Below are 72,089 nucleotides of genomic sequence, written 5' to 3'. Positions count from 1 at the left end.
GAACTACATAGCAGAAGAAACACCTTTTTCTGAAAGGAAAAGCCTTTCTATGACAGAGAACAACTGCTGGAAATCAATGATTAACCTGCCTATCTTCTATCTTCATCCTTGTAGCAGAAAGGAGAGAAGTATCACTTGACTGTTGTCTCAAGGCAACTGATTCAAACCCAAAATTGCATCTATTTCATCATTTGAATCAACTTGCATCACAGAACAGAAAGGTGGACCTGGAGAACTGAATAAATGTGTCTTCATGAGTCAAAGCATGACCAACTCTGCTTAAATTATCCTTGGAAAATGCCTTTAGCCTGCTCTTAAGTACTGCAGTGATAGAAGCTCCACTTTTCCCCAAGCAATATATTCTAGGATGCAACTACTTTTACTACTGGAGTAGGCTAAATCTCCCTTGCTGCAGTTTAATTCCATTATTCTTTATCCTGTCCCCAGAAGCAATGGAAAACAAATTATTCCCTTTCTCTTTGAAGCAATTTGGAGAGACTTGGAGACTCATCATGCTCCCCTACTTCCTCACTCAAACTGAACAATTAAAACATTTTCAGCCAGGCAGGTGTCCTAAGCCTCCCACCATTCTTGCCCGCATCTCTCGATTCTCTCCAGTAGTGTGCAGCATGCTGCACAATATCCTAAATTCCAGGTGAAAGACAACCAAAAGCAAAGAAAGTTTGTTTTTTTCAGTCTTGCAAGCAAGGCTCCTGATCACACAGGACAGTCGGCTGCCTCTTCTCAACCTAAAGACATTGGTGATTAGCATTCAACTAAAACGACCTCCACATCATCCACCCCACCTAGCCAGACATTCTCTGGCTCCTAATAACACAAGCAAGATTTATTCCTACTTGTACTGGGCATAAATGGCAAGGTTTTGGTAGCCAGAGGCTTCAGCAGTGCCTGTGTGATCACAAAGGGCCTAGTACTGATTGCAGATGGTTCAAGGCTGCTGCAGCCTGGAGGAGCCAGCCACTGTGGAGACCAGCTGAGGGACTGCAGCTATGGGTAGCCCAGGCCAGATTGGGGATAGTCAGAAGCATGGGTTTATGAAGTCAGAGGGTAGGTCATTAGGTTAAACTGAGCCCAAGAAAGCAGGAAGAAAGGTGTTTACGGTTTTCTTTCCCCACTGCTAATACCCAGATCAGTGATCAGAAGCTGGTAGTAATTGCCAATAAATGAAGTTCACTAAAAATTCCCCAAGTCAAAGGCCATTTTACTCATAGCTCCTGCCGATGTGGAATACTTTTAACCTCTCCTCTCTAAGCTGCAGCATATTCCTTTCCAAACTACTTCTGGACATTCTGAAAACCATTTTGCACTTTTATTCTACCAGAAGTCTAAAAATATAATGTCAGTCTTGGGAAGAAACCCCAAATTATCTGTTTATTTTCTACATTATTTGAGAGACGTGCGTGCAATGGACACTAAGAACAAAAGAGAGCACCTTTTAAATTTACACTGGTATATTGTGGTGTCCAAAATACCTCTTGCACACACACGAGGACTTTAAAGATTATGTAAGTATCATATTTACACTCTATTTACCCAGAATTGTAACAATTCAAGTGTTATTTTGAAATGTTCTAGAGAGACATTGTTGAAGGCTATTTTTTCCACTTGATTTATCACACTGCAGATGCTGCCACACTTAGGAACAAGAATGCCACAACCACACCAGCATCCATCCTTCCACAACCTAGCCTGTTAACATATCATGAACATCATATTGACTACGAACTTCCCAACAAAATGAATTTATAAAAGGTCACTTGAGAGAATACAATCTCAACAATTTATCTCGTTGTGTTTGTGACACTGAATACACAGAAACAAAAAAGTCATCAGGAAGTAAAGGTATGTCCATTAGTATCTGCAACAACACAGAAACTGGGTGCCCATTGTCACCCTAGTTATTGAAGAGTAGGGTGGGACCAAGCTTTTGCTGCACTGAGGAACAGCACCCTCACACATCAGCAGCAGCTCAGGAGAGCACTGTACCATGCAAAACAGTAGTGACACCTTGTGTGCAAATAATACATAAAACTGCTGGATTTAGGAATCTAGGATTAAGAAAGTATGTCTTTCTGGTATGCTGAAATGAAATAAACAAACAAACAAGAAGTTTTCAGTAAGAAGAAACTCAAAAGATATATTTAATAAAGGCACATGCACCACCACAGTTAAAACCCAAGCACCATATTGGGCTGTACAAAAGGCTAGTTGTGATTTTTCTATGTCATCCCTATAGAAGGAAGTACAGTATGTTTAAAGATACACTGTGGAAAAACAGACCATGATTTCTATCTGATTTCTCACTGTCTTTCTCTTTGACACTAGGCAAATTCCTCACCTTCAGCACTCCTGGCTTCTCAATGTAAACCTGAGAAGCATCTTGCCAGTCTGATGAGTAAACGTTCTGAGCAATACTAGGCAATTTTTCATCAAACAGTTATTTGTGCATATACATTTCAGCAGTTATAATAATATTTATCTACCTGCTGCATGAATCAGTCAACATTTTAGCAATATTTTCAAAACACAAAAGCTTAGTTTGATGACACAGTCAATGTGAATAAATGATTCTATTATTCCTTAGATTAATAACATCTTCATAAAGGATGCCCTCTGAAAAAGTGCAGACTGCTTTTGTGCTGTATTTCAAATGGCAACAAAACCCATTATAATTAGACATTTTTTACCGTTTTTCAGTGCTCCTTATAAACACTTTTTAGTATCACCTAAATTAATGTTCTTTGTCATTTAAAAAAAAATGGGAAGAATACTCAAGAGAGAAAGAAAGTAAGAAAGAGAATTGCTTGTCACATCATTTCTCAGTACTCTGTAGCTCTGTACTGAGAATCTACTTCCATGATTCAGGAGCTGTGAAAATTCAGGCTGTGATCATACAGGCTGGAAGGGGAGTGGGAGCTGACTTAAAAAGAGAGGTGTTGCTTCTGTTACATATTTTACTTTAACATAATACATGATTGCCAATATGAAAAAAATATGCATATACTTCTCATTCTGTGTTAGATTATGCCATGAAATATCAGTATGGCTCGTTACATAAAATAATGTGATGCACCACCTAGTTTTGGGTTTTTGTGTTAACTGTTGTTTATGAATTAAACTAATAATCACACTAAACACTTGGAAATAAATTAAGCCTTTTCAGACTGATTAAATTGGCTGAATGCTTTAAACATGTGACTTTGGCAGATCTAATCATCCCAGGATAGTTGGGGAATTAATCATGCAAATGTCTTCAGATATTTCAATTTGCAAAGCTGTGTTTTGCAGTATGCACTCTTCCAAAGCATCTGTATTCTGTGTAAATTGCAACTGTTGAATGACTGAACAACAGAAAAACTTACTAACTTGCAAAACACCAAGCCAAATAAGGCAATTCAATTAAAAAATATTAATCAGGAAAAATACAAAAAGTGTTAAGAGACTTTACACCATTGTAGAAGGTATGGGCCCATTGGCTCCAATTGGGAGGGAGGAAGAAATACAAAATAGCTCCAACACCAAACATGTAACCCACAACTTCACTGCTCATGCATAGACACTCAGGCTTACTACATATACTTCATGACATTGGACTTTTCAGCACCCATGGCACATGAGGAGAGTGATGGTATTCCTAAATTATTCTTGCTCAGCCTCTTTTCGAGAAAGAAAGCTTCCACCAAATGTGAGTCTCATTTATAATTCATAGTAATCCTTTATTTCTACCCTTCCTTCTGTGAGAAGGAAAATTTTAGGATGAAAGGATGGAATCATGGATTCCATCTGTCAAAGAAAATGCTATTTTATTTTAAGCAGAATCTGAAGCTTTCCTGCCATATAATTTTTTCCTGTCTCTGGAATGGTTGGAAAATACTGTATTTAGATGACACATTTTGATGTTACATCTGACCTTCTTCAAAGCTCTCATTTATTAGAGCAGTTGGATGAGGATAGAATAAGCTATAAGAAACACTGTGATTTCATAAAATTAACTTGACCACTCTGATTTTGCTATAAATTATATCTTTTCTACAGAAGCAGCTCTTTTCATTTACATTAAAACATGTTATGGCTATGAAAAAGATTTTATATATATGTCTAACTATGTATTGCCTCTTGTCAGAGTTCTATTGCTTGATTAACCCATCCAGACACTGTTAAAACAAGTAGGGTTAATCAAAACACATTAGTTCAATCCAGAAAACACACTTTACCAATAACATCAAAAAACTTTCAAAAACAGTTCCCTAAGCTCCAAACTGGAAAAAACAGTTTTTGTTCATCGGTATAAAATGTTCAGCTTTGTAAAATGTAGCCAACCAATCAGACTTAAAGTCAGTAAATTAGTGAAGAAGATTAAAATCTGCCTTACAGATAAGACAAGGACAGATCAAAAGATAGTTGGAAGTTTGACAACTCCTGCATGCCACCAAAAGATGTCAGCGATATCTTGTCATTTTATAAATGGATAAAACTCATCTTGTTTCCCTAAGTAAGTAGAGTATGGGTTCTGAAGAATATTCTACAAAATGTGGAAGTCTAATTGGCTGCTTAACCTTTGAGGGGTGAACATATAAACCCCTCAAAAATAAGCAATAAAGTTGACAGGAGTTTTAACTGTGATACCACACGGTGTATATTTGTGAAGTTTAAACCAGTTTGCTGTGACTAGTAAGAAATGTAAAACAAATCTAAGTTTTAAAATGAGAATCCTGGAGCCAGTTTGTTTCTTCCTATGCTTTCTTCCTACTCTCAGGAAGTCTTCTTCAATGACATTAAGGTTATGATGGAAAAATGATCCCAATAGCAGTCTATAGAGATTTTGTTAATATGCCTTTATGATGTGATATTATGACGGCAATTCGATTTCATTGCAGGCCTAATGAGACCGTGTTACAATGTCAAAACGAAAGGAAACTATATCAATCAAGTTATAGTACCCTGAGAGGAAGAAAAACCTAAAGAAATTAACCCCATTAAAAATTATTTTAAAACAACATTAAGATTTCGTGAATTCAGAATTGCTTTGCTTTTGTTGGTTTAGTGCTTCAGGTGGAAGCTAAATTTGGCACTGATTTACATGTCATTAAATATATTGACATCAGGGGAACCAGTGAAAGTTTTAAGGAAATACAAACAGAAAAAAATTCACAGCCAAGTACTAGGGTTATATAAAGCATTGAGCACAGCTTTAGTCCTACTGCTAAAATCTTTTTTTCTCTTCAGTAGGATCAGAATTAAAAATTTTCTCATTTAAAAGAGGTGGCAATTTGGCCAGTGTCTAATAATTTAAGCACTTGTATCTCAACTCTTTTGAGATGTACATCCCCAAAACTGCAAAAGCAAATAGAATTCAAGTGGAAAAATCTTACTGAATTTATTAGGAATAAATATGCCATTATCATTGCCAATAATAAAGTAAGAGCTAATACATACTGTGAAGGCAAGAGGAGTCTTGGTTAGGTTCCAAGTCATCAAAATTGAGGCTAACAAAACACACCACAATTGATAACCAGCCTTTGCTTGCTATACTTATGGAATCACCTGCAAGAGAGGTTAAGTCAAAGTGGTGAAAACAGCCTTAAGCCTATTTCAAAATATTCAAATGCCTATATTAAAAAGTAAAAATGGTAACAAAAAATACAAAACCCAGACATAATGATTTCTTGAGATGTTTACTTTTTGGCTATAGGGACTTTTTCATGTGCATTTTAAAAATCATTTTTACCAACAATTTTTCTCCTGCCCAAGCTAATGTTTCCTATTAATTATAGAAGTTAAAGCTGTAATGTTCTCATTAAAGGCTAGCATGTGCATCCCATTTAATATATGTCATTTCCCAAAGCATGTGTTAGTGGCAATATAAAACTGTGGTTTCTGTAAAAATTGGCATCCACCTGAATACGCCTTTCTATTGTATCAGGTAGGGCAACACTATTTTTATATAAGCACATTCCAATTTTCAGCAAGATACTTATAAGGATGGAAACAAGATTCTGCAAGACATTAACACCAAACATTTTGGACATGCATTAAAATATTGTAAAAAGCAAGAAACCATCATTTTCACTATACCATTCTTTCTCTTTCAGCTCTCATATTATTTGTAGCAAGCACTGACATTTACATGAGCACTATCAAGAAAGATTTGCAAACCCACAATAATACCATTGATTTTTGCTTCTATTACTGTTGAACATGCAGAGATAGCACTTTTTCATCACAGTATTAGGGAAAATTGATGGAAGGAAAGTATGTGCCATTCCCAAAATCAAAATCCAGTTGTTTCTATTTTTGCTTTTCTTTGATTGATATACATGAACACACACACTGCCAACATAGAAAAAACCTTTTTTAAGATGGCTGGCACCTAATAGATTTTTTATTTTCAGTTGTCTACAGTAAAACTTGAATAAACTTTTTGCTTCCAGAATTGTTATTTATTATGTGCAATACTGTATTGCCCAAAGGATATATTCCCATATTACGAGGCGTACAAATAAGAACAGAAATAGTCTCTGCACAAAGATCAGACCCTAGAGGTTTGCTATATTTTTGTTACTTTTCTCACAGAGCCTGAACCCAAGGCCTATAAAAGTTGTGGTTTTTATAAGCCTTTTCTTATATCAGTGTAGGCCTTAAAAAGAAAAATCAAATGCACCAAAAGCAGTAGTTGTCATTTTGAGATTCATAAAATGTTCTTTCTGTAGATCTGATATTTACTCTTATATCTCATTTAGCGAGATAGTCTCAGAAATCCCATTTACATTAGATGTAAATTTACTGCACTTTCTGCCAATATAGTAAGTTTCTATTGTTATTACTAGCCTTAGCAGAGATAAGCTTTAGTTACACCAGCATTATACTAATTGCACGTTATCTTTAAATTTTCACAATCATATTTGTGTTGGGATTATCTGGTAGGAAGAGATTCACAATGACTTGAGAATGGATTCATTGACCTGTCTGGCAAAATAAAGTTGACTACAGTATTAAGTTCTACTGCAAAACTATCAGGGTTACTTCTGTCAACACTGTAATGACAATTGTAAGGAGAAATGACATTCTGAAATTACAAATAAGTTTATAAAGTAAAAACCTGATAGCCATTTAGGCCATATATAACAGGACCTTTAATCAGGGAGGTGATTTATATACACACACTTGATTCATGAAGAATGCACAAACCAAAAGAATCTACTGGGACAACCATTCAGCAGCAGAGATGTGCAAAGTGTTCTTGTTAACCAGAAATCTCAATTCATTGCTCCCTAATCATTAGGTAGAAGATTTTTTTTTTTCCCCAAGGTTATGTACGTGTATTACACCCACAAATTCTTGTGTGAACTCCCCAAGAGTGAGAGAGAAGGCTCATTAGGGAGAATTTTGTTCCTGTGACCTTGTCCATAATTACTTTGCATAACGATAGAGTAGAACAATTTCCTTTGGAACATGCATTATATTGGCTTTACAATATACATCATATAGGAGTTACCATACTGATAGAGACATGCTTTTATTTTATTGCAGTCTAAATATTCACCATAGTCATTGCAACAATTTCTGTATTTAAACAGTAAAAATAATTACTCTGACCAAAATACTTACTACAAAAGTTGCTGATACACAAGGCCCATTATAAACATCACATCTCTTCCTAGCATCTTCATTTGGATATTTGATGGATTTGCTTTGTAGTTGACACATTCTAATAGTTCTAATCTGGTTTTAGGGTAATGTATATGATGATACACTCTTCTGTGTTGGTGTGATCTGCTTTACAGTTGTAAAACAAAGGCATAAAGTTTTAAGTCTAGATACAGTCTCACAGGTGTAATTTCCAGAAGCTAAAGACAGCTGCACCTAATGGAAGCTAGTTTTTATATTATAAACAAGACCTTGATACTCTGTGTGTTCAATTAATATATTATTAATCTTTGGAAGTACCTGAAGGTTCCACTACATAATCTAGAGAGAAAAAAAGAGATGTTCAGCTCTTCAACTCATACAGAATTCCTTCTTGTTAGTCAATTTCCCTGAAACATACTATTGTAACTTTTTGGTAAATACTGATACTAAGATGTTGTCAAAACTAGAAAAATAAGCCAAACACACAAATCTGATACTGTTGTGAGCTGTCCAATAGACTTTTGTACACAAAACTTGGCTGATGTAACAGATTTGAAACAACTTGAAATTGTTGGATAGTGTTTATGGATTCACTCACTGAATCTTCTCATCACTGAATTCGTCAAGATTACTTCAGGAAATGATTAGCAAGAAGTTAAGATTCTTAAGCAGTGCTTTTTCCATCTCATAAAGATGGCTGAAATATCCTAGGTTTTCCCATTTGAAAGCAAACTAAATCATGACCATACAAAGCTTTTTATTAATATTCACCAAAAAAGACCAATGAACATCACCGGCCAAGATTTAAATTTCACTTTCTGTATTAGACATAAAATACTGTCATTTTTAACCCATTGTTTATCCATAAGAAATCTTGTGGTCTTGAAGCAGATTACATTCTTTAAAAGTTCTTGGTACAATACCTTCAAAAAAATCTAAATATACAATGTGAGACAGATATGCTCTGCAGTACACCTATCTTTTCACTCCTTAATGATTTTCTAGGCACAACTTCCCTTTACTAAACCATGCTGATTTTCTCAGTATAAACAATCACTTTCACTTTTCATAACTTTATAAACAACTAAAATTTACGGTTCCAAAATTCCTTTTGTAAGATTGGGGCACACTTGCTACTTTATATATATATATATATTATATTTTAATTTTTATTATTGTACTGTTCATTTATATTTTACTAATATAAATAAATGTCAATAAAGGTCTAAAAGGAAAGACTGCAGACTACAGATTTTTCACAGATGAAATGCTTTAAAACTCAAGTTAAGGCCATCTGCTCCTGCCAATTAACTTTTTTCTATTAATACTTGAACTTGAGGTATTACCCACAATGTTTCCCCTACAAAGAAGAGTTCCAGCACTGAAACAACCTTGAACTCTTCATTAGTAAATACACAAGTAAAACCATAATTTGGGTTCATGTCATTCCATACCTTGATCATCCCTGTGGCTGACCATCTACAGTGGTTTTGCAGCTCTTCGATAATTTTCCCCTTTCTTGCTACTTTGAATAAGTATCAATCATAACTATGCAAGTTCTCTGCAAGTTCTTTATCTCTTTTTGCTCTGCTGCTCTGTAATGTCTCGGTTATTTCTTTTTGCATTCAACTTTAGTCTTTCAATCAGCATTCTACCCAGTGTTTCCCTTATACTTTGTATCTTAATGCAAGGTTCCATTATCTTCCTTCCAGCGTGTGTATTTCTCGTATGCTAGTTTCTAGCATATATATTATGTTCAGAAGCTCATTTAAATTTAATTTTTCCAATAGCTTTTCTTAGGCTTATTTGCTTAAGTATATATTTACTTCACAGGATGTAACAACATTAGTAGTGTGCTCTTACATGTACCCCAGCTTTTCTTTGTTGTTTTCTCTATATTTAATTTTAATTCCATCAGTTCAATTTAATTTTGATTATTCCTCTTGTGCCTACTTTTTTATTTCAAAAAGTTCTCCATTTCCTAATGATGCTGATTTATTTTCCACAGAGCATATTAATTTCCTCAGCTACATCTTCAAATGTTCCATCTCCATCTTTCTGTCTTGCCCCAAGAACATTTCAAAGAACTAACTTCCTAACTGGATGTTTACCTCTTCTACATTTTCCTATGTCACTGGCACAACAAATACAAACTCGAGTTTCGCCCTCGTATGTCTGTTCTAATAAGAATAGTCTAAGAATGTCTACGTGAATAATATCACCACTTAACAGTGTCAATGCTGAAGTGTTTTAATTAATGTATTTTAATGACTGGCATGCACTGTGTGTTTATATTTTTCTCAGATATCAGGAAAACAATTAAAACAATACAATGCTACTGGGAAAAACATCATTTGCAAAATAATTATAAGCAACTGGCACCAGATGTTTTATTTCTTGAAAATTTGCATTTTTGGTTTTATATTTATATTTTTCTTCTGGCAAGATGCTTAAATAATCATACCTCAAACGGCTGGATTTTTTCTTTCTCTGAGTTTGGTTTTATAAAAATGTAATTCAAAGACAAAGCTCAGGTCATGCTTCCAAAGACAATTACACTTAGTGGCTTCATTCCTTAACATATAAATACAGTAGTTTTTATTTTAACCATACTTACTCTTATCTACTGATCTGGAAGCAGAGATAAACAGCTTACTTTAACAGTATTGTTCTGTTAAACCTGAAGCCAAATGGAACCAAAGAATTGATAAGAAGTTTTTCCTTGATAGAAGAATAACTGAATGTTCCTGTCATAGCTGTTGACTGTTACTTATTCTGTGAGTTTCACCTAAAGAACTGAAGTTATTTCCTCTAAAAAAATTGAAGATTTTAATTTACAATGTAAATTTTTAACTAATAAACTTTTTCATAGAGTTAGATCGAAATTCATCTAATCAAAGATTTACTTTGACTTGTCATGCAGATGTGCATGAGAGAGTTTGTTTTCAATTTCAATATTTTTCTTTATAAAAGAAGAGCAAATGCTTTTTGAGGTCACAAAATGTTTACGGGTCAGTGGAATCCCACAGTATGAGCTGTCACATAAAGATTTTAATACTTTTAATTCTTTTTGTGAGAAAGATTCATCATTTAAGGAAAAAGGAAAATCATTTTGTTTAGATCCATGTTCATTCAGAAACTGTAGGAGACTACATGCTCCAATTTCTTGTTTTATTTTTATTCTAAGAGTACACTCCATATACTTTTTATTTTATGTTTCGAGCAAGCAGTAAACTTAGCTGTAGGCAAAGAAACACAACACAGCCTGAGTTGGCAAGGCCTGGAGAAATACCATATACCCAGTTCTGTCACCACAGTTAATAAGAACTCTATGCAATGAACTCAGAGCTAAGAAACAGTTTGTCTCTGCATATCTCCAGATTTTTAACTCACCCTAGAAAATAAAATTTCTTCAGCATTTTACTTATTCTTTAGCAAGATTCCCTAAGTGTTCTTGTTTTACTCTCTCAGATAAAATTAGATTATTTAGACTGAGGCTGTACAGTAGTTGCTGGCTTCATGCCTTGTACAATAGACAGAAAAAGTGAGATTATTTATTAAATTCACAATACTAATTAATCTTTTGGGTGAAGTAAAGCAATACAGAAATGGTGGCACCACCTTCACTTTTTTCTGACATCAAGCATACATGTCTAGGAAAAGAGTTTTATAAACTCCCTATCAAGGTTTTATGATACATTTTATTCACACACCAGCACAGATGTGAGAACAATGACCACTGTCAATAAAAAAAACACAAAGGATGGTAGAAAAAATACAAATCAGAAATAGGTTAACTGATTACCATATCTTTTCAGGGTGGGTCTTCTTCAGGATGTCAATGAAGTGATTTTTCAGTGGCTTTCTAGTTGCATTCCTATACATTTTTTATAATCTGCGTAGAAGAACTGAAAAAGTTTTACTTTCCATCAGTTTTCTGGAAATCAGCAGTTTCTCCATGCTTTTTGTGGTCCTGGCTGTGCTAAAAGCTCTATTTTTGCTCTGTTTTCTTGCACACACTATTTCTGCTCCTCCCTTATCTCCTACAAGTATTTTTTATTGAAAATAACATTTATCCCTCTCATATCTGAGACTCTACATCTGTGATTCTATATGCTGCAGCCAGAAAATGCAAGCAAGAAAACTTTTGCATTGATGATGAGATTTATTAAGTTTCTATTAAGAGATCAGTACTTATCAACCACTAATAAGCAACAGGATGACACTCATTCTAGTTTTGCTCAGAATATTATTTAATCCTCTTTCTACCAATGCAAAAAAACTATCCAGGAGGGAGTCTTGGAAAAAGTCAGAAACCATACTGTCCTCACAGCAGTAGGATTCAGGAAAGACTCCATTAGAGATTCTCTTATGATGGCCTCCTTCATTTCACAAAAAAGGAAGAAAGAAAAACCTATAGAGCTATTTTACAGTAAAAGGACTTACTAAAAGAAGCATGCCAAGAACTAGAGTTAAGTACTTTCTCAGATCACTCTTTAGTCACTTTCCACCATATAAATCAATTTATTACTAAGTTGACGTGAGGTTAAAGAAGTACATGCAACTTGAGCTCAGGTGTGAGTGGAGATGGATTTTAATCCATTTCACAAATCAAACCATAGCTATATTGGTTTTGTAACTTAAAATATGACTTGGGAGAGGAATTGCTGAATGACTACATTTGCTGATTATCTTCCATTTCTTTAGTACAGTCCATGTGATCTCTCTCAGATTTCTTTCATTTTCATCAAACTAATCAAGATGCAATAGAACAAAAAATAACCATTTGAGACTTGCTCCTGAAACCTGCAGGCCCAGCTGAGACACAGCAATATCTACCCTCACTAAGCAAACTATTATTCATAACATCTGCTTATCTAGTGCAATGTGAGTTCCTGTCACTCATCATTGACATGTTTTTACACTAGGACTGATATCCTAACAGTATATTATTATCTTTCATGAGAATATGCTAATTCCTTTTGTATCACTATTCATGCTGATGTACAGTATCCTTTGACATTGACAACATGTTCTACTGTGATATATTAATTAAAGAGAAAAAAACCCAGAATATGCAAAGGCACTAGAAAAAGATCTATATATCTGGCAAAAATTTACTAAAATCACAAAATTATTCTACCAATGAAATTATTCTCCCAATTAAGTTATTCACCCAATATAACAAAAAAAAAATTATCATTGATCTCAGTGATGCCAAGATTCCACTAGGTCTCCAGATTTTGGGTTATTAATTAATAGCACAGTACAATATTAGCTATATTACTCTGTTCCAAGTAAAATTTTAAAATGTTTTCTATTTCCCTTGAATTGCTATAGAACAGTTTTTGACTTATTAAAAAATCAATTCTCTCTAATTCAGTTATTGGGTGTATATTTTCATATCACACCACCTCATACATACCTGACTTGCATAATTATAACACATTATTTTTCAGTAAGAATGCAGGAGACTCTCACTGTATGCCTTTTCATTATGTTTTCTACAATAGATAACTTATGTTTTTTAATATTTGACTTCTCTGCCCTTCACTGATGTCCTCAGTGATTTCCCGTATCAAGTATTTTACTACTGCACCCTAGACTAATTACTTCTTAACTTTAAATTCTCCATTGAGCCTAATTTAATTCTCTAGATACAATAGCTTTGGGAAAAAATCCTCAGTGAGAGACTGTTTGCCAGATAGCTTTTCTTCAAGCTTTTGCAGCTTTAAATCTGATCACACCAAATACTGAACCAAATACTGCACTGAGCGGCACGATATATTGTATTACAATAGCAATGTCACTTTTCTGAGTACTATTGTGCTCTAATGAAATCAGAAAATTAGACTCTAAGTATGGAGATGCTGTGTACTTGCAGTTCCACTTTCAGCAACAACAATTTCCAAGCAGCTACTCATCTGATGCACACCTCCTGGGATCAGACACTGAGGCTCCACTGCAAATTCCGTTCTTTTTACTTTCACTTGCCAAAAAGAATCCTCCTCCTACAGCATATGTGTAAGCAGAGGACACAGAAGAAAAAGTGTTCGATTCCAAAACTTCAGTGAACAGATTTCTAGTTTAATTTCATTATTTTTAAGAGAAGGGGGAAGGGGCGAGTGGTGGGAATAGTCCCTCAATTTAAGGGTTGTATGCTAGACAACTTAAGTTGAGAATAGCTGGGATAGAGACAGTACAGTGAAAATTATAGCATGGACATGAAAAAGACAACAACATCTTTCTCATGTTATGACCTAGTTGAAAAAGCTTTAGCTCAACATTATAAAGTATTATTTACTCTGCATTTACTATTTTTTAACTGCAAATAGCTGAATTCCTGTTAAGAGCTTGACCAGGGAGAATCAGTGCATTTATTCACACTAATCCCTCAGCAGAGCGAGCTTCAAATCTGCTGGACTGCCAACAGCTGTGGTCTTCTATGTGCTGAACTTATATCACAAAATATACACTTGAACGTCATATGCAAGGGGTGTAACTGAACCATAGATAGATCTTAAATGATAGCATAAATTATAGATGTATGTTGTAGTTAAATTAAAATTCCAGTAATATTCAAGAACACTGACAGTATTTTTTCCTGTGTGACCTAGTGTAGGTGGTCCTACTCTGGCAGGAGGCTTGCCTGGATGATCTTTTGAGGTCCATTCCAACTCTTAAGAGTCTGTGATTTTGTGATTTTTTTTTGCCTCCAGTTCTAAGTATATTGAATGACTCTTAGTTCAGTGTGCACAATGGTCATCACTATTTACATATGATAAATCAATTAATTGATAAATGAAAAGCCTTCATTAATTTAAAGGAAAATTTCAAGTCCTGTTCCATTTAGGCAGTCTGGTGGTCTAAGTCTTTTTGTTTCTAAGTTATGAAATCAAAGTCTTTAAATATTGTGTTTTGTTATTGTAGCCTGCTTTTGAGTGACATGAATCCAAAAGGCATTATGTTAGATAATAACTTGCCTAGTCATTAGTTTCGTCTGTATCAGAAACAAACAAACAAACAAAAACATAAAATATTTTAAATGATTCTATGGCTTAAAGCAGATTTTTTTTTCATGTGGCACTAAGCATACTGAAGCACCAATGAGAAAAAGGGACAATCCCAGACAGTGAGAGAAGCACAGATCTGTGTTTACTGGAGAATAAATAATTACAAAAAGAATCCTGTGTTTGTACTGGCTTAAATAATACTCAAGCAAATCAAATGATAAAAAAAAAGGAACAGTTGTCATATCAAGGGAAGAAAAACTAACATTACTGTAACTAAAACCTAGGTAGCAGTGACACATTGCCCTTTTAAAGACACAAACAATAAAGCATCCACTTTTGGAAGCACACAGGGTCTACTATAGACGTGCATAAGGCAATTATCAGTGCTTCCCTCAGGGCAATACATATATATAGAATATTAAACCATAGTGATTTCAGCAGCACAAACAAGCTTTTGTTCACACCAAACTGGGTCTCATACAATAACAGACTATCTAGACTGGAGGAAGCAATTCATTACTGGAGGTATTTGTACTACATAAAGGATTCAATCTAGATTGCTTTCAGCAAATGTCTTGTTTTCACTGAATGTACATCAGTTGATATCCTAATTTGAGTTTTAATAATATTACAATGATATCATTTCATTATAATTTAACCATCCATTTAAAATTTTAACACAAATAAATACACAGTTTGAAAAAATATGGTAACATATCATATGCTCATATGTTTTACAGAAATAAGTAACTGAAATTTGAGATAGCTTTGGAATGCTATTTTAAGGAATCAAATCTAGAAAACAAAACAAACAAAAACCAAGCAAACCATCTAGCTATTAAGTCTACATAATTTAACTTATATCCAAAGTTAGAGTTCAACCTATACCTAAGGGAAAGACAGAAATGTTTTGCTCCCAATTTGTTCGCTGGGCACTGTCATATCTTGTATAATATCTGATTCTTTCAGAAATGACATTTTCATGTCATAAAATGTAATTCATAGGCACTTTCAAGTGCTATTTTTAGATCTATCATACAACACCAATGAATGCAATAGAGTAGGAAGTTAATATGATTAAGTTAATATGAAGTTAAATCAAGTTGTCTTGTTTCTGTTGAAGTCTTTCCTTTCTTGACAATAATACACAATACTAGTAATATTCCTCGTAATATGCTTCCTATGAAAGCTTATAACCTTTGTCTGAAGTGTGCTTTCACTAAAAACAATATTTACCATTGACTTAAAGTCAGAGTTCTCCCATAAAGGGTAGTGTACCTATCTATATGGTTATCCTCAACCATCTGTGTGTATGTACCATTGCGTAGCTGATAAAACCAATATCAGATCAGTCGCATTTATTGTGATTTTAGAGTAAATTTTTTAATTTTAAGCAGAACACTAGGGAAAAAAAAAAAAAAAAAAGAAATTCTGGTCTCATTTCAGACTTTCACTTCTCATAGATTTGAGTTCACATTCTCTGAGAAATTTCAGCTTTTCTTACATTGCACCAGAAACTTTTGTTATACATTTTTTTATTTTTTATCCTCAAATGACTTAAAAACACCTGAATACAAATGCTCTTTTACTACAAGCCCTGAAGTAGCTCTGCCTCACTTACTATCACATGGCTCAAATAAGTTTGTGGTTTTCTTTCCTCATAAAAAAAATAAGGTCAGGAGTCTTTAGTACTTTCTTTACCATTATCTTGCAAGTCTTGCTGACTGCATGTGTAAGGAGTGTTAGTGGTCTTTTTATAAAGACTCCATATGCAGATTTCAAAACATTTAACAAAAGGTGTTAAGCCTTTGATGCATCAGATTTTTTCAATACCCTGAAAAATTAAATGAATAGCAAACAATGTATTTCCAATGGAAAATCCTCTAATGCATTTTGTACCAGTGTCTTATACTCTATTATGGTTGAACAAGTCATCCTTCTGAAACTGCCTTAAATTTACATAAAAGAATTAGAGGTATAGACAGATGAACTTTCCAGTGGACTTAATTTGGATAAATTTAAGCACACTGATGTTTGTTTGGTAAAGAATCATGCAACATGGTTATGTTATGTAGACAGGAAATAATGAATAAGCTGATTCTTGTGGAATTTTTTTTTCCCTCTCCATATTTCTAGGACATGTCAAGTACATTAATATGCATAAGGGCACTGAAAGTGAACCTTACAATCTGACAGCACTGATCATTTCAGTAAGATAAACAAAATTCAAACTTTTTTTTATCCAGCATTGGAAATTTCCTCATTGATTATCATCACACAAAACAGACATTATGATGATTTTCACTAATTGGCAAAAGGCATTTATTTGATCAATAGGTATGTCACTTTTCAGGATGTAGTCATCTTTTCAGAGGTGGATGCATGCAAGATCACTAACTTCAGAGGTCTATATCTCACACAGACCCATTAGACAAATAGCATTAGCAATGAAACACCAATAGTATTCTTCTACTTATTTCACTATCAAGTTCGTTCAAGCATGTTATAGCTGCACAATTTCTTCTCCATTTCAGCTATCCAAAACAAATGGTTAAAATGAAAAGCAAGCTTTCATCTCACTTAAAAATGCGTAGAGAACTAGAAGGGACATCCCAATGCCTCAGCTGGAGTCCTGAAGAGCAATTTCCATATGGAAATACAAGATACCAATGTTAGTGAAGCTCAAAATATAACTCTGTATTCCTTAGCTATTTAATAGTTTCTCATAGACTTTGTTAGAAAAAAGAGACTGGGGAAAAAAGGACTATTGAAATGTGACACACAAAATTGTCCTTAGAAGTATTAATTGCACATGCATGACAGGATACATGACAAATGATTTGGTAATGTCAGAAAAAAGAACATCACAGCTAAATTTCTAGTGACCTAGACTATGTTATTTTCCAACAGAAAACAGTATGAGCAGTAACTCAAATTGACAGATCTAAGTCCAAATCACCACAAACTTCAAAAACAAGTATTTAAGGATTCTATTAAATAGCCTAAAGTGCTCTTATGCACCTTCATCCCTTTTCACACAGCAAATACACTAAGAGAAAATGCTCATAAAAAGCTTTAAATCTGCACATTCTAATGGTTAAAAAAAAAAAAAAAAAAAAGAGTTATAAGGATAAAAGTGTCAAAACTAGCCTTAGGTCTGGCAGATGACAATAACAACCTGTGTGAAATCAGTTGGGAAGCTCTCCAGAATCATTCTGGGAGAACAGACTCATTTTAAAATGGCAATTCACCCTAATTTAAGCCATGTAGCTAGTCACAGTTGGAAATATTTATTGCACAACAAAAAACAAAAAAAGATTTTACTTAAATCACCATAAATCATTGAGAACAGTGACACTACCATTCAAGCACAGGGTCTCACTATCAGATGTGTGATTTTTCTGATGACATGAAGCTTACCTTCCTAATGACTCATCAGGTGCTCCACGGTTCTGGCTCATCTGAAACTCTACCCTTGGGACTGGTTGCAAAAGCATCTAATAGATTCTAATAACATCAACCTTCTTTGTGTTACAGCTCTTTCTAAAGGTCGGTACCTTTGCAGCATGCTTGTTATCTTATTAATTTGTTAGCATTGCTATTCATAAATAAACCAATCTCACACAGCTGTATAAACCACCACAAGTAAAACAATAAACAGATGGTAGTGCACAGTCTAAATGTTCTAGTTCAGCTATTATACATGTAGCTATTTTCATTCCACATCCCTAGCTTCAGATGTCTCATAATATTAAAAGGGGTTATTTCTAATTTTAAAAATACCGTGTCTGCAACACATCGTCTAGAAAGTTGAAGTGTAGTGCCCACATACTCCCTGTACAACTGCTTGTTCAGCACATGAGAGTAAAGTTCCCATGCCTTTGGTTGTTTACTCTCTCAAGAGGCAGGAGGGAGTAGTTTACACTGACACTCTGCAAGATTTATCTGATTTTATCTCTTTTTAATACCATGTTACTATCCCTGTAAGAGAAAAGAAAGGCCCCCAAACACCAGCAGAAAATATGGGAATGTACCACTTTCTGCCTGGCAGTAAAGCCGAAGCAAAGGAAATAAAACAATTTTAACTTTTGCTTCATCTCTTAATATAACTTCTATGAATGTTGCCTGCTCTTCCTTGCTAATTCTCACATCCATGCAAAATTAATCAATCCAAATACGATTCAGCTAAACACAACAGAGAAACTGTACTCAATCTCTTCTTGCTGAGGGACATAGGTCAGTGATGGGCTTGGCAGTGTGAGGCAGGTGGTTGGATTCAATGATCTTAAAAGGTCTTTTCCAACCAAAATGATTCTGATTCTCTGATTCCTTTCCTTTCCCTGTAATGCTGACAGCTCTCTAGCAGAATAATTAACCAAGTGTTAACCAGCTCCCATTACACTCCAGAATGTGATATATTATTATTGTCTCTATAGATAAAGAACTGCACAAAGGTGACATGGAACATATACTGGAATCAGCAGAATTGTGTGAAAATATCCAAAGAGTGCTTACAGCCTTAGGAATAAGATTCTGAAACAAGTGCAAGATAGCACCCTTAGGAATCTCTAAAGAATGAGCCTTACTTCTTTGCAATAGCACACACCCCCTTCTATATGAATGGACATAAAACTAAAGATCCACTCAAGATCCTAAGTTTTCATATCCTTGTGATCATCATCTGTGTTTTTGTGGTTTTAATCTTTTTATTATTGTTTTTAGAAAAACGGATCTAAGTAGGGGTGAGGGAGCCTTTGTAATAAGAGCATATTAGTTTCAGATTACAAAGCTTGCCCATGATGACAGAAAACTCCATTTCAGATGAATTTCTTTATGCTAACACAAAGCCCCCAAGACAAATAGACTTAAATATACACAATTAGAGAAAGAATATGATGCTATTACCCTAATTTGAAAATGAAACTGTCAATAAAAAGTAAAAACAAATGAGATAAAATCAGAGTAGGAAACAATAAATGAGCTCTACATTTATATTTTCATCTGCTTTCCTCTATGATAAGAAGGGTGAGAATTTCTTGTATTCCAGCTAGAAGACTTAATCTATTCTTCTTCTCTAACTAAGATATCCATTCTATTGTTGTAAGTAACTTATTTCTCTTAGGTCTCCTCCTTGTACAAATTCCTTACCCATATATTCCTAAGAAGTACACAAATAAATGGACATACAGAAGTTTCTACTTGGCTATGAATGACAGAGTCTTCACTGTGTTCTGTGGCAACCTACTATGAGCATCTTTTAGCTCTGCATTACCTTATGTAAAGGAATCTACATAAAAGAGAACAGTGGTAAGAGACGGAAACTAAAAATGCAGCAATGGAAAATGTGAATTACACATCTTTGTTCTCCTTCGTGCCACCTTATTGGCTTACTATTTTGTATTCAACAGCTTACACATTAACCTCCTGAAAATACTGTCTAATAAGGAATTAGTTTTGTGTTTGCCACCAATTACTGCAAGCTGGGAGCAGAAGCCAGTCAGCGAAATCTGTGGGTTTTTTTGAAAGGACAAAGCAAAATTGCAATGGTTTTCTGCCTCTCTGAGATTACCTAAATCAATTCAGCTATCAAAGACCTTTTACCAAGGTTATCTTACAAAAAAATCCCATCCAATCAACAACATTGGCTCATATTGGATTTACAGTAGTTTCCTGCAAAACCAAAGTTAAGTTTACATCAGTTTTTTGGGTGGAGGTATTTAGCATGTCTGCTGGTTGCCTGAACCATGCATGTGCATCAATATTGGGCAAGCTTGCCATAAGCAGACAATTAAAAACATAGCAAACTTGCAGGCTCAGCTTACTGTCATCTTAACATTTTAGAGAGATCTGGGTTTGTGCCTGGTCAGCGTTTTGCTAATTAACTGTATTCTGACTATTCTGCAGAAATAATATTTTAGCTTGTAAAGTATCAGATGAATATTATGGTCAAATAAACTTACACTGCAAAACTGTAAAGTCACTGTCAGTCTGCTGCATCTTAAAGTGTTCAGAAGATGTCAAAATGTTGATTACATCAATATTATGCACATTCTCAATATGAATAATTTGTATATGTACAGGACTTTATATATATTTCAGTATTTGAACACTAAATGTTCAAACCAAGAATAATAAAATACAGCTATCTGCCTTTTAAAATATCTTTAATTAATATCTAAAGACTAATATGTGATTAATCCAATGTTCTCCAGATTTCTCTAACAAACTTCTAGTTTGTTTTCTTAAAAATAAAGATGTCTTGTGCTTGTAGCTCCATGTAATTCACAAGATAAAAAGCAGTACTCATTGGAAGTGCTTGAAGCAGGCTCTTCAGGACAGTTCTGACTAAAGTCTGATGTTTTTTGCTTCTTCTTCTAGTTTATTGGCTCAGAAAAGAGGTCAATAGATGAGATATGTCTAGTTTTCTCCTTTATCTGATACAGTTTCTTGACATTTGTAGTCTAATTGTAAAATAATTTTTTGTCACATTGAGAGTACCTACTAAAAGTTTAAAACACAAAAGGTAGAAAGAAAATTTCCCATGTTTTAAAGACAGACAAAATAATCTTTGTGACAAGCTTGTGCATTCACTGAAAACAAAAACAAAACCCTGACACAACACAGGGTCTGGAAGCTGAAAGGTAAATTATGCTTGCTGTGTTTTTCTGAATTGAATCCTGCCTGTATGATCAGCAGCATTCAGACTCCCAGCAGGGAAGTCTCCAAAAGAGACGGAAAACTAGGCAGGAGGCTTTCTTTAAAGCACAGAGACATGTACTCTGTGTATGTACTAAATAAAAATTCCAGTTGACAAATAAAATTGGTTAAATTGCCAACAGGATGTCAGTGGAGGAAAAGGGTCTACACAGATTTCCCTGCTTTGAGGGGTGCAGAGAAAAGCATTGCAGAGCATGAAAAGCACATGCACGTATGGAAGACTTGTTTCATTATGGAGAATTTCTTTATAGATACTGTTTCAGAAATGGACAGAATGAGGAACACACTAAAGAAACCTGTGAGACAGAGTGAAGAGGTATATTTGAAAGAATCAGTCAGTAAAGGATTTAGCTCACAGCCATGAACACGAGAAGAATGAACTGTGTGGGGGCAGTAGATACAAGAATGTCTTGTCCTGATAGCAAGGATTGAGATGTAGTTATAGGTCTGCACTGGGATGACAGAGCTATAAGATGTTCCCATCTGAGAGTTTATCCAAAAGACAGGAGTCATTCCTGCTTCATCATTACTAGTCAGCAGGAGCTTCAAAATACTCAAGACTGGATAAATCACGAATTCTTAAAAGGCAGTTTCAGTTCCTAATTTGTGGGTGGGAAGAGTAAGCAGAGTTCAAAAATAACTACAGAAGAAAAGAGAACATCTGCCCCTTACAATTATTTTTTTTAAAAAAGGAAAAAAAAGAAAGTAAATCAAATCTGAAACACAGCTGTTTGTGAATTCACTCAGATGCTTATCTCAGATTGCTAGTCCAGGCTTCAACACATGTCCTCATCCGAGAGCAGTTGTTTCTAACAAAATAGATGGAACCAAGGAGTTCAAATTGCTCAACCAGCTTGGAAGGTCTCTGTCTAAATATATTGTGAATGGGCAAACTGTTCCTTCCTCGCTAGCATAATACGGCCTTCCTTTTTCACAGAAGTGTAGTTTGCTTCCCTTGCATATCAAGGCGATTTTTCAAATATCAGAATTTTAAAACTCTATATTCTGGGCACCACACAAATGTCAATCTTAGAGTAAAGCATAAACTGACTGATCTGTCTCTAGGCAATTCAGCAGTACCGAAAGGGTATAAGAAGTACGTAGAATGCAGTGCATGAGAGAAAATATAGTTAAGAACAGACCACTGAACATCTCAGATTTGGTTTTTCTTCTGCAAAATTTTATTACAGATCACATAATAAAGATAATGCTTCAACACGTATTGGAAATCATACACTAATTTAATCTATGGCGCTCACAAAGGGTCAATCTCTTCAGAACGGAGACACTACTAGAGACAAGAAGAGCTTTAGGCTAGACCTGCAAATCAGCTCTAACCAGGTATATCCAGTTTCATTTTTAAAAAGACACAGAACTCTTAACTTGTGTAGCTCACAGACATACCTTTCATTATTAGCCTCACTTCTGTATTTGTCTCTTATGTTTGGCCTGTAATATGTTACGTCATTATCACTAATATTTTAGAAATGCCTCTCAAAAATCACTTTGCAAAAACAAGCTTAGGTGCTCTTCAACAAGAATATAAAATTAGTATTCCTTAACCACAGAGCTTTTGCCTACCAAGAGACAAAGACAGAAGCCTCTCCCACCCCGATTCTAATCTTACATACATATGATTTGTTTGCAACTGACAAGAGAAAATTTATCATAAAGCCTGTTAAATAACAAGTATCCATGGCTTTGACTTTTCTGTTTTGTTTCTCGGGAGTCTCCCAGAAAGTTACAGTTCTGTACCTAGAGGAAGATAAAGGTTTCCTCTGTGGAATGAGAGGAAAAGATAGAGCCGAAATCCCTAATTATTTGCTCAGATCACACAGATAGGTAAGAAAATCAGTTACATACCATCAGTGAAACACTGGGAAATCCTCAAAGCTCAACAGACTGAAAGAATTAGCTATGGTTGAGATAGTCATAACAAATAGTATTTGATAGGCTGAAATTTGCCCACACACTATTAATGACATTGTTCTGAACATTGAAGAAATAAAATTCTACTGTGTTATAGACAACACTTAAAATGAAGGAAACAGCATTATTTTTTCCAGACTGTAAATTATTGGACATTACACGATCAATGCCATTGAACATAAAGTTGGTTTTTAAATAATTACTTTTTCTTCCTTAGCATGTACCACAATACTAAAAATTACTTCCAACCTGTTTATATGCCTCTCCATTTTGATGAAGAAAGAAAAGCAAGAAAAAATCTTAAGAATGAATCACAGCTAGATTTGAATGCAAAGATGTCACTTTTTACAAAAAACATTCTTACTTTAAAAATCAGTTCCTTTCAAGCAAGATAATAGGTTTTTAATGATCTAATTAATTTTACACTAAGTGTATTTTGCAAATGTACAAAGTTAGACAGCAAATTAGTGTCTCTGCTTTGGTAAGAAGTGGTTGTCTCAAAACAGATCTCTAAAACCAATGTACAGTAATTCATGCCGACAGTTTATCCTAATTACAGCTGAATATAATGGTTCAGCTGAGATACCAGATTTCACTGCAAATAACATTTTGCTAGACAGTAAATAAAATAAAAGGAAAATAAATTATAAATAAAAGCTATTTTAGCTGAAACTTTGTTTTTTCTAAGCATGTAATGGTACTGAAAGGTAAAATACATGTTCATGCATATTAAAACAGGCCATATAATATCAATACTCAGTTTCTTTTACTCCCAACTTTACCAGGATTCTCTGAAAAAATTACCAGCAACTGAGAAAAATTGAGATATATATCCTTCTCTCTCTCTGTTTGAAAATCTAGATTCTGATTTGTCAAGATAGATTCCTGTTTCAGGGAAAAGACAGAACCACATTCGGTTGTCTTTATTCATAACTATATATCATACAGTCCTCTCACCTATGTTTTACAGATTTACCAGTACATCCCAGGAACACACAAAAGTGAACGTAGCACAAGCTAGAATCATACTGTCTCATACAAGCTTTTTTCTGTAAGCTATAACCTAATGCAGAAGTTTACACGCAGGTAATATGAAAAAAAATACCTAAGTAATTATAGCTTTAGGGCAAACAGAAAAGCTAAGTCTTAAACAGATTTTATAGTTTTACTTTTTTAAAATGCCTGGCAGTCTTCTGCCCAACTAGAAATAAGTTTTGGAAAACAAGTAACAGTAGATATAAAGTGTATATACAACAACAATGTGATGCCCACTAAGAACAAAAAAATAATAGAGTTTCTATGTTATAAGCTTTTATGAAAATGAACAAATTTCCTGAAGGAACGTGTTCCTATATATGGAAAAGTAAAGAGATGAGCTGGGTTTTCTCTTTGCACTTTTAGGGATAGCCAACAAATTAAATCTGTATTTCAGATTTTAAAAAGTTTTATAGAGTTCACAATACTTTGAAAATCAGCTTTTAAGTCCAAAGATAATCTTCAGTGTTTATTTAAGGCAAGAAGGATTTGATTTTTAATACCATATACATAATACCACATACCTCCTACTGCTATCAATCTGAACCTGGACAACTTTCCAGGATGTAATTGTACATATACCAGGCATAAACGCCAAACTTAATCTCCAAACTGAACGTGAACATTCAGGAATGCAATTCATCAGTATACTCCAGTTGATAGCATGGATATAAGACAGGTCTAAGAGGTCTGGCAAACATAAATCAAAAGTTTTGTCCAAACAGTGCATGTGTGCATTAGAAAAATCAATCTTCTGGAAACAATACATGTGGCTAAGAAATGCAAGCAGCAGAACAGCATGTTCTTGCCTTCACCTACCACATCAGTAAAAAACAGAGCCCTGCTTGTACACCCTGAGAAAGACCTCAAATAAGCTCAGCTATGTGGTATTGGAGTGACACTTGCAACAGAGGAACTAGGATCTCCAAAGGTGAAATCTCTTCAGTGATGTCAAGAGCCAAATAGATAAGACCATGCAAAAAAGGGAATAAAAAACAATAAAAAATGAATGTAAAATGATAATTAATAAAAACATCTCAAAATAAAAAAATGTGGAAAATGTAACATGGGTTCTTTCTGCAGAAAGAAGTATATGAACAGCACCAACATATGTATTATAAATATTTGTAAAACAAATTACATATTCATAGAATAGTGAACAAGCACAAATTATGTACATTAGAAGAGCCCCTCCCTTTTCACACTGGTGTCCTGCAAAAAGATTATTCATTTTAAAAAGGCAGAAAAAATCTGTAAGATAATATGAATGAGGCATGTACTTAATCCACTAAGATTCCATTAAGAAGTGAGTCGATATTCAGCCAACTAATTACCCATTCATTAAAACAGAACCATAAATGACATTTCCAACATATTACAAAACCCTTCTATAGTAATATTTTCCCATCTACATCTATTCTGACATTTATATTCTATGTCTCTTTCAAATTATTTCAAATAATTCCTCTGACATATTGAGGGGAAAATAGCTTAAAAAGAGATTAGTTACCACCTACCAGTTGCTCACACAGAAAGGAACAGGACAGAGCAATCTCATTGTTGTATTAACATAGAACCGATGTGCTTGTAGTCCTTAATAATAACTACTGTGGTTCACTTTTCCACGGAGAAAATTTTCTTGTGTCTGAAATTATTTGCACACACTTATACTCAGGATTCATCCTCCCAAAAGTCAACACACATAAACCAAACTCATTTGTTTCACAGAAAGCAATATAGCACCCCAAAGTTAGTATAAAATGTAGAAAATAAATCCAAAGCTGGACTTTTTATGTTCCGCTTAGTTCTGTTATTGCTCAGTACAACAGTTGCTGATGGGTAAATTGGGAAGTCAAGGAACAGTTGCACAGACATCTCCTTAGACAAATAAACATAGTTTCAACCAAAAGAGAACTTGATACTCAGTACAAGCTGTTAATTTTGCATGTTCACTCAGGCATTCCCTGCACCTCCTGGACTGATAATTAACAAAGTCACAAAAGCTGACAGTTTGCAGGAAATCGCACAATCTCTGGGCTATTTAGACCAATAACATATCTGCAACTTGCTACAAGTGCTTGTTTCAGCACATTTTCATTCCATTTCTTTTTACATAAACAGTATTTCTTTGCTGTAGCACTACCACGCTATCAATTCTGCTTGAAAAACTAAAATACAATATATTTCTCTTCCCCACATTGGTCCATGTTCTGGCTTCCAAGCTGCACATCCTTTGAACAGACTCTTCCATTCTTCTGTTCTTGTTCTGTCCCTACCCCTCTCCCATTATACATTATTCTGACCTAACTTCTACTGATATTGATATTTAAAATCCATCCTAGCTTTTGCTGATCCTAGATTTGGTACCTATACTTCAGGAAAACCCAGTTAAAGCCAGCAATGCATTATAGTGCATATCTGATGAGATAATGACATCTGAAAGATAAAATAGATAAAATAGTCTCAGTGTAGATTTGCAACCCTGCAAATGTTCTCAGTACCATAAAGATAATAAAAGTGGATTTTCACTACTTTATCATGTGCTGTTTAGGGATAAACAAAGCTGCATCTCATATGGAAGCTACACCTCATACTGCAATCTACAAAAAGACTGACCTAGATATCAAGACAATAGCTATGCAGCATTTAAAACTCATCTCTCCTAAAGATTTCTTTTATTTTATGCCATTATCAAGTCACATAAATCAGGAAATAGATTGGTCAAGTAATTATAATAGCTGCCATATCCCTAGATAGAAAAAGTAATCTTCCTGACACCACTTCACCTATACTGGTCAATATCCAAACGATTTCTAGACACTTTAGCAGAGCTGAGTGCAGTAACAAACAGTGATGCTACTTCCATATGCCAAATACAGTCTGCACCCTTGAATAAAGTCAGATTTCAACATGAAATATAGTCAACAATATATGATCAGGAGAAGACAGCTGTGAGAATACAAAAAGCTCTGGCAAGCAAATGGAAAAAAAAAAAGAAAAAGAAAAAGCTAACAGAGTCTTTAGATGCAAAAACTGCTAAAGGTTTTATTGACCAAAAGCAGCAGTGACATAAGAAGGTGGATTTTTCAGTATGACTGTCTGCACAGCTGTACAGTCCACAACACAGTCCTGGCATAAGGACCACAGAACTGGACTAATATCATCACTCATACACTGCACTTTTACCAATACTTAACAGCCTAACAGAAAATCTTCCAGAACAGACAGAAACCTCAGCAGTGTGTAAAAAGGAGTGAGTTCACCTGCTGTCTATATTTTGAAATTATTTTTAAGGAAACATTTTTTAAAAATATGTACATTTAAGAAATCCACACTCAGGATAGGAGCATGGGCACAGATAGATCTGAAAGACACAAAGAATATTTTCCTGAATGAAAGAAATCAGATTTGTCAAAAGCAAACCTCTGAATGTAGAGACACACAGGCTTTAATGGAAAAGAGGTTTGTTTGCCCAATTTCCATACTATATTAAATTAGATGTTAGATTAGTTGTAGCCAAGGACGGTACAATGGTGACGAGAACTTGATTTTCTAATTCTCTGGAAAATAAGACAAACAAGTAACCAGTCAAAGCCATTTATCTGGTCCAGCCCAGATATACCAGACATGGACAGTGGATGGAGATCTACCAGTGAAAGAGCATTCTTAACCAGCACAGATCTGAGAAAGACTATACAGCTCAGAGCAATTCATGAAAATTCCTCTTGTTTGGAATCATCCAACCGATTCATGACTATAGTCAGAGATAATCTAACACACAGAAGAATATATAATCGAGTCTCTCAAAAAATTTAATGAAGAAACCCAGAGATTTAAACAATGCCTCACAAACATTTAGAATACAATTAATCTCACAAATGTAGACTTTTTTTTTTCCCCAAGTGTAATTTTACGTTAACATTTTTTATTGTAACCTGTTAGAGGACTTTTTCCTGTGAAAATAAGGTGATTAGATGTTTATTATATGGGTTGTGATTGTCCACTAGTGTATTTTAATTTATTCTGTGGGAAATTCTCTCTCTGAAAACCTGAGTGTGTTTCTTGCAGAAAGGTTTCTGAAAACCTTACTCAGGTTTTCAGAAACCTTTCTGCAAGAAACACACTAATGTGAAAAATGGTCATGACATCCTTTTCAAAGCACACAGTACTTAGTTTACATTTTAATGACATATTTTTCTATTACAGTAATTTAAAGGAAAAATATCTTTCCCTTTTTTTTCACATTGTGAACAATTTCCTCACTGGACCCCACATTTTAATATAGTCTAACAAAGAAACTAAGAAAGGTTCACATCAGAAAAAAATCAGTACTAAAAAAATGTGTTTACTATCTATGTATGAAGGTGCATTGTTAAAACTAGAATGTGAGTAACTTGGAACAAATTTTAGAGCAGATGCACTGGCTAGTACTATTTAATAGTAATGCTTTTAAGACTCTTCAAAGCAACAGTCCGCAGGCAGTGGGAATGCAGTACTAAGATAAAATACCTATCAGTGGCAATACACTTTGCAGCAAAAATAATTGAGGAGGAGCTGGGTAGAGCGGATTATAAATTGCAGGATGCATGCAATAATTTCTGCTCTGGTCAATGTTGATACAAGATATATAGGATAAAGGCTATCATTGATACAACAAAGGGCAGAATAATCCACTAATAAGGAGAATTCTATTTTATTGATTGATAAGAGATAAAACACCTATGTAATCCAAAATTACTTTCTACTGCCTTAAAAAAAAAAATCTTTCGCCAATGTTGAATCAAAAATTAATCAAGCAGTAATTAAATGGGATAAAGAAAACTGTCTTGACATCTCACTTGCAATCATTTTCTTGGTGTATAAAATAAGCCAAGCATGGCTGAATCAAGCTGTAATATTCTAAATACTGGATTTTTAATTTTTAATGTTCTGTTTTATTCCTAAGTGATTGTTGGAAATGCTATTCTTAACTGATTTTGGTATTCTATTTAATGACATTTGCTTGTCCACAATGCAGCAAGATTGGAAAGCAGGACCAATGTAGCAATGTAAGGCTTTTGATTCTTTTATATTACTTGAACTATTTCACTTCAACTGCATGGGTTTTTTTTCCTACATTTCTACGACAGATTACCAAGGTCAGGGACACCTCGGTGTAACAGGCGATCTCTACTCAGCTTTACTCTGCAAGTGGTTACATTCACACTTTGGTACTTCTTAAAGGAAATCATGTTTTAAGCAGATGCTTAAATGACTCCTGGCCTACTGAGAGGTGCACAGTTAAGCACTCTAGATACAATTAAGAATTCAGAATCTATGGCTTCTGTGCTGGACTTTGCCAATGACTATTTCATTAACTGCTAATAAGTCATTCCAGGTATAATATGCTGTTAGACTAACAGGTTAATGAGAAGTTTATGCCTGATGTCACAACAAAGATGGATCTTTAACTTAAAAATAGATACTATATACCTGAAAAGAATCTTTGCAGAAATTGAAATATGTCACTTCCTTTGATTACTATGCATCTCTTCAAAACAGCTAGACAACTACTCTTAGTGTTCATAGATCCCTTGCACATTAGCCACCCTGGTGATGGATCATTTCACCAGTAGACCTTCAAATCATTCTAATTCAAATCCTTGTTATAGGTCCTCAGTTCCTCACACATATTTTACACACCTGTAGACTGATTTTTGCAGATATTATTATCAGAATAAAACCAAAGTATTCACAGTTTCAATTTTTTAAAATCACTTCAAAACAGAGAAGCTGTACCCTATTTCAAGTCGTTTGATGGAGACTGGAACATTCAGTCTTTTAAAGCCACAGTCAGCTTTCCACTTGTATCAAGTACTTGATTTTAGAACTGAATGTGTGAGCTACTATTTGTACACCTAATCCTCATCAGAATCAATAATTTTCAAAATTATTGGTAGTGAATAAAAAACAGTCCATAGATGTGCCTGTTCAATAATTAGTTGTGTTGCTTTCAGAGTTTACAATTGCAAATACAAAAGAGTATAAATTATATCCTGTCAAAGAGATTCTCTAAAGTTTATTTACAATCAATGACTTTGAAAAAAAATTATAATGATCCATCTAATAGGAAAAGTTGTATTTTTTCCTGCATGCTGGGAATATTTTCTTTTTATACAAATTATAGTAGAAATATTAAAAAAAAAACCTCAGTCAAACCAAACAACTGCCTCATATCAGCACTATTAAATCTATCATGCCTTCACCTCCTACTATGACAATAGTATTGTCCTTGCCTTATAAAAAAATTCACCAAAAATGCTGGGGTTTTTATTAAACAAAATGCTTGAGATACCTGGAATGATTAAAATATGTGAAACTCGGCGTTTTATCTATCTGCTTTGATTTACTTCTGACTTCTTTCCTGGGGGCAAAAAAATTAGACAGTATTTGAAAGGCTTCCATTGTTATAAATATATATATATAACAATATATATTGTCAAAGTAGGAAGAGAAGACAAATTCATAAATATACAGAAGAACAAGAAAGCCTGCACAGGAGCAAATAATGGTCACATTTAACCAATCCTTAATTTAAAAGTATGACATGATACAAGGCAAAAGACCTCTGCATGGTTCTGACAGTGTGCTGCCCCAATGAATACTCCATCGTTACAAGCATAGAAGATAGTAAAATATTTACCTTCAACTTCTTTCCCAGTATAATATACCCCGCTGGAAAACATGCTGCCAGAAACTCCTTCCTTCTTTTTCATATGTTCTTTTTTGTTGACTTTACAGAAGGAGTTGTATTTCCTGCAACAGGACATATAGAAACTTTAAAGCAGATTGCCCTTCATGCGGGACAAGTATATACAGGTGACAGGAATCAATGTTACATTTTAAAGTTACTATGGAGTAATATGTTATGATTGCAAAGATACAACAGTCAGCCTGTAAACCCTAATTTACACAGTATGGAAAAATTCTATTTACTTCCTGGATGCTAATTATTTCTGTTTTGCTATGCAGAAGAAAGCAGAGCCAACTAGCACGACTCACTCTCAAACACTCAAAAACATGTAACACATCAGGTCTCTTCGAATCTTACAATGTTTCAGAATAAAATCAGTTAAGGCATCTAGTAGACAAAACTGTTTACTCAATTAATATTATTGCAAAGTAAATAAATTGAACATCCATCAGATTCCTAGTTAGCATGTTTACAATTTTGAAAATACCAAATCAATTTAAAAATACCAAATCAATTCTATTCCTTTGATCTCAATATCTTCCACAGAACAAGCTAAGGTTAATTGCTCTCTCTTGCTTCCCTTTAAATAAACTTTTGTAGCTGTGTACAAAATTCCTAATTTGAATATATGGTCTGTTTTCATACACTTCAATTTGCACAATTTGAAAGCAGTTACACTAATTTCAATCAAAAGCTTTAAAGAAAATAAGAGAGAACTTATTTGAGAAGACGAAAAATTGAAGTGGTAGGTCCTCAAAAATTGTTCTCTTAATGTCATCTACAAATGAAAATTGATTGTTAACAGAAGATTGTGAGCTCTGCCTTCACTAACTTGTTTAATATGCATATTGCCCAAGTGAACACATAGGAGGATACATGCTGGGGCAAGGGTGGACTATCCCTTCAAACATCAAGGAAATTGACATCTCAAGATTGGATATTCCCATCTGAAATAGACAAGGAAAAAACCCAATGGGACTGTCTTTGACTCATCTCAAACTCAAGAAAATAAACAAGCATTATTTTAGATCAGCTAAGTGCACACAATGCAGCATTTCTCCAGATAATAAATGGATGCACAACATTCAAAGCTACTTTTGGAAATCAAGAATGGTCATCTTGTTCAAGTTGAAGATGATTAAGTACTTTGGAGTTTCCTTTTGTGAAAAACGTGGTCCCAGTCACCTTCCAAGTTTTAGAGCACAACTCTGGACTCAGATAAACAGTATAATTGTGAGAACTACTGAGAACTCTCATTGAATTTAAATTACTTCAAAAACACAATAAAATATCCTTTCTTTTGGTTTATCAAAGCAGTAGAAAAAAAAGAGCTTACCATTTGTGTCCTACCTAGCTAACTAATTGTGATCTCCTTTGTAAAACAGAATGCTCCACCTATTTTGAGATCACAGTGAGTGAATTAAGGACTTTCACATCTATGTCTTGATGATGATAAGACTGTCAAAGTATTTGATGAAGTTTTAACAAAGCAGTTAGGTGAAAAGTAAATTGTTACTTGCAGTGCCTCACTTAAAGGGGTTCTGAAAGCATGTGAACTCTCACATTAAAACTAGGTGAGAATCACGTACCTCTATTAACTCTCCAAAACTCTGCTTGCAGAATGACAATGTGACAATTGCACAAAAACAGATTCTGCACATTCAATAGGTAAGGGTGGATGACATGACATTTGAAGTATTGTCTTAAGGATTGGAGGCATATTACAATATTGATGATAAACATATCTATAATCATATTGATGAACAAAGACTGTAAATAACTGATTACTAATACTTGCTGAGGTACAGAAGTAGTGCAACAGAAGCTGTTGCAGACACCACTGAAGTAATAGCACAGTGAATGCAGACCCAGGTCTCCAAAGAGAAAAAAAGTAAAACTATCAGTCTGGCTGTGTTTTCTACCTGTAATACGATGTCTTCTATGTATATGTTGACAGTTATTGTGTTGTCAGCTGTTAGACTAAATGGGACTAATTAAAATAGTTATTTGTAATGTAGCAAGAAATCTGTGTCTGCAACCTCTAGATATACTCTCGGTACCAGATTGATGGTGAATAGGCAGATTCTACACTATGTGGAACCTCATTTACTTCAGAGGCAATTTGTACAGGTGACTATTCCAAGTTTCCAAAAGAAAAAGCACCGGTGAAATCCTATTCCTACAGAAGGCCATCACAATGTATCCTGGCTAATCAGTACTTCAAAGGTGAAGTAGGTGTAATTTATTTTGCACCACTACCTCTTGTTGTAGTAAATTTAAAAGTTTGGTTTGTAAGCTGTGACAGGATCAGGAATGGTGATTAAGGCAGGTATGGAGAATAGAGCTTTGTGGCACATAAAACCTAGAGCTCTGAGAAAATGCAAGAAAGAGGCATTAGTCTGACTAAGATAAGTGACGTACGGATCAATGTCTGAGGAATATGAGACACCGCTGGCTCAGGAGCAAATGAGACCTACATGGCTCCCTGAAAGGTTATGAGCTTGGCTCATTGACAGTTGAACTGGCAGCCTGTCAAAATCTTACATTTCCCAAGTCTGCAGTCCTCCAGTAGCCAGGACAGAACTTTCTTGCCCAGAGAGTCTCTGCAATTTGGGCTCAAACCAATCACTCTCACCGTGAAACATCAAAATCCTCAGAAACACTGATACTGTTTTCCTACTGTTACAGCTCTAAATCTTCCCTTCCATTATACTTTGTTCCCATCTCTGAGATTAGAGAATATTGTGCTTTGGAAAGATTCTTTACAAAACAGCATTATGGCTACAAACAGATGATATACATGAAACTGAACAAAGCTGCACCTGCTAAAGAGACGCACCTGCACTACAGAGGGATTTGGCTTTGGGATCTAGTGAAACCAGGACAGTTCTATTATCTCACTCTGTGGTCAGCCAAAGGCAAACTGCCCAAACCAGAAAAGTTCTTGTAAAAAGAACAGAAAAAGAAGCAAATGACCGAGAATGAGGATATCATACTTTAAGAAGAGGGAAAGTATTAAAAATGGAAATCGTAAGTTAAATCTGAGGAAATAAAATATTTTAACTTTGCACAGATGTAATTTAAAGCTCCATAAAAGACCTGAAATAAACTTGGAGCAGACAGAAAAATAGGCTCTAACCTAGTAACTATAAGCATTCTCAATCCACTTCCAGAGCACTTAGTTCATTGCATATAATATATTGAGCTAAAAGAGAACTATTGATGTAGATGTAATGGATGTGTAAGCAAACTTGCTTTTTGTGTACATCCTACAAGTAATTTAAAGCCTCATATGTTGGGAATTGCTGAGTCTAATTTTTAGCCTGGAGCAAATTTTTATAGCTAAATAACAAAACTCTAGTGGTAGAGGTTTCTAATGGTCAGACTTAACTACTCTTCTGCTGCTAGGTATTGTAATGGCATACCCTAGCTTTGCTAGACCTGATTCCAAAAAACAATCCTTTTACCCATGTTACATAAACTCTAAATTTCTACATCTTGAAATTAGCCATTATTTGGATACATTTAAAACTCATCTGTTTTAATGGAAAGCATGTTTTCAATTTCTTTTAAACTACCTTTCAAAGGATCATGAGCAAGCAATTAAAACTATTAGTTGACATTTCAGTTCTCAATAGCTCTAACTAGCCTGAAATTGTTCTCTTCAGAAATTGTAAACATATTCAAAACAAATAATTGTGAGTTATTAAGAAAATGGAAACTCTGAGTGCTCTTCATTTTATTCACACAAAACTAACTTCTCTTGACCTCCAAGTTGAAAACAATACTTTTTTTGCAGTTGCTTTAAAATGAAGTATGAAGGTGTCTGTGCTTTTATTCAAATGAAGACAGAAGCCCAATAAAATTTTCTGTGCCTAACAGACTCCTGTACTCACAGCAATCTATAAATACTGCTGTTCTATAGTGTCATTAATTTAAGGAAAGAAGTAATTCAGAATTTACTCTATGAAAATGTGATTTAAAACTTGTTGTCCATTCCATATGGAACTGTATTCTTCTAATCTTCAACAGATCAAAAGGACTGGTAATCAATCAGAGGTAACTCAGAAGCAGGGTTTTTTTTTTTCTGCAGGGACATAAGAAAACCCTCAAAAATCCCCAAAAAAACAGGAAAGAGAAAGGGATACACACATGTTGCACGAATCAAGGTTTCCTTGGATAAGAAATCATGACTCTTCCTTATCCATCACTTAGTTACTGACTCAGATCAGAGGCAGAACCAGAAACAAGTTCAAGATTTCCTAACTTTCAATTGTGTCACATGCAGAGAACACTGAAAGTTGTTGCCAATTGAGTGAGGTAATCTCTGAAAGACCCTCCAAGACAGGTGTAAACTGATGAAAACCATCATACCAGTTTCAATAATGGGCAAACATAAATTGGAATAGAAATCTTGGAACTGCATTTGAAAATACTTTTCAATCAAATCCAACACATTCAGCATACAGAAAATATTCCTACCTCAATGTTTCCATTAACTACTGTTGACTAATTGCATTGTTATGATTTAGAATCAGTAAAATATACCAAGCTTTATCAAGAGTATGAAGGAGTACAGCATTGCATCTCCTGAATGCTTGAAAAAGAATGAAAAATAACAAAACCTAATCTCCCTATAAATTGTAAAAAGACTGAAAGAATTACATATTTTTTACTTAAATGGCTAAAATGATAAAGAGAACTGAAATCCAGTATTAACTAAACAAATAGAGTTATTTCTGTGAAGTCTGATGATTGCAGAATTAAGTGTATTTGTATCCCAATGTTTAAGTACTAGAAACTGCAATAGGAAAAATTCTGAATATCAACTATGATAATTATGATTACAGACTATTAGGAGAAAGGAAAAGATCAGACATTTTATCATTTTTTTTTCTTTAATATGGGCTTTTTTATGCACAGTGGAAAGATGAGAGCTTCAGTTGCTATAACAACTTAAGCCTATTATAATCAACAATCAAGTAAGTTTAATTGCCATTCTGCCTTTCTAAAGCAATATATTCAACAACAATCACATGAATTCCATGAATCTTGTTACTAAAGCCTATTCAAAATCTCAAAACAAGATGAAGTATAGTTACACATCAGTGTTAGTCTGAAGTTATCCTTCAATTTCTTAATCTAGCAATACCATTCAAAATGCTTTACTTTGTCCATGAGAACACCTGTCTTAGGACAGCTATCCTCTGATGAAATCTAAAACTAAATATCAAACAGAATTAAAACTAAATGTATGTATGAAGCAAAATAAATTAAAACAATAATTTAAATTTTTAAACATGTTTAAGATATTCTTTTGATAGTGTAAGTTCCAGTTAGGTTAGCAACAAGAGTTAAGCTGGTCATAAAACACAGTAATGAGCAGGGCGTAGAGAAGACCCAAAGTACTTCAATATCTGGTAATACAAACAGACAAACTACAATTATCACAAACCATACTGTGAACAATAAAAATTTCTATTGCTGGTCTCAGGAATATTTTATTTCAGTAATCAACAAAATTATATTTGAGACTGGGAAGATGGGAAGCATTTCTCACAAATTCTCTAATTCAGCCCTGTGGGCTCAGAATAAAATTAAGCCTTATCATTTACCCATTAATTATTATGTCAATCTGTAACAACAACATGCCTTGTATGTGACAAAGGGAACAGACAATCAGAGTAGAAGAAAAAAATGAAATCAGCACCAAATGTGTCATGGTTAAACAGAAACGAAGAAGATATTGTACATTAGGTAAAAAAGATAAACAAATGATGCAGGATTAACTAAGACAGTAGATTCTTTCTGATGAGGCACTTGTTCCTGCCTCATGACCTACATCTTTTTTATACCCCAGAAAGTTGCAAATAATGCAACAAAATCTTGTACCAACACTCAAAACAGAGAATGCCACCTAACTGTCACATTAGGGGCATGACCTTACTTTCCTTAACAACATAATGCAGAGATGCCAGAAAACTACTGAAATGCAATACTGGCAGCTAAACCGACAAATGAGTATAAAACTAGACAGTATAAATAATTCAGCCACAGCTAAAGCTTCTGGCAAACTATACATTTGTAACTACACCTTAGCTTGCAAACGTGGTTGCAGTTGCAGCTGAGCCCTAATGCAGAAATCATAGAATGACAGGATCATCTATGTTGGAAAAGACTTTTAAGCTCACTGAGCTCAACTGCTAACCCTGCACTGCCATGGGTATAATGAAACCATGTTCCTCAGCACCACAGCTACACGGCTTTGGAATTCCTCGAGGGATAAATGATCACTCTGTGGCCAATAAATCAGCTTCTCTGCCAATGATTTGGTTTTTGCTGCTTTCCTCATGGCTGAGCATGTGGGCAAAGGTGGCCTGGGAGGAGATGGCAGGCTGGTGCCAGCTGTCTTCTGGTGCACTGTCTCCCTTGACTGCCTCCTTCCCTCTAAAGCCATGATGAAGAGGATATGTTCCTCCATGTGAAGGCATTGGAACCACCTTGGTTAAATGCTGCCCATTACTACCCTAGAGGAACGATAACCTTTGTGATCTTGTTAACCATTAGGAAAACTAACTACAAATTTCAACAACCCTATGAAAATGCATAGCATGCATTAAACCTAAAACAATCATAAATACTAAATCCAATCCACTGGGTCATGATGTTTCCTGTTCAAATGTATCTGGGTTTTTTTCATGTTGTTGCCTATCTGTTATTTACTGATTAATAAAGTACACAAAAGAAACCTTATAGGAAATTAAAAATACAAGCTCAATATTAGGTGACTAAAGAGAAAAAAATGGTAACAAAAAAATGTCCCTACAATTCTATCAGACTGTAGAACAATCAGAAGTACACTGGCATTGAACTTCCATTCAAGTCTTTTTATCTGTCATGTTTTTCTACTGCATTTAATTATAATGGTTATTTATATAAAATATATACACACAAAGCCATAAGGACTTAGCCAGGAAGTCAGAGCATTCTAAAATCAAATTGTGCTGAATTTTTTGATAGCAATTGTTTAACTCTTTTATCAGAAATCAAGAATTCAAAAGCATAGGGATGAAATAATGACAACTGATAAGACTCCGATAAGGTCTAGTTTTGCAGAATTGCAATACCAAAGAAATGGAATAAGCTTTGAGTTCTGTTCCAAAAGTAGCATTTCATAACATAGCAAAAGAAGGCTTGCTTTTGATCTTAGTTTATTAGATCCAGATCAGAGAATAGAATGAACTATTTATCTTTAAAAAGTAATATCTTTTTGATTATATGTCATAGCAAAAACCTTATCTTTGTGTTGGAAGTTTGAGACTAATGATGACAACACTAGGGAGTCTTGTGAACCTTGACAGTAGTTCAGCCAATTATGTGATGCATGACGAAGATGGAGTCTTCTTTACTTCTCTGTGACATTTCTAGAAACCATAATTCTGAAAATCTAAATGGAGTCATTGCTTTTCACCCCTGTGGGCAGAGCCATAATTCTTCAGATATACATTCTAACTGAGTTTTCTAATAGCTCCATTCATTTCTCAATCTTTGTAATAAGATTGCCTGAGAGGACAGCTGATCTCTGGCATATTTCTCTTCCAAAAGGACAAAATCGTCTGAGCTATTATTCAAGCCTTTCAGCATCACATTTTGGTCATCAGAACTTGTCAAATTAAACAAACTAGAAATGCAATTTGAAAAGAAAAATGAAAAAGACAAAAGAAGACTCTGTGGTTCCTGTAGTTTCCACAATACACTTTGTAAAGTCAAACATGTTTTATAAGCAGCTCCTCATGTCTGAAATACAGAGGGCTATATACTAAGCTGAGGCTGATAGCTGGCATTCACTATGTGGTGTGAACATTTGCACATTGATTTAGAACTTAAAATTGAAACCAAATAATGAAGTATCACTGCATATAGTATTAGTGAAATGTAGAAAATATTCTTTTGAATTAGTAAAGACAATTTTTGTGCAGGTCAGCAACTTCTACACGCAAAACATACATCAAAATGGCTTAGCAAATTCTTAATTTTACAGTTTGTTAAAAAAACTCTCCAAAGCTAAAATCAAAACCACTTTCAATATTACCAAGAAGACTACAGGGGGGAAAAAAGCAGCATGGTAATAAACAGACTTTTCAGTGAAGTTAAGGGAAAACTCTTCTTGATTACACCATTGATGTAGCATCCTAATACATACAATTGTAGCTCAGAATAACAACAAGAAATTGCTACAAGCCTTTATTTTAAAAGTCACAGCAAGTGAGAAATTTAATTTTATTTGTATATATGTGAAATATGTATGTCATGAGAAATCTGTGTATGAGGGCTCTTATGTGTTGGAGGAAATTATAGGTTTACTTCTACAATAACTTAGATTACAAAGTACACCAGTGAATTACAAAAAGACTCTTCAGAAAAAAGAATCAGTTGAAGAAGTGTTAAAAGAAGACTGAAAATTTGTAGGAGAGGAACACTGTAGTATAAAAGAGTATAATCAAAACATGGTCTGGCACTTTCAGAAGTTGCCCTGTCAGCAACTACAGGGACATGTTAAACTTTGTGACCCGCATGCTAACAAGTATCTTGATGAAAAGTTGGGGCTTTGTGTTCAAATGGATTCACTTATATTGAAAAATGACTATAAAAAGACTATAATGTCCTATGCCTCACAGAATTCTAAGTTCAACCCTGAGTGCTGGTATAGGATTCATGTTTCACTTAATTATTCTGCATTAATAGACATGAACCATCAAACCACATTTGTATAAAACCTCCATCTCTTCACGGGAGTAAAAGAAGGCTATTAGAAATATAAAGCTCTACAACTGCATTAATTCAGAGACTTACAAACAGACCTTAAGTAGGAAGGATCTATATGTAATTTTCCTGCTACTCACACATTTATATTTCTCTCTATGAATTCAAATACTCTTAGCCATTTTATCTTAATTCCACCAAATGTGAAAGTTATTAAAGACAAAGTTACTTTATTTTTTTCCTTTTCTTTTCTGTAGTAGTTTATTCTTAAAATTCTTATTTCTTGGTGTGCCTTAAGTGCCTCTGTTTCCACTGAGTCCTAAGGAAACCAAACACCATCATACATGTAATCTGCTACGTGCCCCTACCATGGAAAATTTAGTTATCTCATAGTTCAAAGATTCAGAGGAAATGAAACCTTCAGATTGGTGCTTGAAGATTGACCAGCTCTCATGGGCACTTCTATCTTCTAAAATCATATCCCATGAGATCCATCCAAGTAGATCTTTGAAGAGGCCAAATTCGGCTCACCTGAAATCCAGGGTCACGGTCCTGCTTTGTAACCCGCCTCTTCCACACAGGATCTGGAACTCTACCACCTCGTGGTTGCAGCAGCTGAGGTTGCCTCCAACCTTCACATTCCAACCAGGCTCTCCTTATTCATCACTACCAAGTCCAGCAGCACATCACTCCTCGTTGGTTCCTCGATCACCTGTGACAGTAAGTTCTCGTCAGCAATCTGTAGGAACTTCCTGGACCGTGTGTGCTTGGCTGTGTGACTATCTCAGCAAATATCAGGGTGGTTGAAATCCCCCATGAGGACCAGTGATTATGATCGTGAGACAGCTCTCAGCTGTTTCGTAGAAGGCCTCATCCCCTTCCTCCTCCTGATCAGGTGGCCTGTAGCAATACTGATTACAAAAATTCCAAAGTCACTCCTTACTTCTTGAGGAAGAAATATACATTCCATAAAATGGTTACAAAACCCCCAAAATTTAAAACAAAAAATAATTTTTCATAGAACTTAAAGAATAAATCTATCTGAATGTATTTCTTCCTTTCATGTGGTGTTGTGTACTTCTGACCACTACACAGCTATGTTTTTAGACAGATGGACAAGAGGTGGGAGGAGACAGAGCCAGGGCAGCTGACCTAAGGGGTAGCTTACACTTTGTAACATCACGCTCAGCAGTAAAGCTTGGGGGTTAGCCAAAGGCATTGCTTAGAGATTGGCTAGGTATCACTCTGCTGTGGGAGGTGGTGATTAACTATGCATCACTTGTTTGGTTTTGTTATTTACTTCCTCTTTCCTTAACTTATTAACCTGTCTTTAACAATACATGTGAGTTTTCTTGCTTTTGCTCTTCCATTCTCTCTGCCAGCCGGGCTGGGACATGGGGGAGAGTCAGTGGTTCTGCAGTCCTCAGTTCAAGCATGACCCCCTTCAGTTCAGAACATGTGCTGAGTAGCACATGGCACAGTTTGTGTTCTTTGGTTGGGAACCTCATAGAATTGGCCCATTTGGGCCAATTGTCTTGGCTCACATTTGCATAATTTGAGATTCAATATTAATTTTACAAAATTAACCCTAGTAAAACTGAAGTGAGGATTAAGTGGTGAAAGTCAGTATATGAAGAATCATAAGGAGAGCCAAAGCAAATTTTTCTTCTATGTTCAAATGCCTATTTGTAGGGACAATGCACTGATAAAATCTAGAGCTATGAAATAACATCTCCTTTTATTTTACTTCACTATATATTTTCCAGAGCTCTTTTATAGCTATTTCACAACTTGACAGCTACCTTCATGATATTTTAATTAAAATACATTAAATACTTCAAAGAACAGCTAGCCATACTTCACCTTTTCAGTTTCCTTTGTTCTGTTAAAGTAATATCAGAAACTATGCACTGCTGACAATGCCTTTCCTGGGATGCAAATGAGGGGTTACTTGAAAGCCTCTACACCATCTGTGAGTTTTCCTCAACTAACTAAATTCAGGTTTCTGGTTATCTTTGGCTCTTCTATTGGCTTGTGTTGGCACCAAAAGGGAGCATGTTCCACAAGAACTGTTGGGACAACAAATCCAACTGCATCAGCATTGTCAGTGCATATTGTAATTCTCCTTTGAGTCTCCAAATATAAAGGTTGACTCTCCCATCAAAAACACTTCTTCAGCTAACTCAGATTTGCTTTAAAATTAAAATGATTGATGCATTTCTCTAAAAACTAGCTTAATTTTAAAATATTTTTATTGCAATGTACTACAACCACCATGAATTTAAGACTTACACAGACCACATTCAGTAAACATTAAAATTACTATACACTCAAAGCCCAGACTGCCCAGATATTTGGTCTATTCACAACATTCAGCCAACAGTATCAAAAAAAAAGCCATTTATAACTGAATATTATCCTTCAGTATGAGAATAATAATACCCTAATACCCTTTGCCCAAAGGTGAAGCAGGTAGTTAGCATAAACCCTGGTGAACTGCTTTGATTTGTCAACTTTGTGTTTTGTGCCCTGTTTGGTAGGAAAAGCAGTCAGTATTCATTACCGCACTACTCTTTTCTATGTGATGTAGATTTTCACTAATAATAGTTTATTGATGTATAGGAATCAATTACTACCTTCCCATTCCCACTGCAAAATCTCATAATTCTTAAATTACATTATTTCTGCCCAATGCATACTAAAACCAGGTTAAGTGAGATTAGTAATGAAAACAGGTTAAAAATAGATTATACACCAGAGAGGGATGGATTTAAATGTTTTATATTCTGAAGGAGGAGCAGGAGGAAAGGGAACTAAGAGGTCTCACATGGGGGATTAGACTTTGCTACTTAATAAAATATTAAATGACAATCAATCAAATAGGAATGTGTGGGAAGCTCAGTTTTGCAGTACTGCTCTTGTAGGATTTGTTTTCTTTAAAATTTGCATTCCTTTCTGCACGCATTTGAGATATACGTATGTTGGCTTTTTAATGATTAGAAATGTCTTTGATCTTGACTACTTGAAGGAACATAATATATAAATAGTGTGAGTGGATATGATTAATCCCAGTAATGACAAACATAGCAAAAATCCAAGATAAGATTTTCTGAATTTTTCAAACATACCTTAGGAAGTTTAGTCTTTAGCTCATTTCATTCATACAAGACTGATCTACAGAAGTCAGAAATACTCTACTCCTCAAGGTCCTCAAATACCATTGGTGCCAATTTATTAAAGACAAGAAGCTAGGAAACTAGGAGCATCAGCTTTCTGCTCAAGTAGTCACCAAACTCTAACACAGAATAGACAGTAAGAAAACATAATTCCTGCTGCAAAATAACTGTTAAAATTATGAAATAATATGTGATGACCAGCTATGATAATGCACATAGTCAACTGTTCTAAGAAAATGTCACCAGGAGATAACAAATGCCTAATGACTAAGATTGATGAATAGTCCTAAGGTGTGAAAATAAAATTCTTAGAGGAGTTTTTAACTGGACATCTTAAAAATGTGGCCCTAAAATCATCATTAAGATGATGGAATTTGCTATGTCTATGTGAAGAGGGCAGTACAGTGAGATGAGAGGAAGAGCTGTTACAATTAAAAGAGGAAATCTGAAACAGTAAAAGGCAAAAATATGTTAAAAACTCAACCTCATTGATATTCTATCTTTAGATCTCAACCTACCTTAAAGATAGCATTGCTGAAACCCAAGTTCTCATTTCCTAATGGGCATAAAATACATCATATGGGTATACATCCATAACCTTCTTCTTTTCAACAGCAGCTTTAAAATTAATTACTTGTACTGAAATTGGAGAAAATTAAATGGAATATCACAGTAGAAAGGAAAAAGCATGGCCCAATTGCTCCAACAAATTCAGTAAAATTTTAGAGAATTCTACAGCATTTTTCAGCATTCAATTGACTGGAAGACAATTTCTCTTTCTTTTTACTACCAGACACCTAATATTTGTGGCAGTAGAAAGAATAATTAATTAATCAGTGAAACATAGGTAGCCTTTTTTTAAAAAATAAAATTGGCAGTCATGAAAGCAAAACCATAAATTCTCATAATGAACATTGTCTTTTTCAAAATTATTTTAGCAGTTTCACAACAAAACACATTAACACAAATCAGTTCATTAGCTGCTTTCCATCCTTACACTTTCTACTTATTTCTTTTTATATATTCCCTCCCATCATTGTCTTGAAGTTTTGACAGAAATATAAAATAAAAAACCCATCCCCCTTAGATAAACTAATCTGCAGACTGAAACAATTTCATTTCTTAAAAAAAAAAACCAGTTTCTTTTGACCAGCTCATAAAAAGCTATTCATGGGAAAAGTACTTCCACTAATTGCGTTTTGAGAGGAATATTGCACAAAATAGCTATACTAAGTCTTGTTGCTCAGTGAAGCCTGTATTTTATAGTAATCTTTCAATACTAATGATGTTTGTACTCAATGGAGGAGCAAAACCACTTCATTAAGTTAACCGTGTAATTTTTAGATATTTTCAACAAATTACAAAGCTTTGATCTTCTGAAAAACACAACAGATAAATGAATAAGATACTAATATGATTGTTATTTCCAAACCATTGGAGAAAATTTTACCTGCCCAGAGTGCATATATATTAGAAAAAATGAGGCATATATAATATTACATCGTTCAGCATTCCATTGTGGTTGAGAAAATTCTAGAACACTAGTACCAACGTTTCACTCCTTGATTACTCAAAAGTCAGGTTAAGTAGTACTTGAAAGGTTTTCTGTGAAAGCTGCTTTAATTGGGAAAAAGAGAGGAAGGTTTGTTCTTAACATGATTTATCATCAACTATCTGTTATAGAAGTGTATTTATTTTTTTTCCCAGTTATCTCCCTGACTGATATTTTGAACAGAAGAGATATTTGGTAATAAAATTTAGAAGAACTAAAACCAAATCAACCTCCAAGCTCCAAACCAAAAAAAATGTTAAAAAATACAAAAATGAACAGCCAGCAAAACAAACAAAGAAATAAATATATTCCAACAGATTCTTAGCTTTATTTTAGCAGTTTTTTACTTGGGTCAATATCTAGAGAACATCTGGAAACTTCAGACAGCAGGGTAACACAAGCTACAGTAACTGGCCCAGAAATCTCTCAACACTGGCAGAAACCCATCTGGCTTCCAGTCTGTTTACACCGTCAGTATTTCTAACACTCATCTCTTCTCTGGAGTTGATAATTTTCTCTGGCTTCCAGATAAAATTCCTTCTCCATCTTCAACTACCTCTACAAAGCCTGAATGAAGTTTTGCAACATTATAAAGACTAATTAAAAATGTTCCTCTAAACACAGATACCTTCAGGGATCAGGATGGAGGAGAACTTTTCCTGGATGACATGCTTGTAGGCAGAATCATCACCAGCACTAAGCTCTCCATGCTTCAACCATTATAGGCACTAACACTGCTTAATAGTAAAAAACCCTTCTAAATGAAGCAGACACCATTTACCAAAGGAATACTTAATTTTGTTGTCTCACAGATGGACTTGATTAATTCTGTAGACCTATCTACTTAAGTGAGTAAACAGGGGTGAAACGGAATGATGTTTGAACATACCGTGCCTGAATGATAGAAAACAAACAAAAAACTCCCAAACTTTACATTTAAGTAAGATTATGACATATATATGCAATTTTTTTGCTGGAAACTTTGAGTAAATTTGAAAGAATTACTGAAGTAAATGTATTTATAAAGGAAGCATAACAAAGGACAAAATGCCATCCACACCACCTCCTTAGAACCCCCAAAACAACAGATGATATAAAGTCAGATTTTTTTTTTCTCTGAAAAACTGTATTATAACTCTGTTTTGGAGGTAGCAGTGTGAGTTTAACTTGATAGCTGACAGCATGTAGTATTTACACAGAGTGCTATCAGGCTTTATATGGGCAGACAAAAAAAACCCTGTGTGGTTCCTGCAGTTACATGGCTACCCAGAGGCTTACTAATTCCCCCACTCATATTCTTTTAATATGTGCATTTTATAGCTTCCAAGATATAAAAAACATAGTCTTTGACAATTAGACATTAACTTGGTCACTTGTGGAAGGAGGGGTCACAGCAGGAATGATACAAACACATAGTATGCACACGGTGGCTCTCTAACATTAAAGAACACTTCAAAATGATACACATTCTTGTTTGTACTCACTGGGCTCAGGACTTAACTATCTTTTGCAATTAAATCTATCAAACTTCAAACTCCCAATTAAAAATTTTCAAATGCATCATGCTCCAGGGTGTCTGAAATTAAAAACCACTTTACATGTTTGTCAAGTCCTCTTTTGTAATTTTTACAGTGTTGCTCTTTCTACTGTGATAAGTGCTGCCAACCCTTTTCCATTTGTGTGCCACAACAGAAGAATAAGTAAACAAAATTCTTTCAGAGAGCTCATTCTGAACTATGGCATTTTCTTTCAGCAGTGGTTGCTTTTGTCTTTCTCAGACACCTATCAACTGGGGAACCAGGGAAATCGGAGAACGTCTGAATGTTGCCATTCTGGAAGAGGGCTGTAGGTGCTGAGGGAAGCTGCCAGCTGCACTGTTGGTGCCTTGAAGGCCGTCCTTCATAGTACACCTGGAGGAGCTCTGCTTAGCACAGGAGCTATGCTGCTCACAGCCCCTGTGTTTGAGCACTTTGTTGTGCAATGGCTCTTTCCAGTATTACCTCCAACAGACATCAGCTAATCATAAAACCTGCAAATATAAGTTCACATTGTCTTTTGGTAAAAGAGAAAAAAAGAATAACTGTTTTTGTTGAGCATAAGGGTACAGCCAGTTCCTAGTTATTCCTAAGCATCTGATTAAAAAAACCTCAAATAATAATTAAAAAAAGGCTATTCTAACACTCTGCCCAATCAGTAAACCTTCAGATTTTGTTTCCCCAACAAACTCTTCTACAAGACATGAATGCCCTCTATATGACTGTCCAAGTAAGTATAGCTAGGTATAAAAGATAGGGATAATTCTCAATATGCTACTAGAGTATTCCTAACTCAAACTGTTTCATGTACATAGTGATGTTGTGGTGAGTGTCCTACAGTGGAGATGGAAACATTTTCAGTCTGGTGCTCTCCATCTTTCTGAACTGATGCACCAGAAAAGAGAACCTAAAAACAATGTGTTTTTTTAAAGAAGACTACAGAAGGAAAGATAAACACAGTCAAATACACAGTGCTCAATTTATATGAGTGTAAATTAGAAAAATTATGTATGACACCAACATTGTTCAACTATAGGCATAAACTGATGCATATTGAATGAAAGAGTAAGTGGAGGACATAAAACAGCTACATTGGAACTGCAAGAACTTTAATTTCTTTTCATTTACCTATCAAGAAAGATGAAAACTATAAGGCCATCAGACTTTGAATCCAAAATTGCTGAGCATGAGAGAAAGTATTCCATCCAACTCAAGCTTTCCTTTGCCATGTAATAACATTGTAAGTAACTATCATAATTAATTGCTCCAATTTATATTAACTTGAATTCCTATTGCATCTTAAAAAGAAAAGGCATGGACTACAGAGGATCCTAAACTGACATTTTCCTGCAACATAGAATATATTTTTAATATACTATATTTTAAATATATATTTAGAAGACAAAATGAAAAGAAGTATGAATGCAGTTCATAAGAAAATAGTACAGTACAGGCAAAAGTCACATAGTGGATATAAAAGGAATATGCAAAGCCTTAAGTATGCACACCATTTGAGTAGTATAATGACAGCAGTAGATTTATTTTTCTCTTTCAATCACTTATATAAGGGGAAAAAAAAATGTTTCCAACTCAAGTTACATTTTGCAAACAATGTTAACAATGTGTGTAGTATTTTGTTTACTTAGTTCTGCAAAACATCCTGTTCTGATATCACATTCCTAACATAGGCCCTTGAAAACTAAAACACATTCAGAGGGAAACGTAAATACTTGACATCAGTCTGTTAACATTGGAAGTTCTTCATCTTTTGTCTCAGTCCTGCATGAACAGTAATACTTAGATCTCATAAATGTGTATATCAGATTGTTGGGTTACCTTCCATACTTTGTAAAATAAAATGAGCATTCTCTGATGAGACAAAGGTAAGGTTTCTGAGTAAATCCTCAATTTCTTCTCCATGAACAGCAAAAATTAAGACATCTGAAAGATGAATACAAATCTACCCTAAACAAACACTAATACAAGAACCCAGGGAAGTACTACTTATGTTTCCCTTGAAGAAGCAAAAGCTTCTCTGAGAAAATAATTACTTAAAGAAAAAAATCTGAACTGGCATTGAGGAAAACATAATGAATTCTTCCTCTTCAAGAAGATATTAAATACTTTATTGTGAGTTTCCCAGTATTTTTCCTTGGGGTACAAATTACTACTTCACTTTCAGCCTGGAAATGTGTCTCCCACAGTTCTGCCTGCTTCTAGATAGAACTGCAGAAGGCACCTGAGAAACAGTTACAACACCAGAATAAGATGATCAAGTATTTTGTTTCGTTTGGACAAATCTCTATAATTCTTTTTATTCACCTGCAACATGTAGTGCAAAGAGTTTTAGTCATGAAATTGAACAGGTTTTATTACTAATGGTTTTATGTTTAAGCAAAGTCCCTATTTTCACAGTTACCTAGAAAATAATATCAGGTTCATGACAATATTTTTATAAACCACATTATTCTACACAGGTTTTGTGAAAAATTAAATGTGTGGGCCATACCATTCGAACTACATAGAGTCAAGAATATTTAGTTACAAAAAAAAAAAAGTAATGTTTTACAAAAACTCACCCAAACCGCCCCAAACACCACCAGTTATTAACAGTGTGCTGGATTACCACTGACTTCTATGGATTCCACTGCATTTGGATACTGAGATATATTTTTAGATCTGGCCAGCAGATTTTCAAGTGAAGATGCAAGTAACCATAAGGGATAGCAGGAGGAAATGACCTGTCACTTACCAGAAAAGAACTTTAAACCATGTCATTCACTTGCTGAGTTTATTAAAGTCAGTTACTCCTTTGGGTTTGATTGAGATTTTATTGGTTTTTTTTCCTGTCACCAATCTACATGTCTTGTATTTTAATATTACTACACTGCACAACACAATGCCCTTTAACTAGTAAGGAATTTCATTTCCTGAATGCAAACTAGGTTGAAGAAGAGGTTAATAGGCACAATAGAGAATTAAGTATTTCATGTTGGCTATAAATTTAACAATGTGCACTTGTTTTTCTTTTTGGCTTTTATCCAGTTACTCTTCTTTGTACATAAAGCCTTGCTCCTCAGCACACCAGTGATTTCTGTAAAAAACACATGCTCTGAAACCTCATAAAAAGAGAGAAAAGCAGCAACAATTAGAACACACGTATTGAGCTATCTCCTGTGTGACTATTTCTCATAAGTCAGTTTTATTTCACTTCTAAAATGATCCAGTTAAGCACAAAATGACTGATTATTGCATTGAATGTTACTCATAGCATATATTTAAATCAGATAATCAAAGACAATCCATTCTACATTTTTATCAATATGCTTTTCATGATTAGCAAACAAGCTGTCAGCCCAGCTCTTTCTCACAGAACTTAGCTTAATCTATGTAATTTTGATGAGAGCAACAAAATTCTTAAGTGTAATATTATATTCTGTAAAACAAAGCTACATAAAACAGTAGGGCAATTTTGACTTTGAACTGCCTGTTACAGGAGACAGTACACTTTGGAAAGCAGTGAAGTGAATGTATCAGTCTGCGCTGGGTGACTGTGAGTCAAGTCACAGCATGTGATATCACCACATCTAACATGGTATGGAGCAAAGTCATTTGCTCAAGTTACTTAGTTAAAAGATGTTTTCAGGGTTTTATATCTTTCCCTTTCCTTTTCTACATGGCACATTGTAAGAGATCTGAACTGGAATCCAGAAGAAGACATGCTCCCCCAGCACATCTCCACTTCCTTATGAAAGCTAGAGAAAAAAAAACCAAACAACAGTACATACCTAGTGGTCTACACATGCTGTGCATCGGGGAACACAAAGGAACACATATTTTCCTCTCCCTCTCTATTTCTTTCCTTAAAAGGATCCAAATGAATTCTTTTTATTCCAAGCAGCTGAGGATCGTTTGAAAAAAAACCCCAAAACAACAGCTTTAAAAAACTCTAAACATACTAGAGAACACTGGGGAACTGAAAAGCACCAGAGCCTTGAAGGATGAAAATACAATATAAATCCAAAGCTTAAGAGGAAAGCAACATCATCAAAATGAGGCTGCCTACTTTAACCTAGGTACAAGTAGCTTCCTCTTATTTCTAGCACAGAAACACTGAAATTATTTTTCTGAAATGCTGATTTAATTCAAGCTGTATCCACAGTTTTTAAATCTCACTTCTTCAGATGCTGATTTGGGATTTTAGCACTGCAGAGCAGCCAAGTTTAGACAAGCAAGAGAACAAATGCTTTCAAGACTTCCTGTTCTGCTTGACTTACTCACTTGGAGAAAGTTCAAACCAATAAAAGAGAACAAAAGAGTACTTTTTTTCCCAGGCTATAGTTTCTCTGTTTGACTGATTCCTGACCATCCTATTAAGAAAACTTCCAAGCCTACCAACAAATGCAATAAACATTAGACACACTACTACTTCAAGAAGTTGTTCTACAAACTTTCTTCCTTAAAAGTTTATCAACAATCTGCGTGTTGGGAAGAGACTTTTATTTTATTTCACATCCATTGGTGAAGAATTGCTAAAAGAAGATAATTGCTCTGCAATTACTGCCTGTCACAGTCTCACCTGCTTGAATTTGTGGTTTCCTTGAATGTCAAGCTCACTCCTTAGCAGGCTACTGTTAATTCTCGCTTGCAAACCTTCCACTAAAGGCATTAATCCATTCCTAGTACAAAGCCCAGAATTACACCCTTCTTCAGCCAAGTCTTCGAGAGTTCTCCACACTTTAAGGAACAAAATTGCTGTCCCAGTTGGGTGCACTAACAAATTTGATCACAGACAATATTATGTATGCACCATATTTTACAAAATCCTTCTGTAATAGTTCTAGTGAGACCTCGCTACAAGAGCACACTTTTCTGCTAGGCTACAAAAACTTTGTAAGGGTAAGTAAGGGTAATAACAGTCCAGTGCCTAAACCTGCAAGCAGAGGCAACTTCCAGAGAGTACTTGATATGCAGGAGTTCTGTAGATACATTGTCAGGAATGAGGTGTTAATGGTCCTCCTCTATGGGAGCTTGAAGCAAATAGATTAACTGATCTCATTTAAATAAATGAACATTAAGCACTCAGGTTAAACTCCTCCATACACTAAAATCACAAAAGGGGGTGCCTAGTCACAAAGTAGACAGAAGCTGGAGCTCTTGGGTGCAATTCCTACATCATTTCAAAGGTGCACAGTGGAGACAAAATTACTGCACAGCATTGAGAAGGACAGATCTGTATCCCCTATCCTAAAGCAGCACAAATGTAAGTTCAGTGTAGAGTCCTTCCAGAAAAGTGGGAGAAGGAAGGCTGCTTATTTGTTTTGTTCTGGCCTTTTTTTTTTTTAATTTAACGAATCACAGTAAGAAAATCCCTCAGTTTGCTGCCACTATTCATCAGCCAAGCAATCACCACTTTACACTTGAATTTGGCTGCTGTTGGGCCTAGCAGAGAGCAATTTCCCTATCTGATGACTCATTTGAACCCAAAGAACCTTTTAAGACCCAGTAACTTAGTGGTTGTGACTTTCGGTAGATTCTTTATTGAAGGAAACAAATCTCCTTGCAGCAGCTACTCATCTTAAAGAGCATTCAGGAATTCTAGTTTTCAGGCTAAAAAGTGACATTTGACAAGTTACTCCTCAGTGAAGTATAACTGGCAGAGCTACTCAGTCAGTAGTGAGCATGTTCCCTAATTGCACAGGGGAGAAGGTTTATGCTTCTTGAATGACAGCCTTGCTAGTCTGTCCAAGATGATCCCTCTCTATAGGATATACTTCTACCCTAAGGAAAGTACCAGTAAAATACAGTACCTGCTACACAGAAATCCCGAGACATCAAGCAGAGGAAACTGACCTAGAACTACATAGTTTTGAAAATCTGTGTAATACTTTAACCCGGTCAGCAAAACCTGTGAAAGCCAAAATCCTTCCTTGTAAGATTTTTTTTTTTCCTGATAAAAATAAATTATTTTAGGACAGCAGAGTTTTGTTAAATACACCCTAAGGAGACAATTTGATTTTTGCAGAGAGTGTTTTTCTTCTGGTACAGAAGAATATCACATGCTGCCTTTACCATACTTTGCAATATTTTCCTCTTATTTTCCAGTGGAAATCCACCACAGATGCAGTGCTTCACAGTGACACAGCATGTATTGCTATTCCAGGCTAATGCCATAGTTATCATAGTGGATCAGAGTAGTGCAACATCAGATGGCAATGAACAGGAAGCGGGACATAATTGAGGTAACAATAACCTGTTGTTTATTAAACCAGCAATTGAAATTAATAGATAAGTGACATTTATTTGTAAAATTTTATCTGTCCCTGATTATTATTAGCCTGAAAACTAAGATGCTTGTCATTGCATTAAAAGCCCTTATTAAATATCAGTTTGCTATTTTTAAAGTAATAATGCCATTTAAACAAAAAGTTTTCCAAGCTTTCTGAAGAAACGTTTAACTTTATGAGGACACAAAATGCTTTCAATTTCTATTCTACATCCAAATATGTCTATGCATTATATTAATTATATTGAATTAAAATGTCCATTTTGGATGTCAGGTCAATTGTGGCTACCTTTGAAGTTCCTTGTGAAGAATAACACTTTCAGTTTTTGTCTAATAGATTGAATTTTCCCAAATGATATGTCCAGAAACAGACTTTGCAGTATATTGGTTCTCTTGAATATGACAAGCACAGACGTTATGGAGCAGATTTAGAGTAGATGCATTTCTTAGAAGAATGTGGAGATGCTGTTTTGTGGCTTGTTCACCTATCTGCCAGAAGAACTCGGGTAGAATTAACAGCAACATTTTAAGATGGCCCCAAACTGTCCTCCACCTCCTTGACCAGGCTGGCAGCTTCTACATTTTGGTCTACACAGCTAAGCCTCAAAGTCTGAAAGTGGTTCAGTGCTACACTATCTGAAAATGATGTAGGAAGGTGAGCTGAAGCCATGTTATTACTCTTTCCTCCACCTCACACATGCAGTACTGGCTGAGCCCCGAGCCTGACTGCAATGATGTGTAATCCAAGCACTTGGCCTACTTCAGCTAGTAACACAGCTAGATTTCCTCCAGCTCCTATACTCTTTATGAGCCTGATAAATATTCTTAACCAAGTGGCAAAGTATCAACATCCACAGGAAGAAAACTGGAAGAAAACAAAAATAATTATCTATAAAGCTGAAGCTATTGCCATCAGAATGCATTGAACATTAGTAAGTTTACAAGGTGATTTACAAGGTGTTCCAAGAAGACACAATATGTAAAATCCTTCATGTTCCTCCTTCCTTTCAACAAACAAATGCCTAAAGTTGAATAAATAAGAGAAAATAAAATCTTATGTGAATTTGTAATTAAAAGTAGGGCAAAAACCATTCAATTCAAAACTACCTTTTCTTTGAACATTGTAACATAAAAGTTTCCTGGCAGCATATCTGTTTGGATCACGATAAGAAATGATGCATTCAGTACTCAATAACACAGATACTGATAAAACCAGAAAGCCTGTACTCAAAGAAAAAGCTCCCTCCCCATAAACGCATTTTGCCCAAGATTCACTTTTAATGCCTCTGGGGTGAAGTTTCTCACCAATTTCTGAATGCTGCTATTTTATAGGAAACCTGTTGTCAAAACAAAGAAAAGATTTATTATAGCTAAGAGCATTTATTCTCTTGTATACTCATGTATTAAGCTAAAGATAAGTACAAATGATCCTCTTCATTGTGGATACAAGGGCTGCTTGCAGTTAAAACTAAATTGGTTTGTACAAGGCTGATGAAGAGTTATTAAATGAAGTATTAGGTGACACTGCACAGACTTACAGTAGCAAGGACAAGAATCATACTACAAAAGTTTTTTAAAAAGTAGAAAAACTCTCTAATTCTTCTGGTTTTAATAAGCTTATGTTGCAGCTAAACACTGCATGGATCAGGAGAGCTTCTTGTGTTACCAAAAAATAGCAATATAGAGGAAATAAGGACAGTGTTAAGAAGCTAAGGTGGGAAAGAAACAGCTACCACACACAGCCCTTAGTTAATAAATGCATGGGAGGAGAAAACGGAGAGCCACGGCTCCCTCCTATCCATATAATCATGCAAAAGCCATTTTGCATCTTTCTTTATCCTATGATACTAGAGAGCTATCTCAGACTTGAATTCCACAGTTCTTGGCTAAGATCTAGCCGCAGAAAATTATCTCGTTTCATTAATATATCATATAAAAATGCCACATCATCCTTAAATCACGTACTGAAAGGATATAACAAAAGAGAAAATACTATTTGCTGCTTGTGCACCTTGTGGTGACCTCACCTACTATTCACATTTTGCAAGAATAACAAGTACATGAAAGTATATGCTAAGAAAATAAATCACAGAACTGAAAAAGACTCATTTTCATAATAATAAATGTTTGATTTTCCTAATTATAGTCTGTTAATCTGGACTTTCTGTTATAATAAGGTTTCAAAGGTCCTTGAATGATGATTAGACATAAAACTTTCACAGATAAAAAAAATACCTGCAGACTTCCATCTGGTATCAGAAAGTAAAGGACACAAAATAAAAACTTCCACTGTGGTTTTTAGAAAAATTTTTTTCTCAATGTACCAAGGCCATCTAAATATCACTTTGGTCACAAACTGTTCAAGTTCTATAATACTCCCAAATTTCACAAGTAAACTGGATTACAAGAGCAATAACCTCTTTTCAGCTTTGTAGTTCATGTAGTTAGAGTATTATCTGCAATCTATTTTTTACTGAATTCCAAGTTTTCTGTTTTAAGTTTCTTACACAGGTGAGGTGTATTATCAGCATTCTTCTGAGCCTTAATGTCCTTTTACTCTCAAGAACATTCACTAGAAATTCACAAATAATTTGACGACATTTTGCAAGTCATCTCAGCAATGAAATGAATGTTTTTTAAAGAGAATAGTTGAATGAAAATTGTAATAGGTTTATCATAAAAGAAAGAGAAGTGATTCCAACATCCAAGAGCATACAAACAATTCAGTTCCAACATCCTAAAATATTCAGATGTAAGATATCAGGTTTCACATTCAAGGAAATTGGAAGAAGAAAATTGATTAAATGGATGAAAAATGTTAAGAAATAAGACATTTCTGGGAAATTGGTGGAAGGAGGAAAGCAGCATACTTTTTATGTTAGAAAAATAACTGCCGTTTGTAAGGGACTTTTTCAGGCGAGCTTGTGAAGATATTCTGTTGCAAGATGGAGGAAAGTAGCCATGTGCAAAACTAATTTTTCTTGCACTCACCTCCCTTAAAAGCAGGTAGATCTGGGTCTTCAGCCTGTGCTGACACCACACTGCACCCCTAATGCCACCTCCTTTTTCCGAATCCCCACCTCACCTGGCCAAAAAGAAAAGAGAGAGTAGTGCAATGCTGCAACAGAGAGAAATAGATATTCATGCTAAAATGCTGTATTTCCTGGGTTATGGAGGTGTCTGATTCTCTATTTTATTTGCATTCCTTTAAACACAGGACTAAAAATCTATTGAAAATTGCTGAGCTAAAGAGAACTCTCCCTGCTTTCTCTCTCATGTTGATCTTGTATTAGTTCTTTATTAATTTATTCATCTTTCTCTCTGACATCTGAAATAAAAGCAATTCTGCGTGGAAAAGTGTTTGCTCAGAGTAAACTTTTGTGATAGGTTTGCATGGAGCCACTTGTGCTTGGTAACACGAGGAGGGGGGCTGTAGTGGGCCCCATACACAGTTCCTGAAACTCCCCCCAGCTCTGAGTTTTGGATCCATCTCTGGCCTGGCCATGCCAACCTGGGGCTTCTGCCATCACTATTTAAGAACAGAAATTTATAGTGAGTAGGAGGAGGAGGAAAGAGCAGGGCAAGATGGAGGTGAGCACCTGGAACCCACAGTCAGAAGAGGAAGGGAAGAGGAGCAGCACTGAGACCAGAGATCTCCCTGCAGACCATGGTGAGACTGCAGCTGTGACCCTGCAACCCACAGAGGGCATTGGCAGGACTAATGATTGCCAATAGCTCTGGGAAGATCCCATGTCTGAGGGGTCAGTGTTGGAGACCTCATGCCAGAGGAAGTGAGTGTTTTGGACCCCAACACAGAGGAGCTGGTGAGTAGCTGCAGCCCTTGGGATGAATGCATGTCAGGGCAGCCTGTGCAGGGCGGCCTGGCATGTGAGGGATCCTGCGCTGGAGGAGGAAGGACCGTTGAGGAGTCATAGGATCACAGAATGATACAAAATCACTAAATCTTAAGGGTTAGTCCAACCTTCCTGCCAGAGCAGGATCATCTAGAGTAGGTCACATAGAAACTCTCCCAGGTGGCTTTTGAATGTCTTCAGAAGAGACTCAACAACGCATCTGGGCAGCCTGTTCCAGTGCTCCATCACACTCTTGCCCACAAGGGCACATTGTTGTCTCATGCTCATCCTGCTGTCCACCAGGACCTCCAGGACCCTTTCCCCTTGATTACTCTCTAACAGAGTCCTCCTGCCCTGAGGCAAGACAAATAGCATAAGCCACTGGGAAAAGACTGACTGAAATCTCCATTTCCTGCCTCAGTGAGCCACTCAGGGGAGGATGAGGTAAGGACATGAGGATCAGGTACTTGAGCCCAGGAAGAGGGGAAGGGGAAGAGGATCTTAAAAGGGCTGGTTGTACTTTTTATCATTTGCCCTATTCTGTATCATTTTTGGTTGGGTATTTCTGTTTGTTATGTTTTTAGTTGATGGAAGATTAAATTAAGTTTTGTTTTCTTCCCCAAGCTGAGTTTTCTTGTCTTTTTTGCCCAGGATCATAAGTGGTGAGTGAGCCATCCCTGTCCTTAGGGTGTTTCAAATGCCTGCGGTACTTATGGCTGATCATCGTCCTTTGTTCCTGGATGGACCTAAACCAGAACAATCTTGTATCAGAAATTTGGGATGTTCAAGGACTGAAAAGAAATGGTGGCTCATAGGATGTAAAAAAAAAAGAAAAATTCACTTAATATGTGTTCCAGATCCTCTGCACAGTGCATTAATATGAGTCTTTTAAAATTCAGGTAATAATTTTGTACGTCTTTTCCTTTCTAGCCTGTGTGAATCATCACCCTCCCCTGGACTAAGAAAAGAAGGTAATATTATCCATGCTTTCTGGATGAAGTATAGAAGATTGTCATGCCTCAAATCAAACAAAAGTGTTCAGAAGAGTTCCCGAACCAAGGTCTGGCATTGTAACCATATGATAATTTTGCTCTGCCAGGTATTTAAATTTTACCCTGGTAGTTCAAAAGCTGCCATTAGCAGAGAATTCATTCCAGCACCTGTCACCAATGAAAGTGAAAGAGATTAGAGTTCATGAAGAGGATTCAGTCTATCTCCTCATTATCATATTTTTCCTTACTGAAGATGGGACTGCAGAGCACTGCCGAAGGAACTGAGAGTGTGAGTGGAAGGGAAAGAGCAAACAGCACATTGCAGAGGCCATGCAATTTTCAGAAAACAATAGGAGAAGTTTGTAGTTTTGCTTGGCTCTGACTGACACAGACACCAGTCTGGATGTTGGAGATAATAAATATGAAAAACTTGAGGGTGAAGACATCACAGGACGGGCTTTTGGAAAATTGCCATTTTATCTTGGCATACATGTAGTATATTTTAAACTAAGGTGACAGAAATAATTAACCTGTATTTCTAATATTTTTTGTAAATAATACATAGTTACTGTTCTCATACATTGAGTTTTATAATTTACAAATTATTTGCAGCTACTTACTTTACTTTCCATGCTTACATTGACACTGAATATCTTTAAAGCTAACACACTTGGCCTCTCCTTAACTCTTAAGGGGACATGGGCTTAAGGTGACATAGGCTGATTTTACTAAGACAACAACCTCTCACATATCAGAAAGCAGTAGCACATAATGTAATATTTGAAAGCAATCACAATAAAGCCATCCAGAAGAACCACAGGTCCCAGAACACATTGCTTCATGTTGCTTCAAGGCTTTTACCTGAATAGGTGTAACAATCCCAAAATGATGGGGGTTGAAAGGGACCTCTAGAGATCATCCAGTTCAACCCACTGCTAAAGCAGATTTCCCTCAATTGGAAGCACAGGAACACATCCAGGTGGATTTGGAAACCTCTAGAGAAGGAGACTTTACACCTTCCCTGGGCAGTCTGTGCCAAGACTCCTTCACTGAACAGTAAATAAATCTCTCCTCATGTTCAAATGGACCTTCCTATGTTCTGGTTTGTAACCATTACCCCTTGTCCTATCTTTGGCCACCACAGAAAAAAGACTGGCCCCATTCTCTCAACACCTGCTCTTTAGGTATTTATAAGCATCGATATGGTCCCTTCTCAGTCTTCTCTTCTCCAGGCTAAACAGCCACAGTTCCTGCAGACTTTCCTCATCGGAGAGATGTTCCAGTCTCCTCATCATCTTGGTAGCCCTGTACTGGACTCTCTCCAGCTGTTTCCTACATATCTTTAACTGAGGAGCACAGAATTGGACACAGTACTCCAGATGAGGGTTTACCAGGACAAGGTAGAGGAGGAGAACTTCAACCTGCTGGCCACACTCATATAATCACAGAATCTCAATAGCTGGAAGAGACCTTGAAAGATCATCTAGTCCAACCTTCCTGCCAGAGCAGGACCACCTAGAGTAGATCACACAGGAACTCATCCAGGTGGGTTTTGAATGTCTCCAGAGAAGGAGACCCAACAACCCATCTGGGCAGCCTGTTCCAGTGCTCCCTCACCCTCACAGTGAAGAAATTCTTCCTTGTACTTCTTTGGAAACTGTTATGTTCCAGCTTATACTCATTGCCCATTATGCTATCATTAAACATCATCGAGAAGATTCTGGCTCCATCCTCCTGAAACCCGCCCTTTACATATTTGTAAACATTAATGAGGTCACCCCTCAGTCTCCCTTCTCTAAGCTAAAGACCCCCAGCTCCCTCAGCCTTTCATCATAAGACATATGCTCTACTCCTTTCATCATCTTGGTGATCCTGTGCTGAACTCTCTCCAGCAGCTCCCTGGAGGGGCCCAGAACTGGACACAATATTCCAGATGTGGTCTGATGAGGGCAGAGTAGAGGGGGAGCAGAACCTCTCTCGACCTACTGCTCACACCTCTTCTAATACACTCCAGGATGCCATTGGCCTTCTTGGCCACAAGGGCACATTGCTCTTCTTAATACAATTAGGATTATACCACCTGTTTGCTATCCAGACTTGATGCAATAGTAATAGCTGTCAAAGTGTGCAATATGAGTCCTAAAATAGCTACTATCCATGCATACATCCAGGAATTAAATGAAAACCAAGTGAATAGATTTTCTTCAAGTATTACTTTCTTATTAGTACAATATTGTTAACTTCAACTCAAATAACACTTAGCATGCTAAACGTGGATGGAGCTTCTGCATTTTCAAAGCAGAGATGCACAAGGTATGTGCATAGGTGCACACAGATGTATTTACACACCTTTTTACCCACAGTACATAGCATTTAACTCCATATTTGGTACTTTGCCCTTTTCCAAGTTTTGGTCTCAGTTCTGACCTGTGAATATTTATGATATCTGCCCGGTAAACTCTATTAAAAATCAAAATAACTTCTTGAGTTAGGACAGATAAGATTGATACTATACAGACAGCTTGCATTTCTAACATAAAGGAATATTCCTTTCATTAAGTCAAGTTTTTGTTGATTTACATTAATTATTAACACATTTCTAATGGGAACCCTGGAATATATGGGAGTTCATGAAAAAAAAAGAATCTTCATAACTTTAATTTGTAAACATCTTGAGTTTATGCTCCTTGAGTATTAAGTCCAAATCTTGGCATTCTGAAGACACCCGCATTCTGATCTTTTGACAGCCAGTCCAGCAGTGAGATGCTCCTCTGTAGCAAATGTGACAAATCTTTTAAACCAGAGGATAACCTGGTTTCAAATAAAAGTTGAGGAGATTGTGATTACTAAAAATTATATTTTGGGCAGTGAGAAACTCTATTGTCTGTCTCATATGAGCATGAACATTTCATCTTTATATTAGAGGAACAGAATGAGGACAATGAATACCAAGTATATTGGAAATGGAAAGCCTTTATGAACAACACATCACTCCAATTGAAGTTAATTTCAAAACTCCTGCTGACTTTGCTGGGGCAAAACTTTCATCTTTCATCCTGGAATTTTCAACAAATGCATGTGATAACTCATCCCAGCTTTTCCCAACAAAGGCTTTCTTGACAGGACCCAGCTGTGCCCAAAGCATGTTAGTAACAGCATAGCTTCTTACTATCAGAGGCATCCGATCTATTTCAGTCAATGAGCTATAGATCAACATGACAGAAAAGTTCAGTGTTAAAAAACTAAGTAATGATTGCTTTCTGAAAAGTCTATTTCACCTTCAAGTCTCAGTTGCCCACCTCTGCTGAATGTGCAATATAGAGCACAAAGTTAAGTAATGAGAAGGAAAAATTAAAGAATAAACTGCTGGTAGCAAGAGCCAAACCAAACAGATGACTACTTCGAAGATGAAGAAGTTACAAGAAGGTACATAAACAGTCAGCCACAGGAGTTAATTTTGTATTCTAACTCAAAGTTATTTTTTAAAGATGATTTATAGCTTTTATAAAAAGGTGATCAAAATAATACTCAGAACTTCAAAATCACAGTGGTATAAGTCATGCAGTTAAAGTCTAAGGTTCAGAAAAGTTTTATGTTGTCTTCATAACCTGCAAGACTGTACTGCAGTCCTTTGCATATTCTGAATTACCAAAGTAAGCTTTCAAAACTGAACAGCACTGTAGGAAGTGGCAGCCAAAGTAAATGTTATTCCTTTGTAATATTCAGGCTTGAAACTTTGAGGTAGTTTGATTTATTGTTGTTATTTTTATTGCAAGATTTTAAGGTCAGAAAAGACTATTATCTCATCTGATCTAGCTTCCTGTCTATCACCAGTGATTAGCTTTCACATCTCAGTCAGATCTCTCTATGAAGATCTCTAAGAAGGAGCATTATAGTTCTCACGAAAATGTCACTGACTGAGCTGCCAGATATGCCAGAAGCTCCTGCAGTAGAAGAAGCCTGATCAAGTGATGTGCCTGCAGATGAACTCGGAAATGCCAAATATGCCTCACCATTACAGGAGAGATTAAAGTTTAAATTTGCTATTAATCTGGAAAAATGTTTCACTGGCCTTACCTTTCTTTATTTGATTTTTGTGTATGTTCACAAATATTCTAAAAACTAATAAGATTTCTCTGCAGAGCTGTGTAAATTATCTGTTTAAAGAATGCATTCTTGTTTTAACAGACACACATACACCCCCTCCAATCTATTAAAATCTAACATATTTCAGGAATCTAGTAGAGTAGTACAAACTCCTTATTTTGATTCCATCATTCTGATAACAAAAGCCAGTGAAGTTCCTGATGGCAACAGGGAGCTTAGGAAAAGGGCAAGTAGAAATCTCAGTCTACTTCTAGTGAAGTCTGAAGTTGCAGCATGGTAGGAGGCTGAGGGCTCTCACTCAGGCTCACTAGGCCAACAGCTGTGGCAACGTAAAGCTGTTCTTTCCCAGCTGCTCATTATCACTCAGCCAGATGTTACTGTCCCTGTAGCGGAAAAAGAGACAGGTGGTACCATCTTCTCTCTTTCAGCATTATCTGGTATTCCAGCACAAAGTTACTCTGACTCTCAACAAATATGAATGATGAGTGAAGCACAGACCCCTGCTTCCCATGTTAATTCACATTACCAGAACTAGTTTTACCATAGCTCTGTTGTCAGATCTCTGAATCCAGTTGTGGTTAGACCAGGAAATTATTTTCTGTTCAAAGTTCAGACACACACAGGTAACTAATTGAGTATAGTTTTTTCACCTGTAAAAGCAGTAACTGCTAAGTGTAACAAAACCAGAACTCACTAATTTTGGTCGATTTCTCTAAAAATCCCAGTCTGTCTGTCTGTACTTAAATTAGAGTGTGTTACATATCTTCCTTGCACAGTCACCTCTCATCGCTGAGTTAATCTGTCTCAGTCAATTTTTATATCTATGCTAGGGAAGGAGTGAGGTGAGCAGCAACTGAAGTCTTTCAATAGCACAAGTTTACTTTGCTACTTGTTATGACCTCTGAGGGTCTTTGGGCTCAGAATTACAAAACCATATTTTCACTGCTCCAAATAATGACAGGGCCTATGCAAAACACAAGACTAGTGTTATATGAACTTTTAGAGAAGTTAGTTGTTTTAATATCAGTCTCCATGGACAGTAGACATTAGACATTCCAAGATCAAAGAGTTCCTTTTAATCTAGCAATTAATCATCTTCTCAGCATATTCACAAATAACAAGCATAGTTAAAATCTTAATGCCAAGGTATTACAAGTAGGCCTGCATATATCCCTCGCTGCTCTTGCAACACAATCTCAGTCTTTGAAATTGCTTGATCCAATGACTTAGTGATACTGATACTGGTATTACTGTGATACGTCCTCCAGCCTAATTAATGCAGATTTCTCATCCAAAATATTCTACCTTTCTCTTGACTATTCAATACTCAATGGCAGCAGTAAAATTAGAATCTCATCACGCTATCAGCTGAAAGAAGACAAGAAGACAGATTGTACTGGCTATTTATTTCACTGTGGCAGAAAAGCCTGTCTCCTTTTAAGGGGTTTGTTACAACCTCCAGAAAAGTTTAAATTATGTCTAAAAGGATTCAACAGAGAACTAAATGTCAAAGCCAAACATTATGTACAATATGTTGAGAATCATCCAAGGCTGAGAGGCAACTTTGGTCTTTTACTCCCAATCCCCTCATAATAACAGAATACTGCCAATTTATATGTGTTGCAGAACAAGCTGCAGGACAGATTAGTACAGATTAGAGGTAATACACAACCATAAACACAAGTGCTGGGAGAAGAGGACTTGGCCAAAGTGATACTATGAAGAGCAACAAGAGGTGTAGGAACAAAGAATTTGCATGCATGTGTATAAAAAGTAAGCACAACCAATAAAACTGTATTTAAAGTGCAGTATAGTAGATGTGACTGAGGCAGTCAGCAATGGCATCTGTTCCAAGAGAACATATTTCAGATTTATTCAAACTTAGAAAGGGTACCATGCCATAAGTGTTTGGGACTTAGCTGCATTCATCAGCTTGCTTTACCAAACATTAGTGAAGATTCTCCTCCCTCAGAAGTGAGGAGACTTTTCATGGACAGGATGGTACAAAAGGAGAGTAAACATTATCATAATAGTCACTGCTGGAGCTGTTACAAATTCGAGTTTAAATAATTGCCTTTAGTTGTAAATAGCCAAGACATCTTCATCTGTAGTGTTTGGCAAATACATACACATACCAACACGCAGAGTGTACTCAACAGTGAATGGCACTGCATATAAGATATGGATAGGATGGCTGAGAGTGGAGAAAAAAAGAAAAGTACTATCTGCTCCAGGCATATTTAGAAGACAAAACCAGAAGAGGATTGCAAGAGATACATTGCTTTATATATCCACAAGAAAGTGTTCCTGTGTATGACTTTCACACAGAAAAAATGCCAGTAACATCTGAAATTTTCCATATCACCACAGAAAATTGCTTAAAAGATATCCTGATATCCTGTCACAAAGAATGACAATATTTTCATTGGTGGCAGAAGTGGTGCTTAATTATTATCTCATTTTGAATAGAAATATTAGAATCCTATTTTTCATCTAATCTTAATTTTTGCCATTGTTAAAATATTAATAACACATAAATAAGAAAAAAATCACACTAACCATTATTTTTTAATTCTTTTTCTTACATACAATCTTGCTGAATGCATTCCACTATAAGAAGGACTTGAAGATTCTGAAGCAAGGGACTCTCAAGTGAGACAAAGGACATAATTTTCTTCAAGAACTAGGCTATTCCATAGGTAAAGCTGAGATCCCTGTCATGGCAAGCAAGACTGCAGTAATTGAATACGCACTACTTCCTCAAGTTATCTAAATAGATCCATAATTCTATTAAGATATAATTGCAGGATTCACTAACGTGAATTTAGAAATTAATCAACAAGATTTTCAGGACTTGCAAGAGTTATTTACCTTTTTTCAGCCTTTCAGTCATTTTCATCCCATTTTCTATCCACGCAACTGGTGTGCTGTTGGACATGTATAAAAACACTGAACTCCTGGGAATGGCTGCCACAGAAAAGGTTCCACACATGTAGACCCAATGGCTACACAGAGAGTATTAAATTTAACAGCACAAAAGAATAAACAATTACTGGGACTGAAATTCAATTGCCTATACACTATGAGATTGCTAAAATAGTTCTGGGAGAGTTATAAATAAATCCTGTATCAGAATTTAGCTCAGGCCATGGACTGTTCTTAGTAGATATTTGGACTTTTTTGAATCTCTTCTGGAAGTTCAGTGAACCTGATAGCATGAACACAGATTATTCCATGCCTCTGATTTATCAGTATAGCTACAGTCTATTAGTCCATAAATTAGTATAGCAGGGGTGAGGTAATCAGTCATAGTAAAGGAACATTCAGAATGCCAGTCATGCATGTATACATTTTACTTCTTTATGCACAGGCTTGCTGAATGTGATACAATAAATTCAGTTGGCATGTACCAACCATCAGTTGTCCCAGTATGAAGAGCTGTTGTATAGCTTAAAAGAGAAGCAAGGTCAATCTAATGGAACAAGGAAATGTGAGGCGATCACAAAGGAACAGCATTTTGCAACAGCAAGAGAGCTGGAAAAACTGTACCCAGCCTTGAGTGTCCTGAAATGGTCAGAATGGATAGGTCTGGTTAATGTAAACTATTAATAGAATGTGGTCATATGCCATCCTCCATTACATTCAGCTTCTTACGAGAAAAAAGTCTTCCAATTCTAGTGGTAATTTCCTGACTAGAAGTTTTAAGAACACAAAACTCACTCTTGCTGAGCCAAGTAATCTCTTTATAAAAAGAATCACACTTTAACATTCTGCAGTACCTTTGCAGCATATTCTTTTGAACAACCTTTCATTGCAGTACACTCATCTTTTCTCAACCCCACATACAGAGAAATAACTACCGTGTACATCTTGGCTTAGATTGCTTTTTCTTCCCACCTTCATCATTGTTTGCCAGGGTCAAACATAATTGGGTGAGGAAAAAGCCTTTGCAACCATGAGTGGAATAAGAAGTCAATAAGAAGCATTATTCCAATACATCCAGCATCTCTCACAGTCCAGAAAAAAAATAATCAGGAAACAAACTAACCATCATATTTTTTGATCAAAACACAGGTGTGGTAGGGGCATATGCTTAGAAATCTTTTGAAAAAACTTAATTAAAATAGTCATATAAAAAATATACTTGACAACTAAATCAGCTTTAAAATAGTTTCTAGGAGATAAATAATTTACAGATTTTTCACAGCTAACAATCTGCTTTCTGGAAATAAACTTCACAGTTTACTATAAAATGATCAAAGAGGGATTAGGTAATTATTCAATTTACTGGAAAAATGTTACACTGTATCAATGAGACTGAGAAAATTACTAAGGAGCTGAATGTGTTACAGAAGATGTAATGAAACTAAACAGTGATAGAAATTCACTGGGTATGGAGTCATTAATGTTAATTTTATGAATATTAAAATCACCAAGGGGAACAAATTTGCTGGCACTAAAGCTGATAATGGCTAAAGAGTCCAAAAGGTTTTATTTTTAAAAAGTTTAACATATATAGATGAAGGATAAGATGGTTATTGGGGGGAGTCAACACGGCTTCACCAAGGGGAAATCATGTTTAACCAACCTGATGCCTTCTATGAGGGTATAACTGGCTGGCTAGATGAGGGGAGAGCAGCGGATGTCATCTACCTTGACTTCAGCAAGGCTTTTGACACTGCCTCCCACAACATCCTCATCAGAAAGCTCAGGCAGTGTGGCTGGGATGAGTGGACAGTGAGGTGGATCAAGAGGTGGTTGAATGACAGAGCCCTGAGGGTGGTGATCAGTGGCACAGAGTCGAGTTGGAGGCCTGTGGCCAGTGGAGTTCCACAGGGATTGGTTCTGGGGCCAGTCTTGTTCAACATTTCCAACAATGACCTGGATGAGGGGACAGAGTGTACCCTCAGCAAGTTTGCTGATAACACCAAACTGGGAGCACTGGCTGATTCCCCAGAGGCTGTGCTGCCATTCAGCGGGATCTCGACTGGCTTGAGAGTTGGGCAGAGAGGAACCTCATGAGGTTCAACAGGACAAGGGCAGAGTCCTGCAGCTGGGAAGGAACAACCCCATGCACCGGTACAAGCTGTAAGTCGAACTGCTGAAGAGCAGCTCTGCAGAGAGAGACTTGGGAGTCCTGACTGATAATAAGCTAAATATAAGACAGCAATGTGCCCTCATGGCCAAGAAGGCCAATGGCATCCTGGGATGCATCAAGAAGAGTGTGGTCAGCAGGTCAAAGGAGGTTCTTCTTCCTCTCTACTCTGTCCTGGTAAGGCCTCATCTAGAGTCCTGTGTCCAGTTCTGGGCTCCTCAGCTCAAGAGGGACAGAGAAGTGCTGCAGAGAGTCCAGCACAGGGCCACCAAGATGATCAAGGGTATAGAACATCTTTCATACTAGGAAAGGCTGCGGGAACTGGAGCTGTTTAGTCTGGAGAAGAGGAGATTGAGGGGTGATCTTATTAACATTTATAAATATCTAAAGGGTGGGTGTCAGGAGGTTGGGACATCCCTCTTTTCTATAGTAGATAGTAACAGGACAAGGGGTAATGGGATGAAGCTGGAACACAAAAAGTTCCACTTAAATATAAGAAAAACTATTTCACTGTGAGAGTGACAGAGCAGTGGCACAGGCTGCCCAGAGGGGTTGTGGAGTCTCCTTCCTTGGAGATCTTCAAAACCCGCCTGGACATGTTCCTATGCGACCTGATCTAGGTGACCTTGTTTCTGCAGGGGGGTTGGACTAGTTGATCTCTAAAGGTCCCTTCCAACTCCTACCATTCTATGATTCTATGATACATTGCCAATCTGAATTTGGAGATTCTTTGCAACATGTAATATAGAAAGTGCAAAACACACAAGGTTCTTTCAGCTGCTACAGATCTGTCTACACACTAGAAATAACTTCAATGGCCATGCAGTATCTCTCCATAGTTCAGTAACACAGGGACAAGATGACAAAACACAGATTAATATCTTTCAACTGGATGAGCTACTGAGATCCCATTGCATGATGCTCATTGAAAGCAACGAGGCTACTAAAACCTGCAGTGGAAAATCTATCTGCCAGTAGAAAATTCTTCCTTGCATTTTAGAATTTTTCACTAATCTCAAGCTCTTTGCCAGCAATGTAGTTCTCCCCATTTCTTGGGCAGAGAGCATAGTAGAATTGTTTTCTGAGATACTGGTTTTCACTTTTACACAGAATGACTGAAATGTTGTGTACTGCACAAAACAAATAAGAAAATCCAAACAAACCAAAACACTGAATAAAAGCAAGCCTTTGCAGTGGAAGAGAAGTTACACTGAATAATCATGTTCAGTTTTACACGACTGTAGTTACTGTGGTCTCTAATATTGCCTTAGGACATGATCTTATTGTTAACCTTACTTGAGCCCACTTGTCCATTCTAGGAAGAAGTTAAACAGAAAACGGTGCATGTGAATATACTACATGTACAGAAACACAAGATGAGATCTGAGATAACATATCTCTGCCCTGAAACAGTTGAGCAAAGCTCACCTTTAAAAGAATTAAGAATCTCTTTTTTATTTGAAAAACTTAGTGTTATTTTATGAAGCAACAAACATTACTTAGCAAATAGGAATTCGCTCACTCTTCTGCCTGGTTTATTCTTCCCCATTTTCTGCATCTTGAAACATAGTGACAGCAAGAGATTTTTTGTGCACATAGTACGTAACAAATCCTTTACATCTTACATGTTAATACCATTTTTTAAGCTTTTGAAGCTCTTCTTAAATATGAGTCTTCCTTTCTTTTTTGAATGTGAATCTCAAAAATAATTTATCAGAGTTATAGTGTCTCATTTGGAAAAGTGATTCCAAATGATTCTTTGATATTGCTATTGATTGCAATTAGCAAGCAAGAAAGAGAAGTCTTACTATTATTACTCCCCATATGGAGATATTTGGAAATTGGTTTTGAAGTTCAAGTTCATGAGGGGTTTTTAAGCCACCATAACTTAGTTAAAAAAATACAGAAATTCAAAACAACACCCACTGAAGGTAAGATCCAGACAATTTCTTGTTAAAACTTAAATATTCTAAATTTATTCCCCTAAAATGTGTGCATACTTTAATTTTCCCACATTTTCTACTTGAAGACAAATGTGGGAACAGAATAATTAGTTTCTATTGCAATGAACTGTAAAATTTATTGTAGATTATTAAAATGAGAAACATAGAACAATATTATCATTAAGGATTTACAGGTTATAAAACTCAAATTATATATATTTCATAAATTCTCTCTGATCTTCATGGCTATTATAACTTCCCTGAATATCCTTTCTGCTTCTTATTTTCATCTGGTATATTCTCACAAGAGAACCTTAAAAGAGTTGCACAGATTTAAGGAATTGGAAGAGTTTCTACACGGCTCACCAGGAACAGGTACGCTCATCCTGTTAATGGACATCTTTTCCTGTGGTGTTCCGTGTGGTTGCATGTGAAAAGTACAACTCAGAAATAAATGATCTGGCTACAGTCTGAGTTTAGAATATTCTACTTAAAATGTTATTTACAGCAATCAGAAAACAATAACCTTATAGCAAAGTAGAGCATGCTATTTTATCCTAGAGAGAACCATGCACATCTTTTAGAGCACTATTAGTTCATGCTCCCTCTCCTGCATCAGCTTGCTAACAGGTACATTTTACAAGTGAAATTTAGCTTAGTCACTTTTTCAACCCTAACCCTTCCCCACTTTTTGTCCTCTTGTAACATAAACAGAGTCATCTTTCCTTACCAAAAGCTTTGTAGCTGGCAATACTGACACCCTGCTGAGACTAGGCAGCATGTATAGTTACCTAGTGATCTTCCAAATTGCCATTTTTCCTTTTCAACTATCACTACTATATATCTTGTTGATAGAAAACTACCATATGAAGTGCTTCTGAAGGAAAGAAATTCACTTCAGAGGTTTTTGAGATTTTTTTCCCTTGCTTTTTTTTTTTTTTTAAATTCATGGCTCTAAAAAACACTGACAGTTTTGATGGAAGAGGTTGCTGCCAGCAAGAAAACAGATGCAAAATTGAGGAAAACGTGTGAAATGTTGAGAAGAGTAAATCAGCGCTTCAGTGTCAGAGTCACTTTTTCATTATTCAGATGCAGTAGGCTGAGCAGAAAAGATGAAACATGGCAAAAGTAAGAATGAGGTTAGTATTGAAATTCACTGAGAAACCTCAGCACCCAAGGCTTCTGCTTTGTAATATTTAAAATTACTCTCCAAAATCCTTGTGCTTCTCTGACTCATACATTTTTTCATCACCACACCTAAGCATGTTATTGCAATATTTGTCTGACTTCACTTTAAGCTCATTGAACTCAATTGAATTTAACCACTATAAAGACAAAGTTGTACTTGTAACGAACCAAGTCCAACATAATTGCTTACTTAAAAAGTAAAGAAAATACTAAGAGGATGTAGCATGTTTGGGAAAGTTGGAGGAAATTAAATTCCTTTTAGTAAAATCTCTAAAATAACCACAGCAGGACTAGATGTACTTTTGTATATTAGACCCCATGGGGTGAATGTGGATACGTATGTCTGATTATCAGTTTTGGAGGAGGGGACATGTATTTCTATATTCAACCCTCTTTATCTTTCTAAACTAACAGTGTTAACATTGGTTTTGCCTCTTGACAAAAATAATCCGAGGAAGACCAATTAATGGGTAACCTGAGGACCAAACCACTATACCACACTATACCACAAATGGAAGCCAAACCCTAATTCTGGGATATAACATTGCTAAACTCAACACCACCACAATCATGCTGTATTGGAGCTAGGTTCACTTTCATCTAATATTCTTCACTTTACTGTTTGCAGCAAGTAATTCTTCAGAGGGAAAAAAATGATATAGCAAACTATAATCTACCTGATAAATTATATGTCAGTTCATAGCCTAAAATATTACTTTAGTTGTCTGTTATCTTATTTTGTGCAACTCGGTTGTAAAGATGGATAAACCCTCATCACTGTAGCCCCCTAAAGAAGGAGGTTAATTTTGTTTGGAGAAGGTGGCAACAAAGTTACTTAAGAAGACTTTGCAAGTTCACCTCAGTTTTTCTAAGTGTTTCCACTGAAATATAACATTTCCACTAACATAACACTCTTTCCCAAAAACGACAACTCATTTATTTTTTATCTTTTGAAATTACTTTGTTACTACATCTTATCCACTTCCTATTTTCATGTCCAATTTCTGTATTGTTCATAAAAAAACTCATGTCTAAGAATATTTTAAAAGTAAAATTGGTTTGGTAACAAGATTTTTTTTAACTTTTCAGAATATAATAAAAATAATGCTGAATTATCTACCTATTTAACAGCCTTAGCTTTTCTTATATATTGTAGACAACTTGCAGAAACACCTCTATCAACTTTGTCTGTCCCACATTTTCAAGAAAAGTGATTTGCTTTTGCTAACTTGCTTGGGATTCTCAGAAACACTCATCAGTAGTCAGCCTCAGATAAGAAGCAGACACTTTAAAAGGCATTATTCTCTGTGCCATGCTACTCCAGTTTTGTATGATCAAGAGGAACAATAGGATTATGAACAGCTAGCCTGGAGATGATCTTGCTACTTACTAGACATAATAGCCATTAATGACTAATTTCTACCCACATATTTTTCTTGAATGAGGCCTCTCATTAGTGTCAAGTACCATTATTTGTAATTTTTGTATCATTTTTATACGTTTTGCTTGTTATCCAATGAACACGTTGAAGGAAAGAGCCTGCAGCATCATTTTTGAATGATGTCTTCTCTAGCCCTTAGTGGCAACTCTACACGAATCAATAAATTTCATCTGTAAAACTAAATGCATTTCCAAGTATTTGTCACTTAAAGAGTTGAGGCAGCAACAGGGATGCACATTTTGAAAGTCCTTTTAACTACTTTTCCTTCCCAAATAAGCCTTGGTTATCCTGCAAGATTTTCATCCAGATAGTAATCTCTCAATCTCACAGGGGAACACGTTGCTTATTTCTCATGAATTAATATTTTATAGCTTACATTGTGCATTACAATTTTTCAGTCCTTACTCCAGATTAAAGAGGTACATTTATCATTTCCAAGAACAATAGTTTTAATTCAGATTGTGCAGAGAAAGACCAGAGCCATCATAAAATGAGCAAATGACTAGTGAGAGGAAGGGAAGATGAAGGCAGGCTTACAACAAATATAGAAGGAAGCTTTTAAAACTTTTTCTCTTTCCCCATGATCAATTTCTTCTCTCAAGGTGCTTCTTAACAATGAGGCAGGGCAGCATACTTGGCTTTGTCAAACTCAACATTACCTCAATGTCACTTGAACAAATAGCAATTTTCTACAGGAGAAAATCCTGTAGAATCAATTTGACAGCCCAGCAGATACATTTTTTGAATGGGGCAGACAGTCCTGCAGTTTTATACCATGAAAACCAGAGATACTATACTTTAGTTGAAAATTTGACCTGAGCAGATGAAAGTAGCAAGGTTTTGCAAAGAAAAACAAAAAGGCAAAAAAAAGGCTAATAAAGTGCAAAATCCAGGCTGGAAGGCTTTAACAAAAATGATAACAACCAAAAAGATGTTAGAAAACTTTCATACACAGAATATATCCCTTTCTATTCAAAGCTTCCTGCTGCCTAGGAGTTCCAGATGACGCTCTATTTCATGTGATGCCCTTGCTAGCACAATGGAAGGAGACTAATGCTTTAACAGCAGCACCTGCCTCCA

The sequence above is a fragment of the Colius striatus genome, chromosome 13 (genome assembly GCF_028858725.1).
Source record: "Colius striatus isolate bColStr4 chromosome 13, bColStr4.1.hap1, whole genome shotgun sequence".
Classification (NCBI taxonomy): Eukaryota; Metazoa; Chordata; class Aves; order Coliiformes; family Coliidae; genus Colius; species Colius striatus.
This window is presented reverse-complemented; position numbering follows the sequence as displayed.